This window comes from Calliopsis andreniformis, unplaced genomic scaffold, assembly GCF_051401765.1.
Source record: "Calliopsis andreniformis isolate RMS-2024a unplaced genomic scaffold, iyCalAndr_principal scaffold0026, whole genome shotgun sequence".
Lineage (NCBI taxonomy): Eukaryota > Metazoa > Arthropoda > Insecta > Hymenoptera > Andrenidae > Calliopsis > Calliopsis andreniformis.
The window spans coordinates 2,893,224-2,965,312 of record NW_027480435.1 but is presented as its reverse complement, the minus strand read 5'-3'; positions in this window follow the sequence as shown (position 1 = coordinate 2,965,312).

Here is a 72,089-nt window from a genome sequence, read left to right as displayed (position 1 = left end):
TGTTCTACGTTCCGGGCAACCTATGCTCCTCTCTAGGGCGGTGCTCTACCAGATTAAATAGTTAGGGCGTAAGAAGTCAACGCCAGAAGCATAAAATACAATATAAATACAACAGGTTTTCCATCGTATATAACGTATATTTGCAAACAGTGTGAAAGTAATGGTCATTTCCAAGTTCCGCGCAACCTAGGCTTCACTCGAGGGCGTTGCTCCACCAGATCGACTAGATACGGCCTAAGAAGTGAACGCCAGAAGCATAAAATACAATATAAATACAACAGTTTTTCCATTGTATAAAACGAATAATAGCAACCAGTATGAAACTTATGGTCATTTCTACTTTCCGAACAACCTAGGCTTCACCCTAGGGCGTTGCTCCAACAGATTGAATAGTTAGGGCCTTAGAAGTCAACGCCCGAAGCATAAAATGCAATAAAAATACAACAGTCTTTCCGTCATATAACAGGAATAATTGCAACCAGTTTGAAAGTGATGGCCAATTGTACGTTCCGGGCAACCTAGGCCACACTCTATTGCGTTGCTCCACCAGATCGAATAGTTAGTGCCTTAGAAGTCAACGCCAGAAGCATAAAATACAATATAAATACAACAGTTTTTCCATCGTATAAAACGAATAATTGCAACTAGTATGAAACTTATGGTCATTTCTACTTTCCGAGCATCCTAGGCTTCACCCTAGGGCGTTGCTCCAACAGATTGAATAGTTAGGGCCGTAGATGTCAACGCCCGGACCATAAAATGCAAAAAAAAATACAACAGTGTTACCATCATATAACAGGAATAATTGCAAACAGTGTGAAAGTACTGGTCATTTCTACGTTCCGGGTAACATAGGTTTCACTCTAGGGCGTTGCTCCACCGGATCGAATAGTTAGGGCCTTAGAAGTCGACGCCAGAAGCATAAAATACAATAAAGATGCAACAGTTTTTCCATCGTATAACAGGAATAATTGCAACCAGTGTGTTGGTAATGGTATGTTCTACGTTCCGGGCAACCTATGCTCCTCTCTAGGGCGGTGCTCTACCAGATTAAATAGTTAGGGCGTAAGAAGTCAACGCCAGAAGCATAAAATACAATATAAATACAACAGCTTTTCCATCGTATATAACGTATATTTGCAAACAGTGTGAAAGTAATGGTCATTTCCATGTTCCGGGCAACCTAGGCCTCACTCTATTGCGTTGCTCCACCAGATCGAATAGTTAGTGCCTTAGAAGTCAACGCCAGAAGCATAAAATACTATATAAATACAACAGTTTTTCCATCGTATAAAACGAATAATTGCAACCAGTATGAAACTTATGGTCATTTCTGCTTTCCGAGCATCCTAGGCTTCACCCTAGGCCGTTGCTCCAACAGATTGAATAGCTAGGGCCGTAGATGTCAACGCCCGAACCGTAAAATGCAAAAAAAAATACAACAGTGTTACCATCATATAACAGGAATAATTGCGAACAGTGTGAAAGTACTGGTCATTTCTACGTTCCGGGTAACATAGGTTTCACTCTAGGGCGTTGCTCCACCAGATGGAATAGCTAGGGACTTAGAATTCTACGCCATAAGAATACAATACAATATAAGTACAACAGTTTTTCCATCGTATAAAATAAATAATTGCAACCAGTGTGAAAGTTATGGTCATTTCTACATTCCGAGCAACCTAGGCTTCACTCTAGGGCGATGCTCCACCTGATCGAATATTTAGGGCCTTAGAAGTCAAATGACGGAAGCATAAAATACAATAAAGATGCAACAGTTTTTCCATCGTATAAAACGAATAATTGCAAACAGTGTGAGAGTAATGGTCATTTCTACGTTCCAGGCAACCTAGGCTTCACTCTAGGGCGTTGCTCCACCAGATGGCATAGTTTGGGACTTAGAAGTCAACGCCAGAAGCATAAAATACAATAAAGATGCAACAGTTTTTCCATCGTATAACAGGAATAATTGCAGCCAGTGTGAAGGTAATGGTATGTTCTACGTTCCGGTCAACCTATGCTTCACTCTAGGGCCGTGCTCTACCAGATTAAATAGTTAAGGCCTAAGACGTCAACGAAAGAAGCATAAAACACAATATAAATACAACAGCTTTTCCATCGTATATAATGTATATTTGCAAACAGTGTGAAAGTAGTGGTCATTTCCATGTTCCGGGCAACATAGTCTTCACTCTAGGGCGTAGTTCCACCAGATCGAATACTTAGGGCCTAAGAAGTCAACGCCAGAAGAATAAAATACAATATAAGTACAAAAGTTTTTCCATCGTATAAAATGAATAATTGCAAACATTGTGAAAGTAATGGTCATTTCTACGTTCCGGGCAGCCTAGGCTTCACTCTAGGGCGTTGCTCCACCAGATGGCATAGTTTGGGACTTAGAAGTCAACGCCAGAAGCATAAAATACAATAAAGATGCAACAGTTTTTCCATCGTATAACAGGAATAATTGCAGCCAGTGTGAAGGTAATGGTATGTTCTACGTTCCGGGCAACCTATGCTTCACTCTAGGGCGGTGCTCCACCAAATTAAATACTTAGGGCCTAGGAAGTCAACGCCAGAAGCATAAAACACAATATAAATACAACAGCTTTTCCATCGTATATAATGTATATTTGCAAACAGTGTGAAAGTAATGGTCATTTCCATGTTCCGGGCAACCCAGTCTTCACTCTAGGGCGTTGCTCCACCAGATCGAATAGCTAGGGCCTAAGAAGTCAACGCCAGAAGAATAAAATACAATATAAGTACAAAGGTTTTTCCATCGTATAAAATGAATAATTGCAAACATTGTGAAAGTATTGGTCATTTCTACGTTCCGGGCAACCTAGGCGTCACTCTAGGGCGTTGCTCCACCACACCTATTAGCTACGGCCTTAGAAGTCAACCCCAGATGAATAAAATACAATAAAGATGTCACAGCTTTTCCATCGTATAAAACGAATAATTGCAACCAGTGTGAAAGTTATTGTCATTTCTACTTTCCGGGCAACCTAGGCTTCACCCTAGGGCGTTGTTCCACCAGATCGAACACTTAGGGCCTAAGAAGTCAACGCCAGAAGAATAAAATACAATATAAGTACAACAGCTTTTCCATCGTATAAAACGAATAATTGCAACCAGTGTGAAAGTTATGGTCATTTCTACGTTCCGGGCAACATAGGCTTCACTCTAGGGCGATGCTCCACCACATCAAACAGTTAGGGCCTTAGAAGTCTACGCCCGAAGCATTAAACACAAAACAAATAGAACAGTTTTTCCATTGTATAAAACGAATAATTGCTACAAGTGTAAAAGTTATGGTCATTTCTACGTTCCGGGCAACCTAGGCTTCACCCTAGGCCGTTGTTCACACCAGATAGAATAGTTAGGGCCTAAGAAGTAAACGCCAGAAGCATAAAATACAATATAAATACAACAGTTTTTCCACCATATAAAAAGAATGATAGCAACCAGTGTGATAGTTATGGTCATTTCTACGTTCCGGGAAACCTAGGCTTCACTCTAGGGCGTTGCTCCACCAGATCGAATGGTTAGGGCCTTAGAAGTCAACGTCCGAAGCATAAAATACAAAATAAATAAAACAGTTTTTCCATCGCATAAAACGAATAATTGCTACCAGTGTGAAAGTTATGATCATTTCTACGTTCCCTGCAATCTGGGCTTTACCCTAGGGCGTAGCTCCAACAGATTGAATAGTTAGGGCCTTAGAAGTCAATGCCCGAAGCATAAAATACGATATAAATTAAACAGTTTTTCCATCGTATAAAACGAATAATTGCTACCAGTGTGAAAGTTATGGTCATTTCTACGTTCCGCGCAACCTGGGCTTCACCCTAGGGCGTTGCTCCAACAGATCGAATAGTTAGGGCCTTAGAAGTCAACGCCCGAAGCATAAAATGCAATAAAAATACAACAGTGTTTCCGTCATATAACAGGAATAATTGCAACCAGTTTGAAAGTGATGGCCAATTGTACGTTCCGGGCAACCTAGGCCACACTCTATTGCGTTGCTCCACCAGATGGAATAGTTAGTGCCTTAGAAGTCAACGCCAGAAGCATAAAATACAATATAAATACAACAGTTTTTCCATCGTATAAAACGAATAATTGCAACCAGTATGAAACTTATGGTCATTTCTACTTTCCGAGCATCCTAGGCTTCACCCTAGGGCGTTGCTCCAACAGATTGAATAGTTAGGGCCGTAGATGTCAACGCCCGGACCATAAAATGCAAAAAAAAATACAACAGTGTTACCATCATATAACAGGAATAATTGCAAACAGTGTGAAAGTACTGGTCATTTCTACGTTCCGGGTAACATAGGTTTCACTCTAGGGCGTTGCTCCACCGGATCGAATAGTTAGGGCCTTAGAAGTCGACGCCAGAAGCATAAAATACATTAAAGATGCAACAGTTTTTCCATCGTATAACAGGAATAATTGCAACCAGTGTGTTGGTAATGGTATGTTCTACGTTCCGGGCAACCTATGCTCCTCTCTAGGGCGGTGCTCTACCAGATTAAATAGTTAGGGCGTAAGAAGTCAACGCCAGAAGCATAAAATACAATATAAATACAACAGCTTTTCCATCGTATATAACGTATATTTGCAAACAGTGTGAAAGTAATGGTCATTTCCAAGTTCCGGGCAACCTAGGCCTCACTCTATTGCGTTGCTCCACCAGATCGAATAGTTAGTGCCTTAGAAGTCAACGCCAGAAGCATAAAATACTATATAAATACAACAGTTTTTCCATCGTATAAAACGAATAATTGCAACCAGTATGAAACTTATGGTCATTTCTGCTTTCCGAGCATCCTAGGCTTCACCCTAGGGCGTTGCTCCAACAGATTGAATAGCTAGGGCCGTAGATGTCAACGCCCGAACCGTAAAATGCAAAAAAAAATACAACAGTGTTACCATCATATAACAGGAATAATTGCGAACAGTGTGAAAGTACTGGTCATTTCTACGTTCCGGGTAACATAGGTTTCACTCTAGGGCGTTGCTCCACCAGATGGAATAGCTAGGGACTTAGAATTCTACGCCATAAGAATACAATACAATATAAGTACAACAGTTTTTCCATCGTATAAAATGAATAATTGCAACCAGTGTGAAAGTAATGGTCATTTCTACGTCCCGGCAACCTAGGCGTCAGTCTAGGGCGTTGCTCCACCAGATCTAATAGCTACGGCCTTAGAAGTCAACCCCAGATGAATAAAATACAATAAAGATGCAACAGCTTTTCCATCGTATAAAAAGAATAATTGCAACCAGTGTGAAAGTAATGGTCATTTCTACGTCCCGGCAACCTAGGCTCCACTCTAGGGCGTTGCTCCACCAAATCGAATAGCTAGGGCATAGGGAGTGAAAGCCAGAAGCATAAAATGCAATAAAGATGCAAAAGTTTTTCCATCGTATAACAGGAATAACTGCAAACAGTGTGAAAGTAATGGTCATTTCTACGTTCCGGGAAACCTCGGCTTCACTCTAGGGCGCTGTTCCACCAGATCGAATAGTTAGGGCCTTAGAAGTCAACGCCCGAAGCATATAATACAAAATAAATAGAACAGTTTTTCCATCGTATAAAACGAATAATAGCAACCAGTGTGAAAGTTATGGTCATTTCTATGTTCCGGCAACCTAGGCTACACCCCAGGGCGTTGTTCCACGAGATCGAATAGTTAGGGCCTTAGAAGTCAACGCCCGAAGCATAAAACACAAAATAAATAGAACGGTTTTTCCATTGTATAAAACGAATAATTGCAACCAGTATGAAACTTATGGTCATTTCTACTTTCCGGGCAACCTAGGCTACACCCTAGGGCGTTGCTCCAACAGATTGAATAGTTAGGGCCTTAGAAGTCAATGCCCGACGCATAAAATGCATTAAAAATACAACAGTTTTTCCATCACATAACAGGAATAATTGCAACCAGTTTGAAAGTGATGGTCATTTCTACGTTCCGGGAAACCTCGGCTTCACTCTAGGGCGCTGTTCCACCAGATCGAATAGTTAGGGCCTTAGAAGTCAACGCCAGCAGCATAAAATACAATATAAATACAACAGTTCTTCCATCATATAAAACGAATAATTGCAACCAGTATGAAAGTTATGGTCATTTCTACGTTCCGGGCAACCTAGGCCTCACTCCATGGCGTTCTTCCACCACATCGAATAGCTGCGGCCTCAGGAGTCAACGCCTGAAGCATAAAATACAATAAAAATACAACAGTCTTTCCATCCTATAACAGGAATAATTGCAACCCTTGTGAAAGTGTTGGTCATTTGTACGTTCCAGGCAACCTAGGCTTCACTCTAGGGCGTTGTTCCACCAGATCGAATTGTTAGGGCCTAAGAAGTCAACGCCAGAAGCATAAGATACAATATAAATATAACAGTTTATCCATCGTATAAAACGAATAATTGCAACCAGTATGAAAGTTAACGTCATTTCTTCATTCCGGGCAACCTGGGCTTCACCCTAGGGCGTTGCTCCAACAGATTGAATAGTTAGGGCCGTAGATGTCAACGCCCGGACCATAAAATGCAAAAAAAATACAACAGTGTTACCATCATATAACAGGAATAATTGCAAACAGTGTGAATGTACTGGTCATTTCTACGTTCCGGGTAACATAGGTTTCACTCTAGGGCGTTGCTCCACCGGATCGAATAGTTAGGGCCTTAGAAGTCGACGCCAGAAGCATAAAATACAATAAAGATGCAACAGTTTTTCCATCGTATAACAGGAATAATTGCAACCAGTGTGTTGGTAATGGTATGTTCTACGTTCCGGGCAACCTATGCTCCTCTCTGGGGCGGTGCTCTACCAGATTAAATAGTTAGGGCGTAAGAAGTCAACGCCAGAAGCATAAAATACAATATAAATACAACAGCTTTTCCATCGTATATAACGTATATTTGCAAACAGTGTGAAAGTAATGGTCATTTCCAAGTTCCGCGCAACCTAGGCTTCACTCGAGGGCGTTGCTCCACCAGATCGACTAGATACGGCCTAAGAAGTGAACGCCAGAAGCATAAAATACAATATAAATACAACAGTTTTTCCATTGTATAAAACGAATAATAGCAACCAGTATGAAACTTATGGTCATTTCTACTTTCCGAGCAACCTAGGCTTCACCCTAGGGCGGTGCTCCACCAAATTAAATACTTAGGGCCTAGGAAGTCAACGCCAGAAGCATAAAACACAATATAAATACAACAGCTTTTCCATCGTATATAATGTATATTTGCAAACAGTGTGAAAGTAATGGTCATTTCCATGTTCCGGGCAACCCAGTCTTCACTCTAGGGCGTTGCTCCACCAGATCGAATAGCTAGGGCCTAAGAAGTCAACGCCAGAAGAATAAAATACAATATAAGTACAAAGGTTTTTCCATCGTATAAAATGAATAATTGCAAACATTGTGAAAGTATTGGTCATTTCTACGTTCCGGGCAACCTAGGCGTCACTCTAGGGCGTTGCTCCACCACACCTAATAGCTACGGCCTTAGAAGTCAACCCCAGATGAATAAAATACAATAAAGATATCACAGCTTTTCCATCGTATAAAACGAATAATTGCAACCAGTGTGAAAGTTATTGTCATTTCTACTTTCCGGGCAACCTAGGCTTCACCCTAGGGCGTTGTTCCACCAGATCGAACACTTAGGGCCTAAGAAGTCAACGCCAGAAGAATAAAATACAATATAAGTACAACAGCTTTTCCATCGTATAAAACGAATAATTGCAACCAGTGTGAAAGTTATGGTCATTTCTACGTTCCGGGCAACATAGGCTTCACTCTAGGGCGATGCTCCACCACATCAAACAGTTAGGGCCTTAGAAGTCTACGCCCGAAGCATTAAACACAAAACAAATAGAACAGTTTTTCCATTGTATAAAACGAATAATTGCTACAAGTGTAAAAGTTATGGTCATTTCTACGTTCCGGGCAACCTAGGCTTCACCCTAGGCCGTTGTTCACACCAGATAGAATAGTTAGGGCCTAAGAAGTAAACGCCAGAAGCATAAAATACAATATAAATACAACAGTTTTTCCACCATATAAAAAGAATGATAGCAACCAGTGTGATAGTTATGGTCATTTCTACGTTCCGGGAAACCTAGGCTTCACTCTAGGGCGTTGCTCCACCAGATCGAATGGTTAGGGCCTTAGAAGTCAACGTCCGAAGCATAAAATACAAAATAAATAAAACAGTTTTTCCATCGCATAAAACGAATAATTGCTACCAGTGTGAAAGTTATGATCATTTCTACGTTCCCTGCAATCTGGGCTTTACCCTAGGGCGTTGCTCCAACAGATTGAATAGTTAGGGCCTTAGAAGTCAATGCCCGAAGCATAAAATACGATATAAATTAAACAGTTTTTCCATCGTATAAAACGAATAATTGCTACCAGTGTGAAAGTTATGGTCATTTCTACGTTCCGCGCAACCTGGGCTTTACCCCAGGGCGTTGTTCCACCAGACGGAATAGTTAGGGTTTGGAAGAAGTCAACGCCAGAAGCATAAAATACGATCTAAATACAACAGCTTTTCCATCGTATATAACGTATATTTGCAAACAGTGTCAAAGTAATGGTCATTTCTACGTACCGGGCAACCTAGGCTCCACTCTAGGGCGTTGCTCCACCAGATCGAATAGATACGGCCTAAGAAGTGAACGCCAGAAGCATAAAATACAATATAAATACAACAGTTTTTCCATCGTATAAAACGAATAATTGCAACCAGTATGAAACTTATGGTCATTTCTACTTTCCGAACAACCTAGGCTTCACCCTAGGGCGTTGCTCCAACAGATCGAATAGTTAGGGCCTTAGAAGTCAACGCCCGAAGCATAAAATGCAATAAAAATACAACAGTGTTTCCGTCATATAACAGGAATAATTGCAACCAGTTTGAAAGTGATGGCCAATTGTACGTTCCGGGCAACCTAGGCCACACTCTATTGCGTTGCTCCACCAGATGGAATAGTTAGTGCCTTAGAAGTCAACGCCAGAAGCATAAAATACAATATAAATACAACAGTTTTTCCATCGTATAAAACGAATAATTGCAACCAGTATGAAACTTATGGTCATTTCTACTTTCCGAGCATCCTAGGCTTCACCCTAGGGCGTTGCTCCAACAGATTGAATAGTTAGGGCCGTAGATGTCAACGCCCGGACCATAAAATGCAAAAAAAAATACAACAGTGTTACCATCATATAACAGGAATAATTGCAAACAGTGTGAAAGTACTGGTCATTTCTACGTTCCGGGTAACATAGGTTTCACTCTAGGGCGTTGCTCCACCGGATCGAATAGTTAGGGCCTTAGAAGTCGACGCCAGAAGCATAAAATACATTAAAGATGCAACAGTTTTTCCATCGTATAACAGGAATAATTGCAACCAGTGTGTTGGTAATGGTATGTTCTACGTTCCGGGCAACCTATGCTCCTCTCTAGGGCGGTGCTCTACCAGATTAAATAGTTAGGGCGTAAGAAGTCAACGCCAGAAGCATAAAATACAATATAAATACAACAGCTTTTCCATCGTATATAACGTATATTTGCAAACAGTGTGAAAGTAATGGTCATTTCCAAGTTCCGGGCAACCTAGGCCTCACTCTATTGCGTTGCTCCACCAGATCGAATAGTTAGTGCCTTAGAAGTCAACGCCAGAAGCATAAAATACTATATAAATACAACAGTTTTTCCATCGTATAAAACGAATAATTGCAACCAGTATGAAACTTATGGTCATTTCTGCTTTCCGAGCATCCTAGGCTTCACCCTAGGGCGTTGCTCCAACAGATTGAATAGCTAGGGCCGTAGATGTCAACGCCCGAACCGTAAAATGCAAAAAAAAATACAACAGTGTTACCATCATATAACAGGAATAATTGCGAACAGTGTGAAAGCACTGGTCATTTCTACGTTCCGGGTAACATAGGTTTCACTCTAGGGCGTTGCTCCACCAGATGGAATAGCTAGGGACTTAGAATTCTACGCCATAAGAATACAATACAATATAAGTACAACAGTTTTTCCATCGTATAAAATGAATAATTGCAACCAGTGTGAAAGTTATGGTCATTTCTACATTCCGAGCAACCTAGGCTTCACTCTAGGGCGATGCTCCACCTGATCGAATATTTAGGGCCTTAGAAGTCAAATGACGGAAGCATAAAATACAATAAAGATGCAACAGTTTTTCCATCGTATAAAACGAATAATTGCAAACAGTGTGAGAGTAATGGTCATTTCTACGTTCCGGGCAACCGCGGCATCACTCCAGGGCGTTGTTCCACCAGATCGAATACTTAGGGCCTAAGAAGTCAACGCCAGAAGAGTAAAATACAATATAAGTACAACAGTTTTTCCATAGTATAAAATGAATAATTGCAACCAGTGTGAAAGTTATGGTCATTTCTACATATCGAGCAACCTAGGCTTCACTCTAGGGCGTTGTTCCACCAGATCGAATAGTTAGGGCCTAAGAAGTGAACGCCAGAAGCATAAAATACAATATAAATACAACAGTTTTTCCATCATATAAAACGAATAATTGCAACCAGTATGAAAGTTATGGCCATTTCTACTTTCCGGGCGACCTAGGCTTCACCCTAGGGCATTGCTCCAACAGATTGAATAGTTAGGGCCTAAGAAGTCAATGCCAGAAGCATAAAATACAATATAAATGTAACAGTTTTTCCATCGTATAAAACGAATAATAGCAACCAGTGTGAAAGTTATGGTCATTTCTACGTTCCAGGCAACCTAGGCTTCACCCTAGGGCGTTGCACCAACAGATTGAATAGTTAGGGCCTTAGAAGTCAACGCCCGAAGCATAAAATACAAAATAAATAGAACAGTTTTTCTATCGTATAGAACGAATAGTTGCTACCGGTGGGAAAGTTATGGTCATTTCTACGATCCGGGCAACCTAGACTTCACTCTAGGGCGTTGCTTCACCAGATCGAATAGTTAGGGCCTTAGAAGTCGACGCCAGAAGCATAAAATACAATAAAGATGCAACAGTTTTTCCATCGTATAACAGGAATAATTGCAACCAGTGTGAAGGTAATGGTATGTTCTACGTTCCGGGCAACCTATGCTTCTCTCTAGGGCGATGCTCTACCAGATTAAATAGTTAGGGCGTAAGAAGTCAACGCCAGAAGCTAAAATACAATATAAATACAACAGCTTTTCCATCGTATATAATGTATATTTGCAAACAGTGTGAAAGTAATGGTCATTTCCATGTTCCCGGCAACCTAGGCTTCACTCTAGGGCGTTGTTCCACCAGATCGAATACTTAGGGCCTAAGAACTCAACGCCAGAAGAATAAAATACAATATAAGTACAACAGTTTTTCCATCGTATAAAATGAATAATTGCAAACATTGTGAAAGTAATGGTCATTTCTACGTTCCGGGCAACCTAGGCTTCACTCTATGGCGTTCTTCCACCACATCGAATAGCTACGACCTCAGAAGTCAACTCCTGAAGCATAAAATACGATATAAATACAACAGCTTTTCCATCGTATAAAAGGAGTAATTGCAAACAGTGTGAAAGTTATGGTCACTTCTACGTTCCGGGCAACCTAGGCTTCACTCTACGGCGTTGTTCCACCAGATCGACTAGTTAGGGCCTAAGAAGTCAACGCCAGGAGCATAAAATACAATATAAATATAACAGTTTTTCCATCGTATAAAACGAATAATAGCAACCAGTGTGAAAGTTATGGTCATTTCTACGTTCCGGGCAACCTAGGCTTCACTCTAGGGCGTTGCTCCACCAGATCAAACAGTTAGGTCCTTAGAAGCCAACGCCCGAAGCATTAAATACAAAATAAATAGAACAGTTTTTCCATTGTTTAAAACGAATAATTGCTACCAGTGTAAAGTTATGGTCATTTCTACGTTCCGCGCAACCTAGGCTTCACTCGAGGGCGTTGCTCCACCAGATCGAATAGATACGGCCTAAGAAGTGAACGCCAGAAGCATAAAATACAATATAAATACAACAGTTTTTCCATTGTATAAAACGAATAATTGCAACCAGTATGAAACTTATGGTCATTTCTACTTTCCGAACAACCTAGGCTTCACCCTAGGGCGTTGCTCCAACAGATTGAATAGTTAGGGCCTTAGAAGTCAACGCCCGAAGCATAAAATGCAATAAAAATACAACAGTGTTTCCGTCATACTACAGGAATAATTGCAACCAGTTTGAAAGTGATGGCCAATTGTACGATCCGGGCAACCTAGGCCTCACTCTATTGCGTTGCTCCACCAGATCGTATAGTTAGTGCCTTAGAAGTCAACGCCAGAAGCATAAAATACAATATAAATACAACAGTTTTTCCATCGTATAAAACGAATAATTGCAACCAGTATGAAACTTATGGTCATTTCTACTTTCCGAACAACCTAGGCTTCACCCTAGGGCGTTGCTCCAACAGATTGAATAGTTAGGGCCTTAGAAGTCAACGCCCGAAGCATAAAATGCAATAAAAATACAACAGTCTTTCCGTCATATAACAGGAATAATTGCAACCAGTTTGAAAGTGATGGCCAATTGTACGTTCCGGGCAACCTAGGCCACACTCTATTGCGTTGCTCCACCAGATCGAATAGTTAGTGCCTTAGAAGTCAACGCCAGAAGCATAAAATACAATATAAATACAACAGTTTTTCCATCGTATAAAACGAATAATTGCAACCAGTATCAAACTTATGGTCATTTCTACTTTCCGAGCATCCTAGGCTTCACCCTAGGGCGTTGCTCCAACAGATTGAATAGTTAGGGCCGTAGATGTCAACGCCCGGACCATAAAATGCAAAAAAAAATACAACAGTGTTACCATCATATAACAGGAATAATTGCAAACAGTGTGAAAGTACTGGTCATTTCTACGTTCCGGGTAACATAGGTTTCACTCTAGGGCGTTGCTCCACCGGATCGAATAGTTAGGGCCTTAGAAGTCGACGCCAGAAGCATAAAATACATTAAAGATGCAACAGTTTTTCCATCGTATAACAGGAATAATTGCAACCAGTGTGTTGGTAATGGTATGTTCTACGTTCCGGGCAACCTATGCTCCTCTCTAGGGCGGTGCTCTACCAGATTAAATAGTTAGGGCGTAAGAAGTCAACGCCAGAAGCATAAAATACAATATAAATACAACAGCTTTTCCATCGTATATAACGTATATTTGCAAACAGTGTGAAAGTAATGGTCATTTCCAAGTTCCGGGCAACCTAGGCCTCACTCTATTGCGTTGCTCCACCAGATCGAATAGTTAGTGCCTTAGAAGTCAACGCCAGAAGCATAAAATACTATATAAATACAACAGTTTTTCCATCGTATAAAACGAATAATTGCAACCAGTATGAAACTTATGGTCATTTCTGCTTTCCGAGCATCCTAGGCTTCACCCTAGGGCGTTGCTCCAACAGATTGAATAGCTAGGGCCGTAGATATCAACGCCCGAACCGTAAAATGCAAAAAAAAATACAACAGTGTTACCATCATATAACAGGAATAATTGCGAACAGTGTGAAAGTACTGGTCATTTCTACGTTCCGGGTAACATAGGTTTCACTCTAGGGCGTTGCTCCACCAGATGGAATAGCTAGGGACTTAGAATTCTACGCCATAAGAATACAATACAATATAAGTACAACAGTTTTTCCATCGTATAAAATGAATAATTGCAACCAGTGTGAAAGTTATGGTCATTTCTACATTCCGAGCAACCTAGGCTTCACTCTAGGGCGATGCTCCACCTGATCGAATATTTAGGGCCTTAGAAGTCAAATGACGGAAGCATAAAATACAATAAAGATGCAACAGTTTTTCCATCGTATAAAACGAATAATTGCAAACAGTGTGAGAGTAATGGTCATTTCTACGTTCCGGGCAACCGCGGCATCACTCCAGGGCGTTGTTCCACCAGATCGAATACTTAGGGCCTAAGAAGTCAACGCCAGAAGAGTAAAATACAATATAAGTACAACAGTTTTTCCATAGTATAAAATGAATAATTGCAACCAGTGTGAAAGTTATGGTCATTTCTACATATCGAGCAACCTAGGCTTCACTCTAGGGCGTTGTTCCACCAGATCGAATAGTTAGGGCCTAAGAAGTGAACGCCAGAAGCATAAAATACAATATAAATACAACAGTTTTTCCATCATATAAAACGAATAATTGCAACCAGTATGAAAGTTATGGCCATTTCTACTTTCCGGGCGACCTAGGCTTCACCCTAGGGCATTGCTCCAACAGATTGAATAGTTAGGGCCTAAGAAGTCAATGCCAGAAGCATAAAATACAATATAAATGTAACAGTTTTTCCATCGTATAAAACGAATAATAGCAACCAGTGTGAAAGTTATGGTCATTTCTACGTTCCAGGCAACCTAGGCTTCACCCTAGGGCGTTGCACCAACAGATTGAATAGTTAGGGCCTTAGAAGTCAACGCCCGAAGCATAAAATACAAAATAAATAGAACAGTTTTTCTATCGTATAGAACGAATAGTTGCTACCGGTGGGAAAGTTATGGTCATTTCTACGATCCGGGCAACCTAGACTTCACTCTAGGGCGTTGCTTCACCAGATCGAATAGTTAGGGCCTTAGAAGTCGACGCCAGAAGCATAAAATACAATAAAGATGCAACAGTTTTTCCATCGTATAACAGGAATAATTGCAACCAGTGTGAAGGTAATGGTATGTTCTACGTTCCGGGCAACCTATGCTTCTCTCTAGGGCGATGCTCTACCAGATTAAATAGTTAGGGCGTAAGAAGTCAACGCCAGAAGCTAAAATACAATATAAATACAACAGCTTTTCCATCGTATATAATGTATATTTGCAAACAGTGTGAAAGTAATGGTCATTTCCATGTTCCCGGCAACCTAGGCTTCACTCTAGGGCGTTGTTCCACCAGATCGAATACTTAGGGCCTAAGAACTCAACGCCAGAAGAATAAAATACAATATAAGTACAACAGTTTTTCCATCGTATAAAATGAATAATTGCAAACATTGTGAAAGTAATGGTCATTTCTACGTTCCGGGCAACCTAGGCTTCACTCTATGGCGTTCTTCCACCACATCGAATAGCTACGACCTCAGAAGTCAACTCCTGAAGCATAAAATACGATATAAATACAACAGCTTTTCCATCGTATAAAAGGAGTAATTGCAAACAGTGTGAAAGTTATGGTCACTTCTACGTTCCGGGCAACCTAGGCTTCACTCTACGGCGTTGTTCCACCAGATCGACTAGTTAGGGCCTAAGAAGTCAACGCCAGGAGCATAAAATACAATATAAATATAACAGTTTTTCCATCGTATAAAACGAATAATAGCAACCAGTGTGAAAGTTATGGTCATTTCTACGTTCCGGGCAACCTAGGCTTCACTCTAGGGCGTTGCTCCACCAGATCAAACAGTTAGGTCCTTAGAAGCCAACGCCCGAAGCATTAAATACAAAATAAATAGAACAGTTTTTCCATTGTTTAAAACGAATAATTGCTACCAGTGTAAAGTTATGGTCATTTCTACGTTCCGCGCAACCTAGGCTTCACTCGAGGGCGTTGCTCCACCAGATCGAATAGATACGGCCTAAGAAGTGAACGCCAGAAGCATAAAATACAATATAAATACAACAGTTTTTCCATTGTATAAAACGAATAATTGCAACCAGTATGAAACTTATGGTCATTTCTACTTTCCGAACAACCTAGGCTTCACCCTAGGGCGTTGCTCCAACAGATTGAATAGTTAAGGCCTTACAAGTCAACGCCCGAAGCATAAAATGCAATAAAAATACAACAGTGTTTCCGTCATACTACAGGAATAATTGCAACCAGTTTGAAAGTGATGGCCAATTGTACGATCCGGGCAACCTAGGCCTCACTCTATTGCGTTGCTCCACCAGATCGTATAGTTAGTGCCTTAGAAGTCAACGCCAGAAGCATAAAATACAATATAAATACAACAGTTTTTCCATCGTATAAAACGAATAATTGCAACCAGTATGAAACTTATGGTCATTTCTACTTTCCGAACAACCTAGGCTTCACCCTAGGGCGTTGCTCCAACAGATTGAATAGTTAGGGCCTTAGAAGTCAACGCCCGAAGCATAAAATGCAATAAAAATACAACAGTCTTTCCGTCATATAACAGGAATAATTGCAACCAGTTTGAAAGTGATGGCCAATTGTACGTTCCGGGCAACCTAGGCCACACTCTATTGCGTTGCTCCACCAGATCGAATAGTTAGTGCCTTAGAAGTCAACGCCAGAAGCATAAAATACAATATAAATACAACAGTTTTTCCATCGTATAAAACGAATAATTGCAACTAGTATGAAACTTATGGTCATTTCTACTTTCCGAGCATCCTAGGCTTCACCCTAGGGCGTTGCTCCAACAGATTGAATAGTTAGGGCCGTAGATGTCAACGCCCGGACCATAAAATGCAAAAAAAAATACAACAGTGTTACCATCATATAACAGGAATAATTGCAAACAGTGTGAAAGTACTGGTCATTTCTACGTTCCGGGTAACATAGGTTTCACTCTAGGGCGTTGCTCCACCGGATCGAATAGTTAGGGCCTTAGAAGTCGACGCCAGAAGCATAAAATACAATAAGGATGCAACAGTTTTTCCATCGTATAACAGGAATAATTGCAACCAGTGTGTTGGTAATGGTATGTTCTACGTTCCGGGCAACCTATGCTCCTCTCTAGGGCGGTGCTCTACCAGATTAAATAGTTAGGGCGTAAGAAGTCAACGCCAGAAGTATAAAATACAATATAAATACAACAGCTTTTTCATCGTATATAATGTATATTTGCAAACAGTGTGAAAGTAATGGTCATTTCCATGTTCCGGGCAACCTAGGCATCACTCCAGGGCGTTGTTCCACCAGATCGAATACTTAGGGCCTAAGAAGTCAACGCCAGAAGAATAAAATACAATATAAGTACAACAGTTTTTTCATCGTATAAAATGAATAATTGCAAACAATGTGAAAGTAATGGTCATTTCTACGTTCCGGGCAACCTAGGCGTCAGTCTAGGGCGTTGCTCCACCAGATCTAATAGCTACGGCCTTAGAAGTCAACCCCAGATGAATAAAATACAATAAAGATGCAACAGCTTTTCCATCGTATAAAACGAATAATTGCAACCAGTGTGAAAGTAATGGTCATTTCTACGTCCCGGCAACCTAGGCTCCACTCTAGGGCGTTGCTCCACCAAATCGAATAGCTAGGGCATAAGGAGTGAAAGCCAGAAGCATAAAATGCAATAAAGATGCAAAAGTTTTTCCATCGTATAACAGGAATAACTGCAAACAGTGTGAAAGTAATGGTCATTTCTACGTTCCGGGAAACCTCGGCTTCACTCTAGGGCGCTGTTCCACCAGATCGAATAGTTAGGGCCTTAGAAGTCAACGCCCGAAGCATAAAATACAAAATAAATAGAACAGTTTTTCCATCGTATAAAACGAATAATAGCAACCAGTGTGAAAGTTATGGTCATTTCTACGTTCCGGCAACCTAGGCTACACCCCAGGGCGTTGTTCCACGAGATCGAATAGTTAGGGCCTTAGAAGTCAACGCCCGAAGCATAAAACACAAAATAAATAGAACGGTTTTTCCATTGTATAAAACGAATAATTGCAACCAGTATGAAACTTATGGTCATTTCTACTTTCCGGGCAACCTAGGCTACACCCTAGGGCGTTGCTCCAACAGATTGAATAGTTAGGGCCTTAGAAGTCAATGCCCGACGCATAAAATGCATTAAAAATACAACAGTTTTTCCATCACATAACAGGAATAATTGCAACCAGTTTGAAAGTGATGGTCATTTCTACGTTCCGGGAAACCTCGGCTTCACTCTAGGGCGCTGTTCCACCAGATCGAATAGTTAGGGCCTTAGAAGTCAACGCCAGCAGCATAAAATACAATATAAATACAACAGTTCTTCCATCATATAAAACGAATAATTGCAACCAGTATGAAAGTTATGGTCATTTCTACGTTCCGGGCAACCTAGGCTTCACTCCATGGCGTTCTTCCACCACATCGAATAGCTGCGGCCTCAGGAGTCAACGCCTGAAGCATAAAATACAATAAAAATACAACAGTCTTTCCATCCTATAACAGGAATAATTGCAACCCTTGTGAAAGTGTTGGTCATTTGTACGTTCCAGGCAACCTAGGCTTCACTCTAGGGCGTTGTTCCACCAGATCGAATTGTTAGGGCCTAAGAAGTCAACGCCAGAAGCATAAGATACAATATAAATATAACAGTTTATCCATCGTATAAAACGAATAATTGCAACCAGTATGAAAGTTAACGTCATTTCTTCATTCCGGGCAACCTGGGCTTCACCCTAGGGCGTTGCTCCAACAGATTGAATAGTTAGGGCCGTAGATGTCAACGCCCGGACCATAAAATGCAAAAAAAAAATACAACAGTGTTACCATCATATAACAGGAATAATTGCAAACAGTGTGAATGTACTGGTCATTTCTACGTTCCGGGTAACATAGGTTTCACTCTAGGGCGTTGCTCCACCGGATCGAATAGTTAGGGCCTTAGAAGTCGACGCCAGAAGCATAAAATGCAATAAAGATGCAACAGTTTTTCCATCGTATAACAGGAATAATTGCAACCAGTGTGTTGGTAATGGTATGTTCTACGTTCCGGGCAACCTATGCTCCTCTCTAGGGCGGTGCTCTACCAGATTAAATAGTTAGGGCGTAAGAAGTCAACGCCAGAAGCATAAAATACAATATAAATACAACAGCTTTTCCATCGTATATAACGTATATTTGCAAACAGTGTGAAAGTAATGGTCATTTCCATGTTCCGGGCAACCTAGGCCTCGCTCTATTGCGTTGCTCCACCAGATCGAATAGTTAGTGCCTTAGAAGTCAACGCCAGAAGCATAAAATACTATATAAATACAACAGTTTTTCCATCGTATAAAACGAATAATTGCAACCAGTATGAAACTTATGGTCATTTCTGCTTTCCGAGCATCCTAGGCTTCACCCTAGGGCGTTGCTCCAACATATTGAATAGCTAGGGCCGTAGATGTCAACGCCCGAACCGTAAAATGCAAAAAAAAATACAACAGTGTTACCATCATATAACAGGAATAATTGCGAACAGTGTGAAAGTACTGGTCATTTCTACGTTCCGGGTAACATAGGTTTCACTCTAGGGCGTTGCTCCACCAGATGGAATAGCTAGGGACTTAGAATTCAACGCCATAAGAATACAATACAATATAAGTACAACAGTTTTTCCATCGTATAAAATGAATAATTGCAACCAGTGTGAAAGTTATGGTCATTTCTACATTCCGAGCAACCTAGGCTTCACTCTAGGGCGATGCTCCACCTGATCGAATAGTTAGGGCCTTAGAAGTCAAATGACGGAAGCATAAAATACAATAAAGATGCAACAGTTTTTCCATCGTATAAAACGAATAATTGCAAACAGTGTGAGAGTAATGGTCATTTCTACGTTCCAGGCAACCTAGGCTTCACTCTAGGGCGTTGTTCCACCAGATCGAATAGTTAGGGCCTAAGAAGTCAACGCCAGAAGCATAAAATACAATATAAATGTAACAGTTTTTCCATCGTATAAAACGAATAATAGCAACCAGTGTGAAAGTTATGGTCATTTCTACGTTCCAGGCAACCTAGGCTTCACCCTACGGCGTTACACCAACAGATTGAATAGTTAGGGCCTTAGAAGTCAACGCCCGAAGCATAAAATACAAAATAAATAGAACAGTTTTTCCATCGTATAAAACGAGTAGTTGCTACCGGTGGGAAAGTTATGGTCATTTCTACGTTCCGGGCAACCTAGACTTCACTCTAGGGCGTTGCTCCACCAGATCGAGTAGTTAGGGCCTTAGGAGTCGACGCCAGAAGCATAAAATGCAATAAAGATGCAACAGTTTTTCCATCGTATAACAGGAATAATTGCAACCAGTGTGAAGGTAATGGTATGTTCTACGTTCCGGGCAACCTATGCTCCTCTCTAGGGCGGTGCTCTACCAGATTAAATAGTTAGGGCGTAAGAAGTCAACGCCAGAAGTATAAAATACAATATAAATACAACAGCTTTTTCATCGTATATAATGTATATTTGCAAACAGTGTGAAAGTAATGGTCATTTCCATGTTCCGGGCAACCTAGGCATCACTCCAGGGCGTTGTTCCACCAGATCGAATACTTAGGGCCTAAGAAATCAACGCCAGAAGAATAAAATACAATATAAGTACAACAGTTTTTTCATCGTATAAAATGAATAATTGCAAACAATGTGAAAGTAATGGTCATTTCTACGTTCCGGGCAACCTAGGCGTCAGTCTAGGGCGTTGCTCCACCAGATCTAATAGCTACGGCCTTAGAAGTCAACCCCAGGTGAATAAAATACAATAAAGATGCAACAGCTTTTCCATCGTATAAAACGAGTAATTGCAACCAGTGTGAAAGTAATGGTCATTTCTACGTCCCGGCAACCTAGGCTCCACTCTAGGGCGTTGCTCCACCAAATCGAATAGCTAGGGCATAAGGAGTGAAAGCCAGAAGCATAAAATGCAATAAAGATGCAAAAGTTTTTCCATCGTATAACAGGAATAACTGCAAACAGTGTGAAAGTAATGGTCATTTCTACGTTCCGGGAAACCTCGGCTTCACTCTAGGGCGCTGTTCCACCAGATCGAATAGTTAGGGCCTTAGAAGTCAACGCCCGAAGCATAAAATACAAAATAAATAGAACAGTTTTTCCATCGTATAAAACGAATAATAGCAACCAGTGTGAAAGTTATGGTCATTTCTACGTTCCGTCAACCTAGGCTACACCCCAGGGCGTTGTTCCACGAGATCGAATAGTTAGGGCCTTAGAAGTCAACGCCCGAAGCATAAAACACAAAATAAATAGAACGGTTTTTCCATTGTATAAAACGAATAATTGCAACCAGTATGAAACTTATGGTCATTTCTACTTTCCGGGCAACCTAGGCTACACCCTAGGGCGTTGCTCCAACAGATTGAATAGTTAGGGCCTTAGAAGTCAATGCCCGACGCATAAAATGCATTAAAAATACAACAGTTTTTCCATCACATAACAGGAATAATTGCAACCAGTTTGAAAGTGATGGTCATTTCTACGTTCCGGGAAACCTCGGCTTCACTCTAGGTCGCTGTTCCACCAGATCGAATAGTTAGGGCCTTAGAAGTCAACGCCAGCAGCATAAAATACAATATAAATACAACAGTTCTTCCATCATATAAAACGAATAATTGCAACCAGTATGAAAGTTATGATCATTTCTACGTTCCGGGCAACCTAGGCTTCACTCCATGGCGTTCTTCCACCACATCGAATAGCTGCGGCCTCAGGAGTCAACGCCTGAAGCATAAAATACAATAAAAATACAACAGTCTTTCCATCCTATAACAGGAATAATTGCAACCCTTGTGAAAGTGTTGGTCATTTGTACGTTCCAGGCAACCTAGGCTTCACTCTAGGACGTTGTTCCACCAGATCGAATTGTTAGGGCCTAAGAAGTCAACGCCAGAAGCATAAGATACAATATAAATATAACAGTTTATCCATCGTATAAAACGAATAATTGCAACCAGTATGAAAGTTAACGTCATTTCTTCATTCCGGGCAACCTGGGCTTCACCCTAGGGCGTTGCTCCAACAGATTGAATAGTTAGGGCCGTAGATGTCAACGCCCGGACCATAAAATGCAAAAAAAAATACAACAGTGTTACCATCATATAACAGGAATAATTGCAAACAGTGTGAATGTACTGGTCATTTCTACGTTCCGGGTAACATAGGTTTCACTCTAGGGCGTTGCTCCACCGGATCGAATAGTTACGGCCTTAGAAGTCGACGCCAGAAGCATAAAATACAATAAAGATGCAACAGTTTTTCCATCGTATAACAGGAATAATTGCAACCAGTGTGTTGGTAATGGTATGTTCTACGTTCCGGGCAACCTATGCTCCTCTCTAGGGCGGTGCTCTACCAGATGAAATAGTTAGGCCGTAAGAAGTCAACGCCAGAAGCATAAAATACATTATAAATACAACAGCTTTTCCATCGTATATAACGTATATTTGCAAACAGTGTGAAAGTAATGGTCATTTCCATGTTCCGGGCAACCTAGGCCTCACTCTATTGCGTTGCTCCACCAGATCGAATAGTTAGTGCCTTAGAAGTCAACGCCAGAAGCATAAAATACAATATAAATGTAACAGTTTTTCCATCGTATAAAACGAATAATAGCAACCAGTGTGAAAGTTATGGTCATTTCTACATATCGAGCAACCTAGGCTTCACTCTAGGGCGTTCTTCCACCAGATCGAATAGTTAGGGCCTAAGAAGTGAACGCCAGAAGCATAAAATACAATATAAATACAACAGTTTTTCCATCATATAAAACAAATAATTGCAACCAGTATGAAAGTTATGGCCATTTCTACTTTCCGGGCGACCTAGGGTTCACCCTAGGGCATTGCTCCAACAGATTGAATAGTTAGGGCCTTAGAAGTCAACGCCCGAAGCATAAAATGCAATAAAAATACAACAGTGTTTCCGTCATATTACAGGAATAATTGCAACCAGTTTGAAAGTGATGGCCAATTGTACGATCCGGGCAACCTAGGGCTCACTCTATTGCGTTGCTCCACCAGATCGTATAGTTAGTGCCTTAGAAGTCAACGCCAGAAGCATAAAATACAATATAAATACAACAGTTTTTCCATCGTATAAAACGAATAATTGCAACCAGTATGAAACTTATGGTCATTTCTACTTTCCGAACAACCTAGGCTTCACCCTAGGGCGTTGCTCCAACAGATTGAATAGTTAGGGCCTTAGAAGTCAACGCCCGAAGCATAAAATGCAATAAAAATACAACAGTTTTTCCATCGTATAAAACGAATAATTGCAACCAGTATGAAACTTATGGTCATTTCTACTTTCCGAACAACCTAGGCTTCACCCTAGGGCGTTGCTCCAACAGATTGAATAGTTAGGGCCTTAGAAGTCAACGCCCGAAGCATAAAATGCAATAAAAATACAACAGTCTTTCCGTCATATAACAGGAATAATTGCAACCAGTTTGAAAGTGATGGCCAATTGTACGTTCCGGGCAACCTAGGCCTCACTCTATTGCGTTGCTCCACCAGATCGTATAGTTAGTGCCTTAGAAGTCGACGCCAGAAGCATAAAATACAATAAAGATGCAACAGTTTTTCCCTCGTATGACAGGAATAATTGCAACCAGTGTGAAGGTAATGGTATGTTCTACGTTCCGGGCAACCTATGCTTCTCTCTAGGGCGATGCTCTACCAGATTAAATAGTTAGGGCGTAAGAAGTCAACGCCAGAAGCATAAAATACAATATAAATACAACAGCTTTTCCATCGTATATAATGTATATTTGCAAACAGTGTGAAAGTAATGGTCATTTCCATGTTCCCGGCAACCTAGGCTTCACTCTAGGGCGTTGTTCCACCAGATCGAATACTTAGGGCCTAAGAACTCAACGCGAGAAGAATAAAATACAATATAAATATAACAGTTTTTCCATCGTATAAAACGAATAATAGCAACCAGTGTGAAAGTTATGGTCATTTCTACGTTCCGGGCAACCTAGGCTTCACTCTAGGGCGTTGCTCCACCAGATCAAACAGTTAGGTCCTTAGAAGCCAACGCCCGAAGCATTAAATACAAAATAAATAGAACAGTTTTTCCATTGTTTAAAACGAATAATTGCTACCAGTGTAAAGTTATGGTCATTTCTACGTTCCGCGCAACCTAGGCTTCATTCGAGGGCGTTGCTCCACCAGATCGAATAGATACGGCCTAAGAAGTGAACGCCAGAAGCATAAAATACAATATAAATACAACAGTTTTTCCATCGTATAAAACGAATAATTGCAACCAGTATGAAACTTATGGACATTTCTACTTTCCGAACAACCTAGGCTTCACCCTAGGGCGTTGCTCCAACAGATTGAATAGTTAGGGCTTTAGAAGTCAACGCCCGAAGCATAAAATGCAATAAAAATACAACAGTGTTTCCGTCATATTACAGGAATAATTGCAACCAGTTTGACAGTGATGGCCAATTGTACGATCCGGGCAACCTAGGCCTCACTCTATTGCGTTGCTCCACCAGATCGTATAGTTAGTGCCTTAGAAGTCAACGCCAGAAGCATAAAATACAATATAAATACAACAGTTTTTCCATCGTATAAAACGAATAATTGCAACCAGTATGAAACTTATGGTCATTTCTACTTTCCGAACAACCTAGGCTTCACCCTAGGGCGTTGCTCCAACAGATTGAATAGTTAGGGCCTTAGAAGTCAACGCCCGAAGCATAAAATGCAATAAAAATACAACAGTCTTTCCGTCATATAACAGGAATAATTGCAACCAGTTTGAAAGTGATGGCCAATTGTACGTTCCGGGCAACCTAGGCCACACTCTATTGCGTTGCTCCACCAGATCGAATAGTTAGTGCCTTAGAAGTCAACGCCAGAAGCATAAAATACAATATAAATACAACAGTTTTTCCATCGTATAAAACGAATAATTGCAACCAGTATGAAACTTATGGTCATTTCTAATTTCCGAGCATCCTAGGCTTCACCCTAGGGCGTTGCTCCAACATATTGAATAGCTAGGGCCGTAGATGTCAACGCCCGAACCGTAAAATGCAAAAAAAAATACAACAGTGTTACCATCATATAACAGGAATAATTGCGAACAGTGTGAAAGTACTGGTCATTTCTACGTTCCGGGTAACATAGGTTTCACTCTAGGGCGTTGCTCCACCAGATGGAATAGCTAGGGACTTAGAATTCAACGCCATAAGAATACAATACAATATAAGTACAACAGTTTTTCCATCGTATAAAATGAATAATTGCAACCAGTGTGAAAGTTATGGTCATTTCTACATTCCGAGCAACCTAGGCTTCACTCTAGGGCGACGCTCCACCTGATCGAATAGTTAGGGCCTTAGAAGTCAAATGACGGAAGCATAAAATACAATAAAGATGCAACAGTTTTTCCATCGTATAAAACGAATAATTGCAAACAGTGTGAGAGTAATGGTCATTTCTACGTTCCAGGCAACCTTGGCTTCACTCTAGGGAGTTGTTCCACCAGATTGAATAGTTAGGGCCTAAGAAGTCAACGCCAGAAGCATAAAATACAATATAAATGTAACAGTTTTTCCATCGTATAAAACGAATAATAGCAACCAGTGTGAAAGTTATGGTCATTTCTACGTTCCAGGCAACCTAGGCTTCACCCTAGGGCGTTGCACCAACAGATTGAATAGTTAGGGCCTTAGAAGTCAACGCCCGAAGCATAAAATACAAAATAAATAGAACAGTTTTTCCATCGTATAAAACGAGTAGTTGCTACCGGTGGGAAAGTTATGGTCATTTCTACGTTCCGGGCAACCTAGACTTCACTCTAGGGCGTTGCTCCACCAGATCGAGTAGTTAGGGCCTTAGGAGTCGACGCCAGAAGCATAAAATACAATAAAGATGCAACAGTTTTTCCATCGTATAACAGGAATAATTGCAACCAGTGTGAAGGTAATGGTATGTTCTACGTTCCGGGCAACCTATGCTCCTCTCTAGGGCGGTGCTCTACCAGATTAAATAGTTAGGGCGTAAGAAGTCAACGCCAGAAGTATAAAATACAATATAAATACAACAGCTTTTTCATCGTATATAATGTATATTTGCAAACAGTGTGAAAGTAATGGTCATTTCCATGTTCCGGGCAACCTAGGCATCACTCCAGGGCGTTGTTCCACCAGATCGAATACTTAGGGCCTAAGAAGTCAACGCCAGAAGAATAAAATACAATATAAGTACAACAGTTTTTCCATAGTATAAAATGAATAATTGCAACCAGTGTGAAAGTTATGGTCATTTCTACATATCGAGCAACCTAGGCTTCACTCTAGGGCGTTGTTCCACCAGATCGAATAGTTAGGGCCTAAGAAGTGAACGCCAGAAGCATAAAATACAATATAAATACAACAGTTTTTCCATCATATAAAACGAATAATTGCAACCAGTATGAAAGTTATGGCCATTTCTACTTTCCGGGCGACCTAGGGTTCACCCTAGGGCATTGCTCCAACAGATTGAATAGTTAGGGCCTTAGAAGTCAACGCCCGAAGCGTAAAATGCAATAAAAATACAACAGTGTTTCCGTCATATTACAGGAATAATTGCAACCAGTTTGAAAGTGATGGCCAATTGTACGATCCGGGCAACCTAGGCCTCACTCTATTGCGTTGCTCCACCAGATCGTATAGTTAGTGCCTTAGAAGTCAACGCCAGAAGCATAAAATACAATATAAATACAACAGTTTTTCCATCGTATAAAACGAATAATTGCAACCAGTATGAAACTTATGGTCATTTCTACTTTCCGAACAACCTAGGCTTCACCCTAGGGCGTTGCTCCAACAGATTGAATAGTTAGGGCCTTAGAAGTCAACGCCCGAAGCATAAAATGCAATAAAAATACAACAGTTTTTCCATCGTATAAAACGAATAATTGCAACCAGTATGAAACTTATGGTCATTTCTACTTTCCGAACAACCTAGGCTTCACCCTAGGGCGTTGCTCCAACAGATTGAATAGTTAGGGCCTTAGAAGTCAACGCCCGAAGCATAAAATGCAATAAAAATACAACAGTCTTTCCGTCATATAACAGGAATAATTGCAACCAGTTTGAAAGTGATGGCCAATTGTACGTTCCGGGCAACCTAGGCCTTACTCTATTGCGTTGCTCCACCAGATCGTATAGTTAGTGCCTTAGAAGTCGACGCCAGAAGCATAAAATACAATAAAGATGCAACAGTTTTTCCATCGTGTAACAGGAATAATTGCAACCAGTGTGAAGGTAATGGTATGTTCTACGTTCCGGGCAACCTATGCTTCTCTCTAGGGCGATGCTCTACCAGATTAAATAGTTAGGGCGTAAGAAGTCAACGCCAGAAGCATAAAATACAATATAAATACAACAGCTTTTCCATCGTATATAATGTATATTTGCAAACAGTGTGAAAGTAATGGTCATTTCCATGTTCCCGGCAACCTAGGCTTCACTCTAGGGCGTTGTTCCACCAGATCGAATACTTAGGGCCTAAGAACTCAACGCGAGAAGAATAAAATACAATATAAGTACAACAGTTTTTCCATCGTATAAAATGAATAATTGCAAACATTGTGAAAGTAATGGTCATTTCTACGTTCCGGGCAACCTAGGCTTCACTCTATGGCGTTCTTCCACCACATCGAAAGGCTACGACCTCAGAAGTCAACTCCTGAAGCATAAAATACGATATAAATACAACAGCTTTTCCATCGTATAAAAGGAGTAATTGCAAACAGTGTGAAAGTAATGGTCACTTCTACGTTCCGAGCAACCTAGGCTTCACTCTACGGCGTTGTTCCACCAGATCGACTAGTTAGGGCCTAAGAAGTCAACGCCAGGAGCATAAAATACAATATAAATATAACAGTTTTTCCATCGTATAAAACGAATAATAGCAACCAGTGTGAAAGTTATGGTCATTTCTACGTTCCGGGCAACCTAGGCTTCACTCTAGGGCGTTGCTCCACCAGATCAAACAGTTAGGTCCTTAGAAGCCAACGCCCGAAGCATTAAATACAAAATAAATAGAACAGTTTTTCCATTGTTTAAAACGAATAATTGCTACCAGTGTAAAGTTATGGTCATTTCTACGTTCCGCGCAACCTAGGCTTCATTCGAGGGCGTTGCTCCACCAGATCGAATAGATACGGCCTAAGAAGTGAACGCCAGAAGCATAAAATACAATATAAATACAACAGTTTTTCCATCGTATAAAACGAATAATTGCAACCAGTATGAAACTTATGGACATTTCTACTTTCCGAACAACCTAGGCTTCACCCTAGGGCGTTGCTCCAACAGATTGAATAGTTAGGGCTTTAGAAGTCAACGCCCGAAGCATAAAATGCAATAAAAATACAACAGTGTTTCCGTCATATTACAGGAATAATTGCAACCAGTTTGACAGTGATGGCCAATTGTACGATCCGGGCAACCTAGGCCTCACTCTATTGCGTTGCTCCACCAGATCGTATAGTTAGTGTCTTAGAAGTCAACGCCAGAAGCATAAAATACAATATAAATACAACAGTTTTTCCATCGTATAAAACGAATAATTGCAACCAGTATGAAACTTATGGTCATTTCTACTTTCCGAACAACCTAGGCTTCACCCTAGGGCGTTGCTCCAACAGATTGAATAGTTAGGGCCTTAGAAGTCAACGCCCGAAGCATAAAATGCAATAAAAATACAACAGTCTTTCCGTCATATAACAGGAATAATTGCAACCAGTTTGAAAGTGATGGCCAATTGTACGTTCCGGGCAACCTAGGCCACACTCTATTGCGTTGCTCCACCAGATCGAATAGTTAGTGCCTTAGAAGTCAACGCCAGAAGCATAAAATACAATATAAATACAACAGTTTTTCCATCGTATAAAACGAATAATTGCAACCAGTATGAAACTTATGGTCATTTCTAATTTCCGAGCATCCTAGGCTTCACCCTAGGGCGTTGCTCCAACATATTGAATAGCTCGGGCCGTAGATGTCAACGCCCGAACCGTAAAATGCAAAAAAAAATTCAACAGTGTTACCATCATATAACAGGAATAATTGCGAACAGTGTGAAAGTACTGGTCATTTCTACGTTCCGGGTAACATAGGCCTCACTCTAGGGCGTTGTTCCGCCAGATCGAATAGTTAGGGACTTAGAATTCAACGCCATAAGAATACAATACAATATAAGTACAACAGTTTTTCCATCGTATAAAATGAATAATTGCAACCAGTGTGAAAGTTATGGTCATTTCTACATTCCGAGCAACCTAGGCTTCACTCTAGGGCGACGCTCCACCTGATCGAATAGTTAGGGCCTTAGAAGTCAAATGACGGAAGCATAAAATACAATAAAGATGCAACAGTTTTTCCATCGTATAAAACGAATAATTGCAAACAGTGTGAGAGTAATGGTCATTTCTACGTTCCAGGCAACCTTGGCTTCACTCTATTGCGTTGTTCCACCAGATCGAATAGTTAGGGCCTAAGAAGTCAACGCCAGAAGCATAAAATACAATATAAATGTAACAGATTTTCCATCGTATAAAACGAATAATAGCAACCAGTGTGAAAGTTATGGTCATTTCTACGTTACAGGCAACCTAGGCTTCACCCTAGGGCGTTGCACCAACAGATTGAATAGTTAGGGCCTTAGAAGTCAACGCCCGAAGCATAAAATACAAAATAAATAGAACAGTTTTTCCATCGTATAAAACGAGTAGTTGCTACCGGTGGGAAAGTTATGGTCATTTCTACGTTCCGGGCAACCTAGACTTCACTCTAGGGCGTTGCTCCACCAGATCGAGTAGTTAGGGCCTTAGGAGTCGACGCCAGAAGCATAAAATACAATAAAGATGCAACAGTTTTTCCATCGTATAACAGGAATAATTGCAACCAGTGTGAAGGTAATGGTATGTTCTACGTTCCGGGCAACCTATGCTCCTCTCTAGGGCGGTGCTCTACCAGATTAAATAGTTAGGGCGTAAGAAGTCAACGCCAGAAGTATAAAATACAATATAAATACAACAGCTTTTTCATCGTATATAATGTATATTTGCAAACAGTGTGAAAGTAATGGTCATTTCCATGTTCCGGGCAACCTAGGCATCACTCCAGGGCGTTGTTCCACCAGATCGAATACTTAGGGCCTAAGAAGTCAACGCCAGAAGAATAAAATACAATATAAGTACAACAGTTTTTCCATAGTATAAAATGAATAATTGCAACCAGTGTGAAAGTTATGGTCATTTCTACATATCGAGCAACCTAGGCTTCACTCTAGGGCGTTGTTCCACCAGATCGAATAGTTAGGGCCTAACAAGTGAACGCCAGAAGCATAAAATACAATATAAATACAACAGTTTTTCCATCATATAAAACGAATAATTGCAACCAGTATGAAAGTTATGGCCATTTCTACTTTCCGGGCGACCTAGGCTTCACCCTAGGGCATTGCTCCAACAGATTGAATAGTTAGGGCCTTAGAAGTCAACGCCCGAAGCATAAAATGCAATAAAAATACAACAGTGTTTCCGTCATATTACAGGAATAATTGCAACCAGTTTGAAAGTGATGGCCAATTGTACGATCCGGGCAACCTAGGCCTCACTCTATTGCGTTGCTCCACCAGATCGTATAGTTAGTGCCTTAGAAGTCAAAACCAGAAGCATAAAATACAATATAAATGCAACAGTTTTTCCATCGTATAAAACGAATAATTGCAACCAGTATGAAACTTATGGTCATTTCTACTTTCCGAACAACCTAGGCTTCACCCTAGGGCGTTGCTCCAACAGATTGAATAGTTAGGGCCTTAGAAGTCAACGCCCGAAGCATAAAATGCAATAAAAATACAACAGTGTTTCCGTCATATAACAGGAATAATTGCAACCAGTTTGAAAGTGATGGCCAATTGTACGTTCCGGGCAACCTAGGCCACACTCTATTGCGTTGCTCCACCAGATCGAATAGTTAGTGCCTTAGAAGTCAACGCCAGAAGCATAAAATACAATATAAATACAACAGTTTTTCCATCGTATAAAACGAATAATTGCAACCAGTATGAAACTTATGGTCACTTCTACTTTCCGAGCATCCTAGGCTTCACCCTAGGGCGTTGCTCCAACAGATTGAATAGTTAGGGCCGTAGATGTCAATGCCCGGACCATAAAATGCAAAAAAAAATACAACAGTGTTACCATCATATAACAGGAATAATTGCAAACAGTGTGAAAGTACTGGTCATTTCTACGTTCCGGGTAACATAGGTTTCACTCTAGGGCGTTGCTCCACCGGATCGAATAGTTAGGGCCTTAGAAGTCGACGCCAGAAGCATAAAATACAATAAAGATGCAACAGTTGTTCCATCGTATAACAGGAATAATTGCAACCAGTGTGTTGGTAATGGTATGTTCTACGTTCCGGGCAACCTATGCTCCTCTCTAGGGCGGTGCTCTACCAGATTAAATAGTTAGGGCGTAAGAAGTCAACGCCAGAAGCATAAAATACAATATAAATACAACAGTTTTTCCATCGTATAAAACGAATAATTGCAACCAGTATGAAAGTTATGGTCATTTCTACGTTCCGGGCAACCTAGGCTTCACTCTATGGCGTTCTTCCACCACATCGAACAGCTACGGCCTCAGAAGTCAACGCCTGAAGCATAAAATACAATAAAAATACAACCGTCTTTCCATCCTATAACAGGAATAATTGCAACCCGTGTGAAAGTGATGGTCATTTGTACGTTCCAGGCAACCTAGGCTTCACTCTAGGGCGTTGTTCCACCAGATCGAATTGTTAGGGCCTAAGAAGTCAACGCCAGAAGCATAAGATACAATATAAATATAACGGTTTTTCCATCGTATAGAACGAATAATAGCATCCAGTATGGAAGTGATGGTCATTTCTACGTTCCGGGCAACCTAGGCCCCACTCTAGGGCGTTGTTCCACCAGATTGAATAGTTAGGGCCTTAGAAGTCAACGCCAGAATCATAAAATACAATAAAAATACAACAGTCTTTCCGTCCTATAACAGGGATAATTGCAAGCCGTGTGAAAGTGATGGTCATTTGTACGTTCCAGGCAACCTAGGCTACACTCTAGGGTGTTGTTCCACCTGATCGAGTTGTTAGGGCCTAAGAAGTCAACGCCCGATGCATAAAATACAAAATAAATAGAACAGTTTTTCCATCGTGTAAAACAAATAATTGCTGCCGGTGTGAAAGTTATGGTCATTTCTACGTTCCGGTCAACCTAGGCTTCACTCTAGGGCGTTGCTCCACCAGATCAAACAGTTAGGGCCTTAGAAGTCAACGCCCGAAGCATAAAATACAAAATAAATAGAACAGTTTTTCCATTTTATAAAACGAATAATAGCAACCAGTGTGAAAGTTATGGTCATTTCTACGTTCCGGGAAACCTAGGCTTCACTCTAGGGCGTTGCTCCAACATATTGAATAGTTAGGGCCTTAGAAGTCAACGCCCGATTCATAAAATACAAAATAAATAGAACAGTTTTTCCATCCTGTAAAACGAATAATTGCTACCGGTGTGAAAGTTATGGTCACTTCTACGTTCCGGTCAACCTAGGCTTCACCATGGGGCGTTATTCCACCAGATCGAATAGTTAGGGCCTAAGAAGTGAACGCCAGAAGCATAAAATGCAATATAAATACAACAGCTTTTCCACCGTATTAAACGAATAATTTCAACCAGTGTGAATGTTATGGTCATTTCTACATTCCGAGCAACCTAGGCTTCACTCTAGGGCGTTGATCCAACAGATTGAATAGTTAGGGCCTTAGCAGTCAACGCCCGAAGCATAAAATGCAATAAAAATGCAACAGTTTTTCCATCGTATAAAGGGATTAATTGCAACCAGTTTGAAAGTGATGGTCATTTCTACGTTCCGCGCAACCTAGGCTTCACTCCAGGGCGTTGCTCCACCAGATCGAATAGTTACGGCCTAAGAAGTCAACGCCAGAAGCATAAAATACGATATAAATAAAACAGCTTTTCCATCGTATAAAACGAATAATTGCAACGATTGTGAAAGTTATGGTCATTTCTACGTTCCGGGCAACCTAGGCTTCACCCCAGGTCGTTGTTCCACCAGATCGAATAGTTAGGGCCTAAGAAGTGAACGCCAGCAGCATAAAATACAATATAAGTACAACAGTTCTTCCATCATATAAAACGAATAATTGCAACCAGTATGAAAGTTATGGTCATTTATACGTTCCGGGGCAACCCATGCTTCACTCTATGGCGTTCTTCCACCACATCGAATAGCTACGGCCTCAGAAGTCAACGCCTGAATCATAAAATACAATAAAAATACAAAAGTCTTTCCATCCTATAACAGGAATAATTGCAACCCGTGTGAAAGTGATGGTCACTCGTACGTTCCAGGCAACGTAGGCTTCACTCTAGGGCGTTGGTCCACCAGATCGAATTGTTAGGGCCTAGGAAGTCAACGCCAGAAGCATAAGATACAATATAAATACAACAGTTTTTCCATCATATAACAGGAATAATTGCAACCAGTTTGAAAGTGATGGTCATTTCTACGTTCCGGGCAACCTAGGCTTCACTCTAGGGCGTTGCTCCAACAGATTGAATAGTTCGGGCCTTAGCAGCCAACGCCCGAAGCATAAAATACAATATAATTACAACAGTTTTTCCATCATATAACAGGTATAATTGCAACCAGTTTGAAAGTGATGGTCACTTCTACGTTCCGGGCAACCTAGGCTTCACTCTAGGGCGTTACTCCACGAGATCGAATAGTTAGTGCCTTAGAAGTCAACGCCAGAAGCATAAAATACAATATAAACACAGCAGTTTTTCCAACGTATAAATCGAATAATTGCAACCAGTATGAAATTTATGGTCATTTCTACATTCCGAGCAACCTAGGCTTCACTCTAGGGCGATGCTCCACCTGATCGAATAGTTAGGGCCTTAGAAGTCAAATGACGGAAGCATAAAATACAATAAAGATGCAACAGTTTTTCCATCGTATAAAACGAATAATTGCAAACAGTGTGAGAGTAATGGTCATTTCTACGTTCCAGGCAACCTTGGCTTCACTCTAGGGCGTTGTTCCACCAGATCGAATAGCTAGGGCCTAAGAAGTCAACGCCAGAAGCATAAAATACAATATAAACGTAACAGTTTTTCCATCGTATAAAACGAATAATAGCAACCAGTGTGAAAGTTATGGTCATTTCTACGTTCCAGGTAACCTAGGCTTCACCCTAGGGCGTTGCACCAACAGATTGAATAGTTAGGGCCTTAGAAGTCAATGCCCGAAGCATAAAATACAAAATAAATAGAACAGTTTTTCCATCGTATCAAACGAGTAGTTGCTACCGGTGGGAAAGTTATGGTCATTTCTACGTTCCGGGCAACCTAGACTTCACTCTAGGGCGTTGCTCCACCAGATCGAGTAGTTAGGGCCTTAGGAGTCGACGCCAGAAGCATAAAATACAATAAACATGCAACAGATTTTCCATCGTATAACAGGAATAATTGCAACCAGTGTGAAGGTAATGGTATGTTCTACGTTCCCGGCAACCTATGCTCCTCTCTAGGGCGGTGCTCTACCAGATTAAATAGTTAGGGCGTAAGAAGTCAACGCCAGAAGTATAAAATACAATATAAATACAACAGCTTTTTCATCGTATATAATGTATATTTGCAAACAGTGTGAAAGTAATGGTCATTTCCATGTTCCGGGCAACCTAGGCATCACTCTAGGGCGTTGATCCAACAGATTGAATAGTTAGGGCCTTAGCAGTCAACGCCCGAAGCATAAAATGCAATAAAAATGCAACAGTTTTTCCATCGTATAAAAGGATTAATTGCAACCAGTTTGAAAGTGATGGTCATTTCTACGTTCCGCGCAACCTAGGCTTCACTCCAGGGCGTTGCTCCACCAGATCGAATAGTTACGGCCTAAGAAGTCAACGCCAGAAGCATAAAATACGATATAAATAAAACAGCTTTTCCATCGTATAAAACGAATAATTGCAACGATTGTGAAAGTTATGCTCATTTCTACGTTCCGGGCAACCTAGGCTTCACCCCAGGTCGTTGTTCCACCAGATCGAATAGTTAGGGCCTAAGAAGTGAACGCCAGCAGCATAAAATACAATATAAGTACAACAGTTCTTCCATCTTATAAAACGAATAATTGCAACCAGTATGAAAGTTATGGTCATTTCTACGTTCCGGGCAACCCATGCTTCACTCTATGGCGTTCTTCCACCACATCGAATAGCTACGGCCTCAGAAGTCAACGCCTGAATCATAAAATACAATAAAAATACAAAAGTCTTTCCATCCTATAACAGGAATAATTGCAACCCGTGTGAAAGTGATGGTCATTCGTACGTTCCAGGCAACGTAGGCTTCACTCTAGGGCGTTGTTCCACCAGATCGAATAGTTAGTGCCTTAGAAGTTAACGCCACAAGCATAAAATACAATATAAACACAACAGTTTTTCCATCGTATAAAACGAATAATTGCTGCCAGTATGGAAGTGATGGTCATTTCTACGTTCCGGGCAACCGAGGCTTCATTCTAGACCGTTGCTCCACCAGATCGAATAGTTAGTGCCTTAGAAGTCAACGCCAGAAGCATAAAATACAATATAAATACAACAGTTTTTCCGTCGTATAAAACGAATAATTGCAACCAGTATGAAAGTTATGGTCATTTCTACGTTCCGGGCACCCTAGCCTTCACTCTATGGCGTTCTTCCACTACATCGAGTAGCAACGGCCTCAGAAGTCAACGCCTGAAGCATAAAATACGATAAAAATACAACAGTCTTTCCGTCCTATAACAGGAATAATTGCAACCCGTGTGACAGTGATGGTCATTTGTACGTTCCAGGCAACCTAGGCTTCACACTAGGGCGTTGTTCCACCAGATCGAATTGTTAGGGCCTAAGAAATCAACGCCAGAAGCATAAAATACAATATAAATACAACAGTTTTTGCATCGTATAAAACGAATAATTGCAACCAGTGTGAAAGTTATGGTCATTTCTACGTTCCGGGCAACCTAGGCTTCACCCCAGGTCGTTGTTCCACCAGATCGAATAGTTAGGGCCTAAGAAGTGAACGCCAGCAGCATAAAATACAATATAAGTACAACAGTTCTTCCATCATATAAAACGAATAATTGCAACCAGTATGAAATTTATGGTCATTTCTACGTTCCGGGCAACCTAGGCTTCACTCTATAGCGTTCTTCCACTACATCGAATAGCAGCTGCCTCAGAAGTCAATGCCTGAAGCATAAAATGCAATAAAAATACAACAGTCTTTCCGTCCTATAACAGGGATAATTGCAACCCGTGTGAAAGTGATGGTCATTTGTACGTTCCAGGCAACCTAGGCTTCACTCTAGGGCGTTGTTCCACCAGATCGAATTGTTAGGGCCTAAGAAGTCAACGTCAGAAGCATAAGATACAATATAAATACAACAGTTTTTCCATCATATAACAGGAATAATTGCAACCAGTTTGAATGTGATGGTCATTTCTACGCTCCGGGCAACCTAGGCCTCACTCTAGGGCGTTGCTCCAACAGATTGAATAGTTCGGGCCTTAGCAGTCAACGCCCGAAGCATAAAATACAATATAATTACAACAGTTTTTCCATCATATAACAGGTATAATTGCAACCAGTTTGAAAGTGATGGTCATTTCTACGTTCCGGGCAACCTAGGCTTCACTCTAGGGCGTTGCTCCACCAGATCGAATAGTTAGGGCCTTAGAAGTCAACGCCAGAAGCATAAAATACAATAAAGATGCAACAGCTTTTCCATCGTATTAAACGAATAATTTCAACCAGTGTGAATGTTATGGTCATTTCTACGTTCCGGGCAACCTAGACTTCGCTCTAGGGCGTTGCTCCACCAGATCGAGTAGTTAGGGCCTTAGGAGTCGACGCCAGAAGCATAAAATACAATAAAGATGCAACAGTTTTTCCATCGTATAACAGGAATAATTGCAACCAGTGTGAAGGTAATGGTATGTTCTACGTTCCGGGCAACCTATGCTCCTCTCTAGGGCGGTGCTCTACCAGATTAAATAGTTAGGGCGTAAGAAGTCAACGCCAGAAGTATAAAATACAATATAAATACAACAGCTTTTTCATCGTATATAATGTATATTTGCAAACAGTGTGAAAGTAATGGTCATTTCCATGTTCCGGGCAACCTAGGCATCACTCCAGGGCGTTGTTCCACCAGATCGAATACTTAGGGCCTAAGAAGTCAACGCCAGAAGAATAAAATACAATATAAGTACAACAGTTTTTCCATAGTATAAAATGAATAATTGCAACCAGTGTGAAAGTTATGGTCATTTCTACATATCGAGCAACCTAGGCTTCACTCTAGGGCGTTGCTCCAACATATTGAATAGTTAGGGCCTTAGATGTCAACGCCCGATTCATAAAATACAAAATAAATAGAACAGTTTTTCCATCCTGTAAAACGAATAATTGCTACCGGTGTGAAAGTTATGGTCACTTCTACGTTCCGGTCAACCTAGGCTTCACCATGGGGCGTTATTCCGCCAGATCGAATAGTTAGGGCCTAAGAAGTGAACGCCAGAAGCATAAAATGCAATATAAATACAACAGCTTTTCCATCGTATTAAACGAATAATTTCAACCAGTGTGAATGTTATGGTCATTTCTACATTCCGAGCAACCTAGGCTTCACTCTAGGGCGTTGATCCAACAGATTGAATAGTTAGGGCCTTAGCAGTCAACGCCCAAAGCATAAAATGCAATAAAAATGCAACAGTTTTTCCATCGTATAAAAGGATTAATTGCAACCAGTTTGAAAGTGATGGTCATTTCTACGTTCCGCGCAACCTAGGCTTCACTCCAGGGCGTTGCTCCACCAGATCGAATAGTTACGGCCTAAGAAGTCAACGCCAGAAGCATAAAATACGATATAAATAAAACAGCTTTTCCATCGTATAAAACGAATAATTGCAACGATTGTGAAAGTTATGGTCATTTCTACGTTCCGGGCAACCTAGGCTTCACCCCAGGTCGTTGTTCCACCAGATCGAATAGTTAGGGCCTAAGAAGTGAACGCCAGCAGCATAAAATACAATATAAGTACAACAGTTCTTCCATCATATAAAACGAATAATTGCAACCAGTATGAAATTTATGGTCATTTCTACGTTCCGGGCAACCTAGGCTTCACTCTATAGCGTTCTTCCACTACATCGAATAGCAGCTGCCTCAGAAGTCAATGCCTGAAGCATAAAATGCAATAAAAATACAACAGTCTTTCCGTCCTATAACAGGGATAATTGCAACCCGTGTGAAAGTGATGGTCATTTGTACGTTCCAGGCAACCTAGGCTTCACTCTAGGGCGTTGTTCCACCAGATCGAATTGTTAGGGCCTAAGAAGTCAACGTCAGAAGCATAAGATACAATATAAATACAACAGTTTTTCCATCATATAACAGGAATAATTGCAACCAGTTTGAATGTGATGGTCATTTCTACGCTCCGGGCAACCTAGGCCTCACTCTAGGGCGTTGCTCCAACAGATTGAATAGTTCGGGCCTTAGCAGTCAACGCCCGAAGCATAAAATACAATATAATTACAACAGTTTTTCCATCATATAACAGGTATAATTGCAACCAGTTTGAAAGTGATGGTCATTTCTACGTTCCGGGCAACCTAGGCTTCACTCTAGGGCGTTGCTCCACCAGATCGAATAGTTAGGGCCTTAGAAGTCAACGCCAGAAGCATAAAATACAATAAAGATGCAACAGCTTTTCCATCGTATTAAACGAATAATTTCAACCAGTGTGAATGTTATGGTCATTTCTACGTTCCGGGCAACCTAGACTTCACTCTAGGGCGTTGCTCCACCAGATCGAGTAGTTAGGGCCGTAGGAGTCGACGCCAGAAGCATAAGATACAATAAAGATGCAACAGTTTTTCCATCGTATAACAGGAATAATTGCAACCAGTGTGAAGGTAATGGTATGTTCTACGTTCCGGGCAACCTATGCTCCTCTCTAGGGCGGTGCTCTATGAGATTAAATAGTTAGGGCGTAAGAAGTCAACGCCAGAAGTATAAAATACAATATAAATACAACAGCTTTTTCATCGTATATAATGTATATTTGCAAACAGTGTGAAAGTAATGGTCATTTCCATGTTCCGGGCAACCTAGGCATCACTCCAGGGCGTTGTTCCACCAGATCGAATACTTAGGGCCTAAGAAGTCAACGCCAGAAGAATAAAATACAATATAAGTACAACAGTTTTTCCATAGTATAAAATGAATAATTGCAACCAGTGTGAAAGTTATGGTCATTTCTACATATCGAGCAACCTAGGCTTCACTCTAGGGCGTTGTTCCACCAGATCGAATAGTTAGGGCCTAAGAAGTGAACGCCAGAAGCATAAAATACAATATAAATACAACAGTTTTTCCATCATATAAAACGAATAATTGCAACCAGTATGAAAGTTATGGCCATTTCTACTTTCCGGGCGACCTAGGCTTCACCCTAGGGCATTGCTCCAACAGATTGAATAGTTAGGGCCTTAGAAGTCAACGCCCGAAGCATAAAATGCAATAAAAATACAACAGTGTTTCCGTCATATTACAGGAATAATTGCAACCAGTTTGAAAGTGATGGCCAATTGTACGATCCGGGCAACCTAGGCCTCACTCTATTGCGTTGCTCCACCAGATCGTATAGTTAGTGCCTTAGAAGTCAACGCCAGAAGCATAAAATACAATATAAATGCAACAGTTTTTCCATCGTATAAAACGAATAATTGCAACCAGTATGAAACTTATGGTCATTTCTACTTTCCGAACAACCTAGGCTTCACCCTAGGGCGTTGCTCCAACAGATTGAATAGTTAGGGCCTTAGAAGTCAACGCCCGAAGCATAAAATGCAATAAAAATACAACAGTGTTTCCGTCATATAACAGGAATAATCGCAACCAGTTTGAAAGTGATGGCCAATTGTACGTTCCGGGCAACCTAGGCCACACTCTATTGCGTTGCTCCACCAGATCGAATAGTTAGTGCCTTAGAAGTCAACGCCAGAAGCATAAAATACAATATAAATACAACAGTTTTTCCATCGTATAAAACGAATAATTGCAACCAGTATGAAACTTATGGTCACTTCTACTTTCCGAGCATCCTAGGCTTCACCCTAGGGCGTTGCTCCAACAGATTGAATAGTTAGGGACGTAGATGTCAATGCCCGGACCATAAAATGCAAAAAAAAAATACAACAGTGTTACCATCATATAACAGGAATAATTGCAAACAGTGTGAAAGTACTGGTCATTTCTACGTTGCGGGTAACATAGGTTTCACCTTAGGGCGTTGCTCCACCGGATCGAATAGTTAGGGCCTTAGAAGTCGACGCCAGAAGCATAAAATACAATAAAGATGCAACAGTTGTTCCATCGTATAACAGGAATAATTGCAACCAGTGTGTTGGTAATGGTATGTTCTACGTTCCGGGCAACCTATGCTCCTCTCTAGGGCGGTGCTCTACCAGATTAAATAGTTAGGGCGTAAGAAGTCAACGCCAGAAGCATAAAATACAATATAAATACAACAGTTTTTCCATCGTATAAAACGAATAATTGCAACCAGTATGAAAGTTATGGTCATTTCTACGTTCCGGGCAACCTAGGCTTCACTCTATGGCGTTCTTCCACCACATCGAATAGCTACGGCCTCAGAAGTCAACGCCTGATGCATAAAATACAATAAAAATACAACCGTCTTTCCATCCTATAACAGGAATAATTGCAACCCGTGTGAAAGTGATGGTCATTTGTACGTTCCAGGCAACCTAGGCTTCACTCTAGGGCGTTGTTCCACCAGATCGAATTGTTAGGGCCTAAGAAGTCAACGCCAGAAGCATAAGATACAATATAAATATAACGGTTTTTCCATCGTATAGAACGAATAATAGCATCCAGTATGAAAGTTAACGTCATTTCTACGTTCCGGCAACCTAGGCTTCACCCCAGGGCGTTGCTCCACCACATCGAATAGTTAGGGCCTAAGAAGTGAACACTAGAAGGATAAAATACAATATAAATACAACAGTTTTTCTATCATATAAAACGAGTAAATGCAACCAGTATGAAAGTTGTGGTCATTTCTACTTTCCGGGCAACCTAGGCTACACCCTAGGGCGTTGTTCCACCAGATCGAATAGTTAGTGCCTTAGAAGTTAACGCCAGAAGCATAAAATACAGTATAAACACAACAGTTTTTCCATCGTATAAAACGAATAATTGCTGCCAGTATGGAAGTGATGGTCATTTCTACGTTCCGGGAAACCTAGGCCTCACTCTAGGGCGTTGTTCCGCCAGATCGAATAGTTAGGGCCTAAGAAGTGAACGCCAGCAGCATAAAATACAATATAAATACAACAGTTCTTCCATCATATAAAACGCATAATTGCAACCAGTATGAAAGTTATGGTCATTTCTACGTTCCGGGCAACCTAGGCTTCACTCTATGGCGTTCTTCCACCACATCGAATAGCTACGGCCTCAGGAGTCAACGCCTGAAGCATAAAATACAATAAAAATACAACAGTCTTTCCATCCTATAACAGGAATAATTGCAACCCGTGTGAAAGTGATGGTCATTTGTACGTTCCAGGCAACCTAGGCTTCACTCTAGGGCGTTGTTCCACCAGATCGAATTGTTAGGGCCTAAGACGTCAACGCCAGAAGCATAAGATACAATATAAATATAACGGTTTTTCCATCGTATAGAACGAATAATAGCATCCAGTATGAAAGTTAACGTCATTTCTACGTTCCGGGCAACCTAGGCTTCACCCCAGGTCGTTGTTCCACCAGATCGAATAGTTAGGGCCTAAGAAGTGAACGCCAGCAGCATAAAATACAATATAAGTACAACAGTTCTTCCATCACATAAAACGAATAATTGCAACCAGTATGAAATTTATGGTCATTTCTACGTTCCGGGCAACCTAGGCTTCACTCTATAGCGTTCTTCCACTACATCGAATAGCAGCTGCCTCAGAAGTCAATGCCTGAAGCATAAAATGCAATAAAAATACAACAGTCTTTCCGTCCTATAACAGGGATAATTGCAACCCGTGTGAAAGTGATGGTCATTTGTACGTTCCAGGCAACCTAGGCTTCACTCTAGGGCGTTGTTCCACCAGATCGAATTGTTAGGGCCTAAGAAGTCAACGTCAGAAGCATAAGATACAATATAAATACAACAGTTTTTCCATCATATAACAGGAATAATTGCAACCAGTTTGAATGTGATGGTCATTTCTACGCTCCGGGCAACCTAGGCCTCACTCTAGGGCGTTGCTCCAACAGATTGAATAGTTCGGGCCTTAGCAGTCAACGCCCGAAGCATAAAATACAATATAATTACAACAGTTTTTCCATCATATAACAGGTATAATTGCAACCAGTTTAAAAGTGATGGTCATTTCTACGTTCCGGGCAACCTAGGCTTCACTCTAGGGCGTTGCTCCACCAGATCGAATAGTTAGGGCCTTAGAAGTCAACGCCAGAAGCATAAAATACAATAAAGATGCAACAGCTTTTCCATCGTATTAAACGAATAATTTCAACCAGTGTGAATGTTATGGTCATTTCTACGTTCCGGGCAACCTAGACTTCGCTCTAGGGCGTTGCTCCACCAGATCGAGTAGTTAGGGCCTTAGGAGTCGACGCCAGAAGCATAAAATACAATAAAGATGCAACAGTTTTTCCATCGTATAACAGGAATAATTGCAACCAGTGTGAAGGTAATGGTATGTTCTACGTTCCGGGCAACCTATGCTCCTCTCTAGGGCGGTGCTCTACCAGATTAAATAGTTAGGGCGTAAGAAGTCAACGCCAGAAGTATAAAATACAATATAAATACAACAGCTTTTTCATCGTATATAATGTATATTTGCAAACAGTGTGAAAGTAATGGTCATTTCCATGTTCCGGGCAACCTAGGCATCACTCCAGGGCGTTGTTCCACCAGATCGAATACTTAGGGCCTAAGAAGTGAACGCCAGAAGCATAAAATACAATATAAATACAACAGTTTTTCCATCATATAAAACGAATAATTGCAACCAGTATGAAAGTTATGGCCATTTCTACTTTCCGGGCGACCTAGGCTTCACCCTAGGGCATTGCTCCAACAGATTGAATAGTTAGGGCCTTAGAAATCAACGCCCGAAGCATAAAATGCAATAAAAATACAACAGTGTTTCCGTCATATTACAGGAATAATTGCAACCAGTTTGAAAGTGATGGCCAATTGTACGATCCGGGCAACCTAGGCTTCACTCTAGGGCGTTGATCCAACAGATTGAATAGTTAGGGCCTTAGCAGTCAACGCCCGAAGCATAAAATGCAATATAAATACAACAGTCTTTCCATCATATAACAGGAATAATAGCAACCAGTTTGAAAGTGATCATCATTTCTACGTTCCGGGCAACCTAGGCTTCACTCTAGAGCGTTGCTCCACCAGATCGAATAGTTAGTGCCTTAGAAGTCAACGCCAGAAGCATAAAATACAATATAAATACAACAATTTTTGCATCGTATAAAACGAATAATTGCAACCAGTATGAAAGTTATGGTCATTTCTTCGTTCCGGGCAACCTAGGCTTCACTCTATGGCGTTCTTCCACCACATCGAATAGCTGCGGCCTCAGAAGTCAACGGATGAAGCATAAAATACAATAAAAATACAACCGTCTTTCCATCCTATAACAGGAATAATTGCAACCCTTGTGAAAGTGATGGTCATTTGTACGTTCCAGGCAACCTAGGCATCACTCTAGGGCGTTGTTCCACCAGATCGAATTGTTAGGGCCTAAGAAGTCAACGCCAGAAGCATAACATACAATATAAATATAACAGTTATTCCACCGTATAGAAAGAATAATAGCAACCAGTGTGAAATTTATGGTCACTTCTACGATCCGGGCAACCTAGGCTTCACGCCTAGGGCGTTGCTCCACCATATCAAACTGTTAGGGCCTTAGAAGTCAACGCCCGAAGCATAAAATACAAAATTAATAGAATAGTTTTTCCATTGTATAAAACGAATAATTGCTACCAGTGTAAAAGTTATGGTCATTTCTACTTTCCGGGCATCCTAGGCTTCACCCTAGGGCGTTGTTCCACCAGATCGAATAGTTAGGGCCTAAGAAGTGAACGCCAGAAGCATAAAATACAATATAAATACAACAGTTTTTCCATCATATAAAACGAGTAATTGCAACCAGTATGAAAGTTGTGGTCATTTCTACTTTCCGGGCAACCTAGGCTACACCCTAGGGCGTTGCTCCAACAGGTCGAATAGTTAGTGCCTTAGAAGTCAACGCCAGAAGCATAAAATACAATATAAATACAACAGTTTTTCCATCGTATAAAACGAATAATTGCAACCAGTATGAAAGTTATGGTCATTTCTACGTTCCGGGCACCCTAGGCTTCACTCTATGGCGTTCTTCCACTACATCGAATAGCAACGGCCTCAGAAGTCAACGCCTGAAGCATAAAATACGATAAAAATACAACAGTCTTTCCGTCCTATAACAGGAATAATTGCAACCCGTGTGACAGTGATGGTCATTTGTACGTTCCAGGCAACCTAGGCTTCACACTAGGGCGTTGTTCCACCAGATCGAATTGTTAGGGCCTAAGAAATCAACGCCAGAAGCATAAGATAGTATATAAATATAACAGTTTTTCCATCGTATAGAACGAATAATAGCAGCCAGTGTGAAAGTTAACGTCATTTCTACTTTCCGGGCAACCTAGGCTTCACCCTAGGGCGTTGCTCCAACAGATTGAATAGTTAGGGCCTAAGAAGTAAACGCCAGAAGCGTAAAATGCAATAAAAATACAACAGTTTTTCCATCGTATAACAGGATTAATTGCAACCAGTTTGAAAGTGATGGTCATTTCTCCTTTCCGGGCAACCTAGGCTTCACTCTAGGGCGTTGCTCCACTAGGTCGAATAGCTAGGGCCTTAGAAGTCAACGCCAGAAGCATAAAATACAATATAAATACAACAGTTTTTCCATTGTATAAAACGAATAATTGCAACCAGTATGAAACTTATGGTCATTTCTAAGTTCCGGGCAACCTAGGCTTCACCCTAGGGCGTTGCTCCAACAGATTGAATAGTTAGGGCCTTAGAAGTCAACGCCCGAAGCATAAAATGCAATAAAAATGCAACAGTTTTTCCATCATATAAAAGGATTAATTGCAACCAGTTTGAAAGTGATGTTCATTTCTACGTTCCGCGCAACCTAGGCTTCACTCCAGGGCGTTGCGCCACCAGAGCGAATAGTTACGGCCTAAGAAGTCAACGCCAGAAGCATAAAATACGATATAAATAAAACAGCTTTTCCATCGTATAAAACGAATAATTGCAACCAGTGTGAAAGTTATGGTCATTTCTACGTTCCGGGCAACCTAGGCTTCACCCCAGGTCGTTGCTCCACCAGATCGAATAGTTAGTGCCTTAGAAGTCAACGCCAGAAGCATAAAATACAATATAAATACAACAGTTTTTGCATCGTATAAAACGAATAATTGCAACCAGTATGAAAGTTATGGTCATTTCTACGTTCCGGGCAACCCAGGCTTCACTCTATGGCGTTCTTCCACCACATCGAATAGCTACGGCCTCAGAAGTCAACGCCTGAAGCATAAAATACAATAAAAATACAACAGTCTTTCCATCCTATAACAGGAATAATTGCAACCAGTTTGAAAGTGATGGTCATTTCTACGTTCCGGGGAACCTAGGCTTCACTCTAGGGCGTTGCGCCACCAGATCGAATAGTTAGTGCCTTAGAAGTCAACGCCAGAAGCATAAAATACAATATAAACACAACAGTTTTTCCATCGTATAAAACGAATAATTGCCACCAGTATGGAAGTGATGGTCATTTCTACGTTCCGGGCAACCTAGGCCTCACTCTAGGGCGTTGTTCCACCAGATTGAATAGTTAGGGCCCTAGAAGTCAACGCCAGAATCATAAAATACAATATAATTACAACAGTTTTTCCATCATATAACAGGAATAATTGCAACCAGTTTGAAAGTGATGATCATTTCTACGTTCCGGGCAACCTAGGCTTCACTCTAGGGCGTTGCTCCACCAGATCGAATAGTTAGTGCCTTAGAAGTGAACGCCAGAAGCATAAAATACAATATAAACACAACAGTTTTTCCAACGTATAAAACGAATAATTGCAACCAGTATGAAAGTTATGGTCATTTCTACGTTCCGGGCAACCTAGGCTTCACTCTATGGCGTTCTTCCACTACATCGAATAGCAGCGGCCTCAGAAGTCAATGCCTGAAGCATAAAATACAATAAAAATACAACAGTCTTTCCGTCCTATAACAGGGATAATTGCAAGCCGTGTGAAAGTGATGGTCATTTGTACGTTCCAGGCAACCTAGGCTTCACTCTAGGGTCTTGTTCCACCAGATCGAGTTGTTAGGGCCTAAGAAGTCAACGCCCGATGCATAAAATACAAAATAAATAGAACAGTTTTTCCATCGTGTAAAACGAATAATTGCTGCCGGTGTGAAAGTTATGGTCATTTCTACGTTCCGGTCAACCTAGGCTTCACTCTAGGGCGTTGCTCCAACATATTGAATAGTTAGGGCCTTAGATGTCAACGCCCGATTCATAAAATACAAAATAAATAGAACAGTTTTTCCATCCTTTAAAACGAATAATTGCTACCGGTGTGAAAGTTATGGTCACTTCTACGTTCCGGTCAACCTAGGCTTCACCATGGGGTGTTATTCCACCAGATCGAATAGTTAGGGCCTATGAAGTGAACGCCAGAAGCATAAAATGCAATATAAATACAACAGCTTTTCCATCGTATTAAACGAATAATTTCAACCAGTGTGAATGTTATGGTCATTTCTACATTCCGAGCAACCTAGGCTTCACTCTAGGGCGTTGATCCAACAGATTGAATAGTTAGGGCCTTAGCAGTCAACGCCCAAAGCATAAAATGCAATAAAAATGCAACAGTTTTTCCATCGTATAAAAGGATTAATTGCAACCAGTTTGAAAGTGATGGTCATTTCTACGTTCCGCGCAACCTAGGCTTCACTCCAGGGCGTTGCTCCACCAGATCGAATAGTTACGGCCTAAGAAGTCAACGCCAGAAGCATAAAATACGATATAAATAAAACAGCTTTTCCATCGTATAAAACGAATAATTGCAACCCGTGTGAAAGTGATGGTCATTCGTACGTTCCAGGCAACGTAGGCTTCACTCTAGGGCGTTGTTCCACCAGATCGAATTGTTAGGGCCTAGGAAGTCAACGCCAGAAGCATAAGATACAATATAAATACAACAGTTTTTCCATCATATAACAGGAATAATTGCAACCAGTTTGAAAGTGATGGTCATTTCTACGTTCCGGGCAACCTAGGCTTCACTCTAGGGCGTTGCTCCAACAGATTGAATAGTTCGGGCCTTAGCAACCAACGCCCGAAGCATAAAATACAATATAATTACAACAGTTTTTCCATCATATAACAGGTATAATTGCAACCAGTTTGAAAGTGATGGTCATTTCTACGTTCCGGGCAACCTAGGCTTCACTCTAGGGCGTTACTCCACGAGATCGAATAGTCAGTGCCTTAGAAGTCAACGCCAGAAGCATAAAATACAATATAAACACAGCAGTTTTTCCAACGTATAAAACGAATAATTGCAACCAGTATGAAATTTATGGTCATTTCTACGTTCCGGGCAGCCTAGGCTTCACTCTATGGCGTTCTTCCACTACATCGAATAGCAGCTGCCTCAGAAGTCAATGCCTGAAGCATAAAATGCAATAAAAATACAACAGTCTTTCCGTCCTATAACAGGGATAATTGCAACCCGTGTGAAAGTGATGGTCATTTGTACGTTCCAGGCAACCTAGGCTTCACTCTAGGGCGTTGTTCCACCAGATCGAATTGTTAGGGCCTAAGAAGTCAACGTCAGAAGCATAAGATACAATATAAATACAACAGTTTTTCCATCATATAACAGGAATAATTGCAACCAGTTTGAATGTGATGGTCATTTCTACGCTCCGGGCAACCTAGGCCTCACTCTAGGGCGTTGCTCCAACAGATTGAATAGTTCGGGCCTTAGCAGTCAACGCCCGAAGCATAAAATACAATATAATTACAACAGTTTTTCCATCATATAACAGGTATAATTGCAACCAGTTTGAAAGTGATGGTCATTTCTACGTTCCGGGCAACCTAGGCTTCACTCTAGGGCGTTGCTCCACCAGATCGAATAGCTAGTGCCTTAGAAGTCAACGCCAGAAGCATAAAATACAATATAAACACAGCAGTTTTTCCAACGTATAAAACGAATAATTGCAACCAGTATGAAATTTGTGGTCATTTCTACGTTCCGGGCAACCTAGGCTTCACTCTATGGCGTTCTTCCACTACATCGAATAGCAGCTGCCTCAGAAGTCAATGCCTGAAGCATAAAATACAATAAAAATACAACAGTCTTTCCGTCCTATAACAGGGATAATTGCAACCCGTGTGAAAGTGATGGTCATTTGTACGTTCCAGGCAACCTAGGCCTCACTCTAGGGCGTTGGTCCACCAGATCGAATAGTTAGGGCCTTAGAAGTCGACGCCAGAATCATAAAATACAATAAAGATGCAACAGCTTTTCCATCGTATTAAACGAATAATTTCAACCAGTGTGAATGTTATGGTCATGTCTACATTCCGAGCAACCTAGGCTTCACTCTAGGGCGTTGGTCCAACAGATTGAATAGTTAGGGCCTTAGCAGTCAACGCCCGAAGCATAAAATACAATATAAATACAACAGTCTTTCCATCATATAACAGGAATAATAGCATCCAGTTTGAAATTGATGGTCATTTCTACGTTCCGGGCAACCGAGGCTTCACTCTAGACCGTTGCTCCACCAGATCGAATAGTTAGTGCCTTAGAAGTCAACGCCAGAAGCATAAAATACAATATAAACACAGCAGCTTTTCCAACGTATAAAACGAATAATTGCAACCAGTATGAAATTTATGGTCATTTCTACGTTCCGGGCAACCTAGGCTTTACTCTATGGCGTTCTTCCACTACATCGAATAGCAGCTGCCTCAGAAGTCAATGCCTGAAGCATAAAATACAATAAAAATACAACAGTTTTTCCATCATATAACAGGAATAATTGCAGCCAGTTTGAAAGTGATGGTCATTTCTACGTTCCGGGCAACCTAGGCTTCACTCTAGAGCGTTGCTCCACCAGATCGAATAGTTCGTGCCTTAGAAGTCAACGCCAGAAGCATAAAAAGCAATATAAATACAACAGTTTTTCCATCGTATAAAACGAATAATTGCAACCAGTATGAAAGTTATGGTCATTTCTACGATCCGGGCAACCTAGGCTTCACTCTATGGCGTTCTTCCACTACATCGAATAGCAACGGCCTCAGAAGTCAACGCCTGAAGCATAAAATACAATAAAAATACAACAGTCTTTCCGTCCTATAACAGGAATAATTGCAACCCGTGTGAAAGTGATGGTCATTTCTACGTTCCGGGCATCCTAGGCTTCACTCTAGAGCGTTGCTCCACCAGATCGAATAGTTAGTGCCTTAGAAGTCAACGCCAGAAGCATAAAATACAATATAAATACAACAGTTTTTCCATCATATAAAACGAATAATTGCAACCAGTATGAAAGTTATGGTCATGTCTACGTTCCGGGCAACCCAGGCTTCACTCTATGGCGTTCTTCTACCACATCGAATAGCTACGGCCTCAGAAGTCAACGCCTGAAGCATAAAATACAATAAAAATACAACAGTCTTTCCGTCCTATAACAGGAATAATTGCAACCCGTGTGAAAGTGATGGTCATTTCTACGTTCCGGGCATCCTAGGCTTCACTCTAGAGCGTTGCTCCACCAGATCGAATAGTTAGTGCCTTAGAAGTCAACGCCAGAATCATAAAATACAATAAAGATGCAACAGCTTTTCCATCGTATTAAACGAATAATTTCAACCAGTGTGAATGTTATCGTCATTTCTACATTCGGAGCAACCTAGGCTTCACTCTAGGGCGTTGATCCACCAGATAGAATAGTTAGGGCCTTAGAAGTCAACGCCAGACGCATAAAATTCAATAAAGATGCAACAGTTTTTCCATCGTATAGCAGGAATAACTGCAAACTGTGTGAAAGTACTGGTCATTTCTACGTTCTGGGTAACCTAGGCTTCACTCTAGGGCTTTGTTCCACCAGATCGAACAGTTAGGGCCTGAGAAGGCAACGCCAGATGCATAAAATACAAAATAAATAGAACAGTTTTTCCATCGTATAAAACGAATAATAGCAACCAGTGTGAAAGTTGGGGTCATTTCTACTTCCCGGGCAACCTAGGCTACACCCTAGGGCGTTGCTCCAACAGATCGAATAGTTAGTGCCTTAGAAGTCAACGGCCGAAGCATAAAATACAAAATAAATCGAACAGTTTTTCCATCGTATAAAACGAGTAGTTGCTACCGGTGGGAAAGTTATGGTCATTTCTACGTTCCGGGCAACCTAGACTTCACTCTAGGGCGTTGCTCCACCAGATCGAGTAGTTAGGGCCTTAGGAGTCGACGCCAGAAGCATAAAATACAATAAAGATGCAACAGTTTTTCCATCGTATAACAGGAATAATTGCAACCAGTGTGAAGGTAATGGTATGTTCTACGTTCCGGGCAACCTATGCTCCTCTCTAGGGCGGTGCTCTACCAGTTTAAATAGTTAGGGCGTAAGAAGTCAACGCCAGAAGTATAAAATACAATATAAATACAACAGCTTTTTCATCGTATATAATGTATATTTGCAAACAGTGTGAAAGTAATGGTCATATCCATGTTCCGGGCAACCTAGGCGTCACTCCAGGGCGTTGTTCCACCAGATCGAATACTTAGGGCCTAAGAAGTCAACGCCAGAAGAATAAAATACAATATAAGTACAACAGTTTTTCCATAGTATAAAATGAATAATTGCAACCAGTGTGAAAGTTATGGTCATTTCTACATATCGAGCAACCTAGGCTTCACTCTAGGGCGTTGTTCCACCAGATCGAATAGTTAGGGCCTAAGAAGTGAACGCCAGAAGCATAAAATACAATATAAATACAACAGTTTTTCCATCATATAAAACGAATAATTGCAACCAGTATGAAAGTGATGGCCATTTCTACTTTCCGGGCGACCTAGGCTTCACCATAGGGCATTGCTCCAACAGATTGAATAGTTAGGGCCTAAGAAGTCAACGCCAGAAGCATAAAATACAATATAAATGTAACAGTTTTTCCATCGTATAAAACGAATAATAGCAACCAGTGTGAAAGTTATGGTCATTTCTACGTTCCAGGCAACCTAGGCTTCACCCTAGGGCGTTGCGCCAACAGATTGAATAGTTAGGGCCTTAGAAGTCAACTCCCGAAGCATAAAATACTAAATAAATAGAACAGTTTTTCTATCGTATAGAACGAATAGTTGCTACCGGTGGGAAAGTTATGGTCATTTCTACTTTCCGGGCAACCTAGACTTCACTCTAGGGCGTTGCTTCACCAGATCGAATAGTTAGGGCCTTAGAAGTCGACGCCAGAAGCATAAAATACAATAAAGATGCAACAGTTTTTCCATCGTATAACAGGAATAATTGCAACCAGTGTGAAGGTAATGGTATGTTCTACGTTCCGGGCAACCTATGCTTCTCTCTAGGGCGATGCTCTACCAGATTAAATAGTTAGGGCGTAAGAAGTCAACGCCAGAAGCATAAAATACAATATAAATACAACAGCTTTTCCAACGTATATAATGTATATTTGCAAACAGTGTGAAAGTAATGGTCATTTCCATGTTCCCGGCAACCTAGGCTTCACTCTAGGGCGTTGTTCCACCAGATCGAATACTTAGGGCCTAAGAACTCAACGCCAGAAGAATAAAATACAATATAAGTACAACAGTTTTTCCATCGTATAAAATGAATAATTGCAAACATTGTGAAAGTAATGGTCATTTCTACGTTCCGGGCAACCTAGGCTTCACTCTATGGCGTTCTTCCACCACATCGAATAGCTACGACCTCAGAAGTCAACTCCTGAAGCATAAAATACGATATAAATACAACAGCTTTTCCATCGTATAAAAGGAGTAATTGCAAACAGTGTGAAAGTAATGGTCACTTCTACGTTCCGGGCAACCTAGGCTTCACTCTACGGCGTTGTTCCACCAGATCGACTAGTTAGGGCCTAAGAAGTCAACGCCAGGAGCATAAAATACAATATAAATATAACAGTTTTTCCATCGTATAAAACGAATAATAGCAACCAGTGTGAAAGTTATGGTCATTTCTACGTTCCGGGCAACCTAGGCTTCACTCTAGGGCGTTGCTCCACCAGATCAAACAGTTAGGTCCTTAGAAGCCAACGCCTGAAGCATTAAATACAAAATAAATAGAACAGTTTTTCCATTGTTTAAAACGAATAATTGCAACCAGTATGAAACTTATGGTCATTTCTACTTTCCGAACAACCTAGGCTTCACCCTAGGGCGTTGCTCCAACAGATTGAATAGTTAGGGCCTTAGAAGTCAACGCCCGAAGCATAAAATGCAATAAAAATACAACAGTGTTTCCGTCATATAACAGGAATAATTGCAACCAGTTTGAAAGTGATGGCCAATTGTACGTTCCGGGCAACCTAGGCCACACTCTATTGCGTTGCACCACCAGATCGAATAGTTAGTGCCTTAGAAGTCAACGCCAGAAGCATAAAATACGATATAAATACAACAGTTTTTCCATCGTATAAAACGAATAATTGCAACCAGTATGAAAGTTATGGTCATTTCTACGTTCCGGGCAACCTAGGCTTCACTCTATGGCGTTCTTCCACCACATCGAATAGCTACGGCCACAGAAGTCAACGCCTGAAGCATAAAATACAATAAAAATACAACAGTCTTTCCATCCTATAACAGGAATAATTGCAACCCGTGTGAAAGTGATGGTCATTTGTACGTTCCAGGCAACCTAGGCTTCACTCTAGGGCGTTGTTCCACCAGATCGAATTGTTAGGGCCTAAGAAGTCAACGCCAGAAGCATGAGATACAATATAAATATAACGGTTTTTCCATGGTATAGAACGAATAATAGCATCCAGTATGAAAGTTAACGTCATTTCTACGTTCCGGCAACCTAGGCTTCACCCCAGGGCGTTGTTCCACCACATCGAATAGTTAGGGCCTAAGAAGTGAACACTAGAAGGATAAAATACAATATAAATACAACAGTTTTTCTATCATATAAAACGAGTAAATGCAACCAGTATGAAAGTTGTGGTCATTTCTACTTTCCGGGCAACCTAGGCTACACCCTAGGGCGTTGTTCCACTAGATCGAATAGTTAGTGCCTTAGAAGTTAACGCCAGAAGCATAAAATACAATATAAACACAACAGTTTTTCCATCGTATAAAACGAATAATTGCTGCCAGTATGGAAGTGATGATCATTTCTACGTTCCGGCAACCTAGGCCTCACTCTAGGGCGTTGTTCCGCCAGATCGAATAGTTAGGGCCTAAGAAGTGAACGCCAGCAGCATAAAATACAATATAAATACAACAGTTCTTCCATCATATAAAACGCATAATTGCAACCAGTATGAAAGTTATGGTCATTTCTACGTTCCGGGCAACCTAGGCTTCACTCCATGGCGTTCTTCCACTACATCGAATAGCAACGGCCTCAGAAGTCAACGCCTGAAGCATAAAATACAATAAAAATACAACAGTCTTTCCGTCATATAACAGGAATAATTGCAACCCGTTTCAAGGTGATGGTCATTTCTACGTTCCGGGCAACCTAGGCTTCACTCTACATCGTTGCTGCACCAGATCGAATAGTTAGTGACTTAGAAGTCAACGCCAGAAGCATAAAATACAATATAAATACAACAGTTTTTCCATCATATAAAACGAATAATTGCAACCAGTATGAAAGTTATGGTCATTTCTACGTTCCGGGCAACCCAGGCTTCACTCTGTGGCGTTCTTCCACCTCATCGAATAGCTACGGCCTCAGAAGTCAGCGCCTGAAGCATAAAATACAATAAAAATACAACAGTCTTTCCATCCTATAACAGGAATAATTGCAACCGGTTTGAAAGTGATGGTCATTTCTACGTTCCGGGGAACCTAGGCTTCACTCTAGGGCGTTGCTCCACCAGATCGAATAGTTAGTGCCTTAGAAGTCAACGCGAGAAACATAAAATACAATATAAACACAACAGTTTTTCCATCGTATAAAACGAATAATTGCTACCAGTATGGAAGTGATGGTCATTTCTACGTTCCGGGCAACCTAGGCCTCACTCTAGGGCGTTGTTCCACCAGATTGAATAGTTAGGGCCTTAGAAGTCAACGCCAGAAGCATAAAATACAATATAAATACAACAATTTTTGCATCGTATAAAACGAATAATTGCAACCAGTATGAAAGTTATGGTCATTTCATCGTTCCGGGCAACTTAGGCTTCACTCTATGGCGTTCTTCCACCACATCGAATAGCTGCGGCCTCAGAAGTCAACGGATGAAGCATAAAATACAATAAAAATACAACCGTCTTTCCATCCTATAACAGGAATAATTGCAACCCTTGTGAAAGTTATGGTCATTTGTACGTTCCAGGCAACCTAGGCATCACTCTAGGGCGTTGTTCCACCAGATCGAATTGTTAGGGCCTAAGAAGTCAACGCCAGAAGCATAACATACAATATAAATATAACAGTTATTCCACCGTATAGAAAGAATAATAGCAACCAGTGTGAAATTTATGGTCACTTCTACGATCCGGGCAACCTAGGCTTCACGCCTAGGGCGTTGCTCCACCATATCAAACTGTTAGGGCCTTAGAAGTCAACGCCCGAAGCATAAAATACAAAATTAATAGAATAGTTTTTCCATTGTATAAAACGAATAATTGCTACCAGTGTAAAAGTTATGGTCATTTCTACTTTCCGGGCATCCTAGGCTTCACCCTAGGGCGTTGTTCCACCAGATCGAATAGTTAGGGCCTAAGAAGTGAACGCCAGAAGCATAAAATACAATATAAATACAACAGTTTTTCCATCATATAAAACGAGTAATTGCAACCAGTATGATAGTTGTGGTCATTTCTACTTTCCGGGCAACCTAGGCTACACCCTAGTTCGTTGCTCCAACAGATCGAATAGTTAATGCCTTAGAAGTCAACGGCCGAAGCATAAAATACAAAATAAATAGAACTGTTTTTCCATCGTATAAAACGAATAATTGCAACCAGTATGAAAGTTAACGCCATTTCTACGTTCCGGGCAACCTAGGCTTCACTCTAGGGCGTTGCTCCACCAGATCGAATAGTTAGGGCCTTAGAAGTCAACGCCAGAATCATAAAATACAATATAGATGCAACAGCTTTTCCATCGTATTAAACGAATAATTTCAACCAGTCTGAATGTTATGGTCATTTCTACATTCCGAGCAACCTAGGCTTCACTCTAGGGCGTTGATCCAACAGATTGTATAGTTAGGGCCTTAGCAGTCAACGCCCGAAGCATAAAATACAATATAAATACAACAGTCTTTCCATCATATAACAGGAATAATAGCAACCAGTTTGAAAGTGATGGTCATTTCTCCTTTCCGGGCAACCTAGGCTTCACTCTAGGGCGTTGCTCCACTAGGTCGAATAGCTAGGGCCTTAGAAGTCAACGCCAGAAGCATAAAATACAATATAAATACAACAGTTTTTCCATTGTATAAAACGAATAATTGCAACCAGTATGAAACTTATGGTCATTTCTAAGTTCCGGGCAACCTAGGCTTCACCCTAGGGCGCTGCTCCAACAGATTGAATAGTTAGGGCCTTAGAAGTCAACGCCCGAAGCATAAAATGCAATAAAAATGCAACAGTTTTTCCATCATATAAAAGGATTAATTGCAACCAGTTTGAAAGTGATGTTCATTTCTACGTTCCGCGCAACCTAGGCTTCACTCCAGGGCGTTGCTCCACCAGAGCGAATAGTTACGGCCTAAGAAGTCAACGCCAGAAGCATAAAATACGATATAAATAAAACAGCTTTTCCATCGTATAAAACGAATAATTGCAACCAGTGTGAAAGTTATGGTCATTTCTACGTTCCGGGCAACCTAGGCTTCACTCTATGGCGTTCTTCCACCACATCGAATAGCTACGGCCTCAGAAGTCAACGCCTGAAGCATAAAATACAATAAAAATACAACAGCCTTTCCATCCTATAACAGGAATAATTGCAACCAGTTTGAAAGTGATGGTCATTTCTACGTTCCGGGGAACCTAGGCTTCACTCTAGGGCGTTGCTCCACCAGATCGAATAGTTAGTGCCTTAGAAGTCAACGCCAGAAGCATAAAATACAATATAAACACAACAGTTTTTCCATCGTATAAAACGAATAATTGCCACCAGTATGGAAGTGATGGTCATTTCTACGTTCCGGGCAACCTAGGCCTCACTCTAGGGCGTTGTTCCACCAGATTGAATAGTTCGGGCCTTAGAAGTCAACGCCAGAATCATAAAATACAATATAATTACAACAGTTTTTCCATCATATAACAGGAATAATTGCAACCAGTTTGAAAGTGATGATCATTTCTACGTTCCGGGCAACCTAGGCTTCACTCTAGGGCGTTGCTCCACCAGATCGAATAGTTAGTGCCTTAGAAGTCAACGCCAGAAGCATAAAATACAATATAAACACAGCAGTTTTTCCAACGTATAAAACGAATAATTGCAACCAGTATGAAATTTGTGGTCATTTCTACGTTCCGGGCAACCTAGGCTTCACTCTATGGCGTTCTTCCACTACATCGAATAGCAGCTGCCTCAGAAGTCAATGCCTGAAGCATAAAATACAATAAAAATACAACAGTCTTTCCGTCCTATAACAGGGATAATTGCAACCCGTGTGAAAGTGAAGGTCATTTGTACGTTCCAGGCAACCTAGGCCTCACTCTAGGGCGTTGCTCCACCAGATCGAATAGTTAGGGCCTTAGAAGTCGACGCCAGAATCATAAAATACAATAAAGATGCAACAGCTTTTCCATCGTATTAAACGAATAATTTCAACCAGTGTGAATGTTATGGTCATGTATACCTTCCGAGCAACCTAGGCTTCACTCTAGGGCGTTGATCCAACAGATTGAATAGTTAGGGCCTTAGCAGTCAACGCCCGAAGCATAAAATACAATATAAATACAACAGTCTTTCCATCATATAACAGGAATAATAGCATCCAGTTTGAAATTGATGGTCATTTCTACGTTCCGGGCAACCGAGGCTTCACTCTAGACCGTTGCTCCACCAGATCGAATAGTTAGTGCCTTAGAAGTCAACGCCAGAAGCATAAAATACAATATAAACACAGCAGTTTTTCCAACGTATAAAACGAATAATTGCAACCAGTATGAAATTTATGGTCATTTCTACGTTCCGGGCAACCTAGGCTTCACTCTATGGCGTTCTTCCACTACATCGAATAGCAGCTGCCTCAGAAGTAAATGCCTGAAGCATAAAATACAATAAAAATACAACAGTTTTTCCATCATATAACAGGAATAATTGCAACCAGTTTGAAAGTGATGGTCATTTCTACGTTCCGGGCAACCTAGGCTTCACTCTAGAGCGTTGCTCCACCAGATCGAATAGTTCGTGCCTTAGAAGTCAACGCCAGAAGCATAAAAAGCAATATAAATACAACAGTTTTTCCATCGTATAAAACGAATAATTGCAACCAGTATGAAAGTTATGGTCATGTCTACGTTCCGGTCAACCCAGGCTTCACTCTATGGCGTTCTTCTACCACATCGAATAGCTACGGCCTCAGAAGTCAACGCCTGAAGCATAAAATACAATAAAAATGCAACAGTCTTTCCATCCTGTAACAGGAATAATTGCAACCAGTTTGATCGTGATGGTCATTTCTACGTTCCGGGGAACCTAGGCTCCACTCTAGGGCGTTGCTCCACCAGATCGAATAGTTAGAGCCTTAGAAGTCAACGCCAGAAGCATAAAATACAAAATTAATAGAATAGTTTTTCCATTGTATAAAACGAATAATTGCTACCAGTGTAAAAGTTATGGTCATTTCTACTTTCCGGGCATCCTAGGCTTCACCCTAGGGCGTTGTTCCACCAGATCGAATAGTTAGGGCCTAAGAAGTGAACGCCAGAAGCATAAAATACAATATAAATACAACAGTTTTTCCATCATATAAAACGAGTAATTGCAACCAGTATGAAAGTTGTGGTCATTTCTACTTTCCGGGCAACCTAGGCTACACCCTAGGGCGTTGCTCCAACAGATCGAATAGTTAGTGCCTTAGAAGTCAACGGCCGAAGCATAAAATACAAAATAAGTAGAACTGTTTTTCCATCGTATAAAACGAATAATTGCAACCAGTATGAAAGTTAACGCCATTTCTACGTTCCGGGCAACCTAGGCTTCACTCTAGGGCGTTGCTCCACCAGATCGAATAGTTAGGGCCTTAGAAGTCAACGCCAGAATCATAAAATACAATATAGATGCAACAGCTTTTCCATCGTATTAAACGAATAATTTCAACCAGTGTGAATGTTATGGTCATTTCTACATTCCGAGCAACCTAGGCTTCACTCTAGGGCGTTGATCCAACAGATTGAATAGTTAGGGCCTTAGCAGTCAACGCCCGAAGCATAAAATACAATATAAATACAACAGTCTTTCCATCATATAACAGGAATAATAGCAACCAGTTTGAAAGTGACGGTCATTTCTACGTTCCGGGCAACCGAGGCTTCATTCTAGACCGTTGCTCCACCAGATCGAATAGTTAGTGCCTTAGAAGTCAACGCCAGAAGCATAAAATACAATATAAATACAACAGTTTTTCCATCGTATAAAACGAATAATTGCAACCAGTATGAAAGTTATGGTCATTTCTACGTTCCGGGCACCCTAGGCTTCACTCTATGGCGTTCTTCCACTACATCGAATAGCAACGGCCTCAGAAGTCAACGCCTGAAGCATAAAATACGATAAAAATACAACAGTCTTTCCGTCCTATAACAGGAATAATTGCAACCCGTGTGAAAGTGATGGTCATTTCTACGTTCCGGGCAACCTAGGATTCACTCTAGGGCGTTGCTCCACCAGATCGAATAGTTAGGGCCTTAGAAGTCAACGCCAGAAGCATAAAATACAATATAAATACAACAGTTTTTCCATTGTATAAAACAAATAATTGCAACCAGTATGAAACTTATGGTCATTTCTAAGTTCCGGGCAACCTAGGCTTCACCCTAGGGCGTTGCTCCAACAGATTGAATAGTTAGGGCCTTAGAAGTCAACGCCCGAAGCATAAAATGCAATAAAAATGCAACAGTTTTTCCATCATATAAAAGGATTAATTGCAACCAGTTTGAAAGTGATGTTCATTTCTACGTTCCGCGCAACCTAGGCTTCACTCCAGGGCGTTGCTCCACCAGAGCGAATAGTTACGGCCTAAGAAGTCAACGCCAGAAGCATAAAATACGATATAAATAAAACAGCTTTTCCATCGTATAAAACGAATAATTGCAACCAGTGTGAAAGTTATGGTCATTTCTACGTTCCGGGCAACCTAGGCTTCACCCCAGGTCGTTGCTCCACCAGATCGAATAGTTAGTGCCTTAGAAGTCAACGCCAGAAGCATAAAATACAATATAAATACAACAGTTTTTGCATCGTATAAAACGAATAATTGCAACCAGTATGAAAGTTATGGTCATTTCTACGTTCCGGGCAACCCAGGCTTCACTCTATGGCGTTCTTCCACCACATCGAATAGCTACGGCCTCAGAAGTCAACGCCTGAAGCATAAAATACAATAAAAATACAACAGTCTTTCCATCCTATAACAGGAATAATTGCAACCAGTTTGAAAGTGATGGTCATTTCTACGTTCCGTGGAACCTAGGCTTCACTCTAGGGCGTTGCTCCACCAGATCGAATAGTTAGTGCCTTAGAAGTCAACGCCAGAAGCATAAAATACAATATAAACACAACAGTTTTTCCATCGTATAAAACGAATAATTGCCACCAGTATGGAAGTGATGGTCATTTCTACGTTCCGGGCAACCTAGGCCTCACTCTAGGGCGTTGTTCCACCAGATTGAATAGTTAGGGCCTTAGATGTCAACGCCAGAATCATAAAATACAATATAATTACAACAGTTTTTCCATCATATAACAGGAATAATTGCAACCAGTTTGAAAGTGATGATCATTTCTACGTTCCGGGCAACCTAGGCTTCACTCTAGGGCGTTGCTCCACCAGATCGAATAGTTAGTGCCTTAGAAGTCAACGCCAGAAGCATAAAATACAATATAAACACAGCAGTTTTTCCAACGTATAAAACGAATAATTGCAACCAGTATGAAATTTGTGGTCATTTCTACGTTCCGGGCAACCTAGGCTTCACTCTATGGCGTTGTTCCACTACATCGAATAGCAGCTGCCTCAGAAGTCAATGCCTGAAGCATAAAATACAATAAAAATACAACAGTCTTTCCGTCCTATAACAGGGATAATTGCAACCCGTGTGAAAGTGATGGTCATTTGTACGTTCCAGGCAACCTAGGCCTCACTCTAGGGCGTTGCTCCACCAGATCGAATAGTTAGGGCCTTAGAAGTCGACGCCAGAATCATAAAATACAATAAAGATAAAACAGCTTTTCCATCGTATTAAACGAATAATTTCAACCAGTGTGAATGTTATGGTCATGTCTACATTCCGAGCAACCTAGGCTTCACTCTAGGGCGTTGATCCAACAGATTGAATAGTTAGGGCCTTAGCAGTCAACGCCCGAAGCATAAAATACAATATAAATACAACAGTCTTTCCATCATATAACAGGAATAATAGCATCCAGTTTGAAATTGATGGTCATTTCTACGTTCCGGGCAACCGAGGCTTCACTCTAGACCGTTGCTCCACCAGATCGAATAGTTAGTGCCTTAGAAGTCAACGCCAGAAGCATAAAATACAATATAAACACAGCAGTTTTTCCAACGTATAAAACGAATAATTGCAACCAGTATGAAATTTATGGTCATTTCTACGTTCCGGGCAACCTAGGCTTCAGTCTATGGCGTTCTTCCACTACATCGAATAGCAGCTGCCTCAGAAGTAAATGCCTGAAGCATAAAATACAATAAAAATACAACAGTTTTTCCATCATATAACAGGAATAATTGCAACCAGTTTGAAAGTGATGGTCATTTCTACGTCCCGGGCAACCTAGGCTTTACTCTAGAGCGTTGCTCCACCAGATCGAATAGTTCGTGCCTTAGAAGTCAACGCCAGAAGCATAAAAAGCAATATAAATACAACAGTTTTTCCATCGTATAAAACGAATAATTGCAACCCGTATGAAAGTTATGGTCATTTCTACGATCCGGGCAACCTAGGCTTCACTCTATGGCGTTCTTCCACTACATCGAATAGCAACGGCCTCAGAAGTCAACGCCTGAAGCATAAAATACAATAAAAATACAACAGTCTTTCCGTCCTATAACAGGAATAATTGCAACCCGTGTGAAAGTGATGGTCATTTCTACGTTCCGGGCATCCTAGGCTTCACTCTAGAGCGTTGCTCCACCAGATCGAATAGTTAGTGCCTTAGAAGTCAACGCCAGAAGCATAAAATACAATATAAATACAACAGTTTTTCCATCATATAAAACGAATAATTGCAACCAGTATGAAAGTTATGGTCATGTCTACGTTCCGGGCAACCCAGGCTTCACTCTATGGCGTTCTTCTACCACATCGAATAGCTACGGCCTCAGAAGTCAACGCCTGAAGCATAAAATACAATAAAAATGCAACAGTCTTTCCATCCTGTAACAGGAATAATTGCAACCAGTTTGATCGTGATGGTCATTTCTACGTTCCGGGGAACCTAGGCTCCACGCTAGGGCGTTGCTCCACCAGATCGAATAGTTAGAGCCTTAGAAGTCAACGCCAGAAGCATAAAATACAATATAAACACAACAGTTTTTCCATCGTACAAAACGAATAATTGCTTCCAGTATGGAAGTGATGGTCATTTCTACGTTCCGGGCAACCTAGGCTTCACTCTAGGGCGTTGCTCCACCAGATCGAATAGTTAGGGCCTTAGAAGTCAACGCCAGAATCATAAAATACAATAAAGATGCAACAGCTTTTCCATCGTATTAAACGAATAATTTCAACCAGTGTGAATGTTATCGTCATTTCTACATTCGGAGCAACCTAGGCTTCACTCTAGGGCGTTGATCCACCAGATAGAATAGTTAGGGCCTTAGAAGTCAACGCCAGAAGCATAAAATTCAATAAAGATGCAACAGTTTTTCCATCGTATAGCAGGAATGACTCCAAACAGTGTGAAAGTACTGGTCATTTCTACGTTCCGGGTAACCTAGGCTACACTCTAGGGCGTTGTTCCACCAGATCGAACAGTTAGGGCCTAAGAAGGCAACGCCAGAAGCATAAAATACAATATAAATACAACAGTTTTTGCATCGTATAAAACGAATAATTGCAACCAGTATGAAAGTTATGGTCATTTCTACGTTCCGGGCAACCCAGGCTTCACTCTATGGCGTTCTTCCACCACATCGAATAGCTACGGCCTCAGAAGTCAACGCCTGAAGCATAAAATACAATAAAAATACAACAGTCTTTCCATCCTATAACAGGAATAATTGCAACCAGTTTGAAAGTGATGGTCATTTCTACGTTCCGGGGAACCTAGGCTTCACTCTAGGGCGTTGCTCCACCAGATCGAATAGTTAGTGCCTTAGAAGTCAACGCCAGAAGCATAAAATACAATATAAACACAACAGTTTTTCCATCGTATAAAACGAATAATTGCCACCAGTATGGAAGTGATGGTCATTTCTACGTTCCGGGCAACCTAGGCCTCACTCTAGGGCGTTGTTCCACCAGATTGAATAGTTAGGGCCTTAGAAGTCGACGCCAGAATCATAAAATACAATATAATTACAACAGTTTTTCCATCATATAACAGGAATAATTGCAACCAGTTTGAAAGTGATGATCATTTCTACGTTCCGGGCAACCTAGGCTTCACTCTAGGGCGTTGCTCCACCAGATCGAATAGTTAGTGCCTTAGAAGTCAACGCCAGAAGCATAAAATACAATATAAACACAGCAGTTTTTCCAACGTATAAAACGAATAATTGCAACCAGTATGAAATTTGTGGTCATTTCTACGTTCCGGGCAACCTAGGCTTCACTCTATGGCGTTCTTCCACTACATCGAATAGCAGCTGCCTCAGAAGTCAATGCCTGAAGCATAAAATACAATAAAAATACAACAGTCTTTCCGTCCTATAACAGGGACAATTGCAACCCGTGTGAAAGTGATGGTCATTTGTACGTTCCAGGCAACCTAGGCCTCACTCTAGGGCGTTGCTCCACCAGATCGAATAGTTAGGGCCTTAGAAGTCGACGCCAGAATCATAAAATACAATAAAGATGCAACAGCTTTTCCATCGTATTAAACGAATAATTTCAACCAGTGTGAATGTTATGGTCATGTCTACATTCCGAGCAACCTAGGCTTCACTCTAGGGCGTTGATCCAACAGATTGAATAGTTAGGGCCTTAGCAGTCAACGCCCGAAGCATAGAATACAATATAAATACAACAGTCTTTCCATCATATAACAGGAATAATAGCATCCAGTTTGAAATTGATGGTCATTTCTACGTTCCGGGCAACCGAGGCTTCACTCTAGACCGTTGCTCCACCAGATCGAATAGTTAGTGCCTTAGAAGTCAACGCCAGAAGCATAAAATACAATATAAACACAGCAGTTTTTCCAACGTATAAAACGAATAATTGCAACCAGTATGAAATTTATAGTCATTTCTACGTTCCGGGCAACCTAGGCTTCACTCTATGGCGTTCTTCCACTACATCGAATAGCAGCTGCCTCAGAAGTAAATGCCTGAAGCATAAAATACAATAAAAATACAACAGTTTTTCCATCATATAACAGGAATAATTGCAACCAGTTTGAAAGTGATGGTCATTTCTACGTTCCGGGCAACCTAGGCTTCACTCTAGAGCGTTGCTCCACCAGATCGAATAGTTCGTGCCTTAGAAGTCAACGCCAGAAGCATAAAAAGCAATATAAATACAACAGTTTTTCCATCGTATAAAACGAATAATTGCAACCCGTATGAAAGTTATGGTCATTTCTACGATCCGGGCAACCTAGGCTTCACTCTATGGCGTTCTTCCACTACATCGAATAGCAACGGCCTCAGAAGTCAACGCCTGAAGCATAAAATACAATAAAAATACAACAGTCTTTCCGTCCTATAACAGGAATAATTGCAACCCGTGTGAAAGTGATGGTCATATCTACGTTCCGGGCATCCTAGGCTTCACTCTAGAGCGTTGCTCCACCAGATCGAATAGTTAGTGCCTTAGAAGTCAACGCCAGAAGCATAAAATACAATATAAATACAACAGTTTTTCCATCATATAAAACGAATAATTGCAACCAGTATGAAAGTTATGGTCATGTCTACGTTCCGGGCAACCCAGGCTTCACTCTATGGCGTTCTTCTACCACATCGAATAGCTACGGCCTCAGAAGTCAACGCCTGAAGCATAAAATACAATATAAATGCAACAGTCTTTCCATCCTGTAACAGGAATAATTGCAACCAGTTTGATCGTGATGGTCATTTCTACGTTCCGGGGAACCTAGGCTCCACTCTAGGGCGTTGCTCCACCAGATCGAATAGTTAGAGCCTTAGAAGTCAACGCCAGAAGCATAAAATACAATATAAACACAACAGTTTTTCCATCGTACAAAACGAATAATTGCTTCCAGTATGGAAGTGATGGTCATTTCTACGTTCCGGGCAACCTAGGCCTCACTCTAGGGCGTTGTTCCACCAGATTGAATAGTTAGGGCCTAAGAAATCAACGCCAGAAGCATAAAATACAATATAAATACAACAGTTTTTCCATCGTATAAAACGAATAATTTCAACCAGTGTGAATGTTATGGTCATTTCTACATTCGGAGCAACCTAGGCTTCACTCTAGGGCGTTGATCCACCAGATAGAATAGTTAGGGCCTTAGAAGTCAACGCCAGAAGCATAAAATTCAATAAAGATGCAACAGTTTTTCCATCGTATAGCAGGAATAACTGCAACCTGTGTGAAAGTACTGGTCATTTCTACGTTCCGGGTAACCTAGGCTTCACTCTAGAGCTTTGTTCCACCAGATCGAACAGTTAGGGCCTAAGAAGGCAACGCCAGATGCATAAAATACAAAATAAATAGAACAGTTTTCCCATCGTATAAAACGAATAATAGCAACCAGTGTGAAAGTTGGGGTCATTTCTACTTTCCGGGCAACCTAGGCTACACCCTAGGGCGTTGCTCCACCAGATCGAATAGTTAGGGCCTTAGAAGTCAACGCCAGAATCATAAAATACAATAAAGATGCAACAGCTTTTCCATCGTATTAAACGAATAATTTCAACCAGTGTGAATGTTATCGTCATTTCTACATTCGGAGCAACCTAGGCTTCACTCTAGGCCGTTGATCCACCAGATAGAATAGTTAGGGCCTTAGAAGTCAACGCCAGAAGCATAAAATTCAATAAAGATGCAACAGTTTTTCCATCGTATAGCAGGAATGACTCCAAACAGTGTGAAAGTACTGGTCATTTCTACGTTCCGGGTAACCTAGGCTACACTCTAGGGCGTTGTTCCACCAGATCGAACAGTTAGGGCCTAAGAAGGCAACGCCAGAAGCATAAAATACAAAATAAATAGAACAGTCTTTCCATCGTATAAAACGAATAATAGCAACCAGTGTGAAAGTTGTGATCATTTCTACGTTCCGGCAACCTAGGCTTCACCCCAGGGCGTTGTTCCACCAGATCGAATAGTTAGGACCTAAGATGTGAACGCCAGCCGAATAAAATACAATATAAGTACAACAGTTCGTCCATCATATAAAACGAATAATTGCAACCAGTATGAAAGTTATGGTCATTTCTACGTTCCGGGCAACCTAGGCTTCACTCTATGGCGTTCTTCCACCACATCGAATAGCTGCGGCCTCAGAAGTCAACGCCTGAAGCATAAAATACAATAAAAGTACAACAGTCTTTCCATCCTATACTAGGAATAATTGCAACCCTTGTGAAAGTGATGGTCATTTGTACGTTCCAGGCAACCTAGGCGTCACTCTAGGGCGTTGTTCCAACAGATCGAATTGTTAGGGCCTAAGAAGTCAACGCCAGAAGCATAAGATACAATATATATATAACAGTTATTCCATCGTATAGAAAGAATAATAGCAACCAGTGTGAAGTTTATGGTCATTTCTACGTTCCGGGAAACCTAGGCTTCACACCTAGGGCGTTGCTCCACCAGATCAAACAGTTAGGGCCTTAGAAGTCAACGCCCGAAGCATAAAATACAAAATAAATAGAACTGTTTTTCCATCGTATAAAACGAATAATTGCAACCAGTATGAAAGTTAACGTCATTTCTACGTGCAGGGCATCCTAGGCTTCACTCTAGGGCGTTGCTCCACCATATCGAATAGTTAGGGCCTTAGAAGTCAACGCCAGAATCATAAAATACAATAAAGATGCAACAGCTTTTCCATCGTATTAAACGAATAATTTCAACCAGTGTGAATGTTATGGTCATTTCTACATTCCGAGCAACCTAGGCTTCACTCTAGGGCGTTGATCCAACAGATTGAATAGTTAGGGCCTTAGCAGTCAACGCCCGAAGCATAAAATACAATATAAATACAACAGTTTTTCCATCATATAACAGGAATAATTGCAACCAGTTTGAAAGTGATGGTCATTTGTACGTTCCGGGCAACCTAGGCTTCACTCTAGAGCGTTGCTCCACCAGATCGAATAGTTAGTGCCTTAGAAGTCTACGCCAGAAGCATAAAATACAATATAAATACAACAGTTCTTCCATCATATAAAACGAATAATTGCAACCAGTATGAAAGTTATGGTCATTTCTACGTTCCGGGCAACCTAGGCTTCACTCTATGGCGTTCTTCCACCACATCGAATAGCTGCGGCCTCAGAAGTCGACGCCTGAAGCATAAAATACAATAAAAATACAACAGTCTTTCCATCCTATAACAGGAATAATTGCAACTCTTGTGAAAGTGATGGTCATTTATCCGTTCCAGGCAACCTAGGCATCACTCTAGGGCGTTGTTCCACCAGATCGAATTGTTAGGGCCTAAGAAGTCAACGCCAGAAGCATAAGATACAATATAAATATAACAGTCATTCCATCCTATAGAAAGAATAATAGCAACCAGTGTGAAAATTATGGTCATTTCTACGTTCCGGGCAACCTAGGCTTCACGCCTAGGGCGTTTCTCCACCAGATCGAATAGTTAGTGCCTTAGAAGTCAACGCCAGAAGCATAAAATACAATATAAATACAACAGTTTTTCCATCATATAAAACGAATAATTGCAACCAGTATGAAAGTAATGGTAATTTCTACGTTCCGGGCAACCCAGGCTTCACTCTATGGCGTTCTTCCACCACATCGAATAGCTACGGCCTCAGAAGTCAACGCCTGAAGCATAAAATACAATAAAAATACAACAGTCTTTCCATCCTATAACAGGAATAATTGCAACCAGTTTGAAAGTGATGATCATTTCTACGTTCCGGGCAACCTAGGCTTCACTCTAGGGCGTTGCTCCACCAGATCGAATAGTTAGTGCCTTAGAAGTCAACGCCAGAAGCATAAAATACAATATAAACACAGCAGTTTTTCCAACGTATAAAACGAATAATTGCAACCAGTATGAAATTTGTGGTCATTTCTACGTTCCGGGCAACCTAGGCTTCACTCTATGGCGTTGTTCCACTACATCGAATAGCAGCTGCCTCAGAAGTCAATGCCTGAAGCATAAAATACAATAAAAATACAACAGTCTTTCCGTCCTATAACAGGGATAATTGCAACCCGTGTGAAAGTGATGGTCATTTGTACGTTCCAGGCAACCTAGGCCTCACTCTAGGGCGTTGCTCCACCAGATCGAATAGTTAGGGCCTTAGAAGTCGACGCCAGAATCATAAAATACAATAAAGATAAAACAGCTTTTCCATCGTATTAAACGAATAATTTCAACCAGTGTGAATGTTATGGTCATGTCTACATTCCGAGCAACCTAGGCTTCACTCTAGGGCGTTGATCCAACAGATTGAATAGTTAGGGCCTTAGCAGTCAACGCCCGAAGCATAAAATACAATATAAATACAACAGTCTTTCCATCATATAACAGGAATAATAGCATCCAGTTTGAAATTGATGGTCATTTCTACGTTCCGGGCAACCGAGGCTTCACTCTAGACCGTTGCTCCACCAGATCGAATAGTTAGTGCCTTAGAAGTCAACGCCAGAAGCATAAAATACAATATAAACACAGCAGTTTTTCCAACGTATAAAACGAATAATTGCAACCAGTATGAAATTTATGGTCATTTCTACGTTCCGGGCAACCTAGGCTTCAGTCTATGGCGTTCTTCCACTACATCGAATAGCAGCTGCCTCAGAAGTAAATGCCTGAAGCATAAAATACAATAAAAATACAACAGTTTTTCCATCATATAACAGGAATAATTGCAACCAGTTTGAAAGTGATGGTCATTTCTACGTCCCGGGCAACCTAGGCTTTACTCTAGAGCGTTGCTCCACCAGATCGAATAGTTCGTGCCTTAGAAGTCAACGCCAGAAGCATAAAAAGCAATATAAATACAACAGTTTTTCCATCGTATAAAACGAATAATTGCAACCCGTATGAAAGTTATGGTCATTTCTACGATCCGGGCAACCTAGGCTTCACTCTATGGCGTTCTTCCACTACATCGAATAGCAACGGCCTCAGAAGTCAACGCCTGAAGCATAAAATACAATAAAAATACAACAGTCTTTCCGTCCTATAACAGGAATAATTGCAACCCGTGTGAAAGTGATGGTCATTTCTACGTTCCGGGCATCCTAGGCTTCACTCTAGAGCGTTGCTCCACCAGATCGAATAGTTAGTGCCTTAGAAGTCAACGCCAGAAGCATAAAATACAATATAAATACAACAGTTTTTCCATCATATAAAACGAATAATTGCAACCAGTATGAAAGTTATGGTCATGTCTACGTTCCGGGCAACCCAGGCTTCACTCTATGGCGTTCTTCTACCACATCGAATAGCTACGGCCTCAGAAGTCAACGCCTGAAGCATAAAATACAATAAAAATGCAACAGTCTTTCCATCCTGTAACAGGAATAATTGCAACCAGTTTGATCGTGATGGTCATTTCTACGTTCCGGGGAACCTAGGCTCCACGCTAGGGCGTTGCTCCACCAGATCGAATAGTTAGAGCCTTAGAAGTCAACGCCAGAAGCATAAAATACAATATAAACACAACAGTTTTTCCATCGTACAAAACGAATAATTGCTTCCAGTATGGAAGTGATGGTCATTTCTACGTTCCGGGCAACCTAGGCTTCACTCTAGGGCGTTGCTCCACCAGATCGAATAGTTAGGGCCTTAGAAGTCAACGCCAGAATCATAAAATACAATAAAGATGCAACAGCTTTTCCATCGTATTAAACGAATAATTTCAACCAGTGTGAATGTTATCGTCATTTCTACATTCGGAGCAACCTAGGCTTCACTCTAGGGCGTTGATCCACCAGATAGAATAGTTAGGGCCTTAGAAGTCAACGCCAGAAGCATAAAATTCAATAAAGATGCAACAGTTTTTCCATCGTATAGCAGGAATGACTCCAAACAGTGTGAAAGTACTGGTCATTTCTACGTTCCGGGTAACCTAGGCTACACTCTAGGGCGTTGTTCCACCAGATCGAACAGTTAGGGCCTAAGAAGGCAACGCCAGAAGCATAAAATACAATATAAATACAACAGTTTTTGCATCGTATAAAACGAATAATTGCAACCAGTATGAAAGTTATGGTCATTTCTACGTTCCGGGCAACCCAGGCTTCACTCTATGGCGTTCTTCCACCACATCGAATAGCTACGGCCTCAGAAGTCAACGCCTGAAGCATAAAATACAATAAAAATACAACAGTCTTTCCATCCTATAACAGGAATAATTGCAACCAGTTTGAAAGTGATGGTCATTTCTACGTTCCGGGGAACCTAGGCTTCACTCTAGGGCGTTGCTCCACCAGATCGAATAGTTAGTGCCTTAGAAGTCAACGCCAGAAGCATAAAATACAATATAAACACAACAGTTTTTCCATCGTATAAAACGAATAATTGCCACCAGTATGGAAGTGATGGTCATTTCTACGTTCCGGGCAACCTAGGCCTCACTCTAGGGCGTTGTTCCACCAGATTGAATAGTTAGGGCCTTAGAAGTCGACGCCAGAATCATAAAATACAATATAATTACAACAGTTTTTCCATCATATAACAGGAATAATTGCAACCAGTTTGAAAGTGATGATCATTTCTACGTTCCGGGCAACCTAGGCTTCACTCTAGGGCGTTGCTCCACCAGATCGAATAGTTAGTGCCTTAGAAGTCAACGCCAGAAGCATAAAATACAATATAAACACAGCAGTTTTTCCAACGTATAAAACGAATAATTGCAACCAGTATGAAATTTGTGGTCATTTCTACGTTCCGGGCAACCTAGGCTTCACTCTATGGCGTTCTTCCACTACATCGAATAGCAGCTGCCTCAGAAGTCAATGCCTGAAGCATAAAATACAATAAAAATACAACAGTCTTTCCGTCCTATAACAGGGACAATTGCAACCCGTGTGAAAGTGATGGTCATTTGTACGTTCCAGGCAACCTAGGCCTCACTCTAGGGCGTTGCTCCACCAGATCGAATAGTTAGGGCCTTAGAAGTCGACGCCAGAATCATAAAATACAATAAAGATGCAACAGCTTTTCCATCGTATTAAACGAATAATTTCAACCAGTGTGAATGTTATGGTCATGTCTACATTCCGAGCAACCTAGGCTTCACTCTAGGGCGTTGATCCAACAGATTGAATAGTTAGGGCCTTAGCAGTCAACGCCCGAAGCATAGAATACAATATAAATACAACAGTCTTTCCATCATATAACAGGAATAATAGCATCCAGTTTGAAATTGATGGTCATTTCTACGTTCCGGGCAACCGAGGCTTCACTCTAGACCGTTGCTCCACCAGATCGAATAGTTAGTGCCTTAGAAGTCAACGCCAGAAGCATAAAATACAATATAAACACAGCAGTTTTTCCAACGTATAAAACGAATAATTGCAACCAGTATGAAATTTATGGTCATTTCTACGTTCCGGGCAACCTAGGCTTCACTCTATGGCGTTCTTCCACTACATCGAATAGCAGCTGCCTCAGAAGTAAATGCCTGAAGCATAAAATACAATAAAAATACAACAGTTTTTCCATCATATAACAGGAATAATTGCAACCAGTTTGAAAGTGATGGTCATTTCTACGTTCCGGGCAACCTAGGCTTCACTCTAGAGCGTTGCTCCACCAGATCGAATAGTTCGTGCCTTAGAAGTCAACGCCAGAAGCATAAAAAGCAATATAAATACAACAGTTTTTCCATCGTATAAAACGAATAATTGCAACCCGTATGAAAGTTATGGTCATTTCTACGATCCGGGCAACCTAGGCTTCACTCTATGGCGTTCTTCCACTACATCGAATAGCAACGGCCTCAGAAGTCAACGCCTGAAGCATAAAATACAATAAAAATACAACAGTCTTTCCGTCCTATAACAGGAATAATTGCAACCCGTGTGAAAGTGATGGTCATATCTACGTTCCGGGCATCCTAGGCTTCACTCTAGAGCGTTGCTCCACCAGATCGAATAGTTAGTGCCTTAGAAGTCAACGCCAGAAGCATAAAATACAATATAAATACAACAGTTTTTCCATCATATAAAACGAATAATTGCAACCAGTATGAAAGTTATGGTCATGTCTACGTTCCGGGCAACCCAGGCTT